At 41.8% G+C, this 61,152-nt stretch overlaps 1 protein-coding gene across 1 annotated transcript; it reads right to left on the reverse strand.

Moving 5' to 3' along the window:
• Window positions 1–25,582: 25,582 nt before the first annotated feature.
• On the reverse strand, window positions 25,583–59,963 carry LOC311115506 (alpha-2,8-sialyltransferase 8F-like; the record flags this gene model as incomplete). The annotated part of the gene is made up of 9 exons (XM_084157315.1): window positions 25,583–25,765; window positions 26,691–26,855; window positions 27,048–27,165; window positions 44,548–44,634; window positions 45,570–45,682; window positions 46,029–46,173; window positions 46,434–46,520; window positions 47,690–47,773; window positions 59,881–59,963. 9 exons carry the CDS (start codon window positions 59,961–59,963, stop codon window positions 25,583–25,585), a joined length of 1,065 nt encoding a protein of 354 aa, XP_084013441.1.
• Between the last annotated feature and the right edge of the window lie 1,189 nt (window positions 59,964–61,152).

Here is a 61,152-nt window from a genome sequence, read left to right on the forward strand (position 1 = left end):
GTGAGTACACAACACACAGGACACCACCGTGTCCATACTCACATATGGAAAAAGTCTCTCTCTCTCTCTCTCAACAAACACAAGACTGGTTTTTATACAATGGGCTGTGTGATTCAACAAACGAGTAACAGGTGGTGCTATTCACAGGAATGTTCCCTGATTGGTCCAATCAGCAGACACCTCAACGACCACCAATCAGGAACATACAGGACACCTGTGATTAGGGCAGAAGGAGAGAAACACACAAAAACACAGGATACCTGTATCCGTAACAAACGCCCTGGCTCTGGGGACTCTTATATGTTGAGCCAGGGTGTGGAGTTTCTATGTGTTATTTTCTATGTTGTGTTCTAGTTCGTGTTTTCTATGTTGGCCAGGGTGGTTCCCAATTAGAGGCAGCTGATTCTCGTTGTCTCTGATTGGGAACCATACTTAGGCAGCCTTTTGGCACTAGTTTATTGTGGGATCTTGTTCCGGAAGGTTTGTGTATTTAACCTAGGACTTCACGTATCGTTTATTGTTTTGGTTCGTTGTGTGTACACTAATAAAAGTATGTACGCCTATCACGCTGCGCCTTGGTCCGCTTCATCATGTGTCAACGATCGTGACATTTAGGCTATTTACAGAAAAATAAGTCCTGGATGCTTTGCTAGCAATAGACAACTTTGCTCTTTTTTTCTAAGAGGTGTATTTTGAATATAAACCAAAAAGGGTTTAGGCCTGGGCATAGCACTATTACAGCAACCACTTTAGTTGTTAATGATCTTGTCAATGCTTTAGACACTAAAATGAAATGTGCTGCTTTGTTTGTGGACCTGCCAAAAGATTTGATACTGTTGATTATGATATTTTATTGAAGAAGTTGTCCTCGATAGGCCCTGACGCCTGTTCATGGTTTCATTATTATCTTAGTGACCGAACTCAGGCCATCGGGATTGATGGGGCTAAGTCTGAATAAAGGTTTAACACAGGGGTCGATTTTGGGACCGGTTCTTTTCACTATTTATACGGAAGAAAAATATAAACGCAACATGTAAAGTGTTGGTTTCATGATTCTGAAAATCCCAGAAATGTTCCAGATGCTCACAAAGCATATTTCTCTCAAATTTTGTGCACAAACTTGTTTACATCCCTGTTAGTGAGCATTTCTTCTTTGCCAAGATAATCCATCCACCTGACAGGCGTGGCATATCAAGAAGCTGATTAAACAGCATGATCATTACACAGGTGCACCTTGTGCTGGGGACATAAAAAGGCCACTCTAAAATGTGCAGTTTTGTCACAAAACACAATGCCACAGATGTCTCAGTTTTTCCTGGCATGCTAACTGCAGGAATGTCCACCAGAGCTGTTGCCAGAGAATTGAAGGTTAATTTCTCTACCATAAGCCATAACGTTGTTTTAGAGAATTTGGCAGTACGTCCAACCGGCCTCACAACCGCAGAAAACGTGTATGGCGTCGTGTGGGTGAGAGGTTTGCTGATGTCAACTTTGTGAACAGAGTGCCCCATTGTGACGGTGGGGTTATGGTACGGGCAGGCATAAGCTACGGACAACGAACACAATTGCATTTTATCGATGGCAATTTGAATGCACAGAGATACCGTGACGAGATCCTGAGGCCCATTGTTGTGCCATTCATCCGCCGCCATCACCTCATGTTTCAGCATGATAATGCACGGCCCCATGTCGCAAGGATCTGTACACAATTCCTGAAAGCTGAAAATGTCCCATTCTTTCATGGCATGCATACTCACCAGACATGTCACCCATTGAGCATGTTTGGGATGCTCTGTATTGACGTACATGACAGCATGTTACAGTTCTCGCCAATATCCAGCAACTTCACACAGCCATTGAAGAGGAGTATGACAACATTCCACAGGCTACTATCAACATCTTGATCAACTCTATGCGAAGGAGATGTGACGTGCCTCATGAGGCAAATTGTTGTCACACCAGATACTGACTGGTTTTCTGATCCATGCCCCTAACTTTTTTTAAGGTACAGTGCTTTGCAAAAGTATTCATCCCCCTTGGCTTTTTTCATATGTTGTTGCATTACAACCTGTAATTTAAATGGATTTTTATTTGGATTTCATGTAATGGACATACACAAAATAGTCCAAATTGGTGAAATGAAATGAAAAAAATTACTTGTTTCAAAAAATTATAAAAAATTAATAACGGAAAAGTGGTGCGTGCATATGTATTCACCCCCTTTGCTATGAAGCCCCTAAATAAGATCTGGTGCAACCAATTACCTTCAGAAGTCACATAATTAGTTAAATAAAGTCCACCTGTGTGCAATCTAAGTGTCACATGATCTGTCACATGATCTCAATATATATACACCTGTTCTGAAAACCCAGTCTGCAACACCACTAAGCAAGGGGCACCACCAAGCAAGCGGTACCATGAAGACCAAGGAGCTCTCCAAACAGGTCAGGGACAAAGTTGTGGAGAAGTACAGATCAGGGTTGGGTTATAAAAAAATATCAGAAACTTTGAACATCCCACGGAGCACCATTAAATCCATGATTAAAAAATGGAAATAATATGGCACCACAACAAACCTGCCAGGAGAGGGCCACCCACAAAAACTCACAGACCAGGCAAGGAGAGCATTAATCAGAGAGGCAACAAAGAGACCAAAGATAACCCTGAAGGAGCTGCAAAGCTCCAGATTGGAGTGTCTGTCCATAGGACCACTTTAAGCCGTACACTCCACAGAGCTAGGCTTTACGGAAGAGTGGCCAGAAAAAAGCCATTGCTTGAAGAAGAAAATAAGCAAACACGTTTGGTGTTCGCCAAAAGGCATGTGGGAGACTCCCCAAACATATGGAAGAAGGTACTCTGGTAAAATGAGACGAAAATTGAGCTTTTTGGCCATCAAGGAAAACGCTATGTCTGGCGCAAACCCAACACCTCTCATCACCCCGAGAACACCATCCCCACAGTGAAGCATGGTGGTGGCAGCATCATGCTGTGGGGATGTTTTTCATCGACAGGGACTGGGAAACTGGTCAGAATTGAAGGAATGATGGATGACGCTAAATACAGGGAAATTCTTGAGGGAAACCTGTTTCAGTCTTCCAAAGATTTGAGACTAGGACAGAGGTTCACCTTCCAGCAGGACAATGACCCTAAGCATACTGCTAAAGCAAAACTCAGGTGGTTTAAGGGGAAACATTTAAATGTCTTGGAATGGCCGAGAATCTGTGGTATGACTTAAAGATTCCTGTACACCAGCGGAACCCATCCAACTTGAAGGAGCTGGAGCAGTTTTGCCTTGAAGAATGGGCAAAAATCCCAGTGGCTAGATGTGCCAAGCTTATAGAGACATACCCCAAGAGACTTGCAGCTGAAGTCTTCTGTTTTTTTGTCTTATTTCTTGTTTGTTTCATAATAAATAATATTTTGCATCTTCAAAGTGGTAGGCATGTTGAGTAAATCAAATGATAGAAACCCCCCAAAAATCCATTTTAATTCCAGGTTGTAAGGCAACAAAATAGGAAAAATGCCAAGGGGGTGAATACTTTCGCAAGGCACTGTATCTGTGACCAACATATGCATACAGTGGGGAAAAAAAGTATTTAGTCAGCCACCAATTGTACAAGTTCTCCCACTTAAAAAGATGAGAGAGGCCTGTAATTTTCATCATAGGTACACGTCAACTATGACAGACAAAATGAGAAAAAGAATCCAGAAAATCACATTGTAGGATTTTTAATGAATTTATTTGCAAATTATGGTGGAAAATAAGTATTTGGTCACCTACAAACAAGCAAGATTTCTGGCTCTCACAGACCTGTAACTTCTTCTTTAAGAGGCTCCTCTGTCCTCCACTCGTTACCTGTATTAATGGCACCTGTTTGAACTTGTTATCAGTATAAAAGACACCTGTCCACAACCTCAAACAGTCACACTCCAAACTCCACTATGGCCAAGACCAAAGAGCTGTCAAAGGACACCAGAAACAAAATTGTAGACCTGCACCAGGCTGGGAAGACTGAATCTGCAATAGGTAAGCAGCTTGGTTTGAAGAAATCAACTGTGGGAGCAATTATTAGGAGATGGAAGACATACAAGACCACTGATAATCTCCCTCGATCTGGGGCTCCACGCAAGATCTCACGCCGTGGGGTCAAAATGATCACAAGAACGGTGAGCAAAAATCCCAGAACCACACAGGGGGACCTAGTGAATGACCTGCAGAGAGCTGGGACCAAAGTAACAAAGCCTACCATCAGTAACACACTACGCCGCCAGGGACTCAAATTCTGCAGTGCCAGACGTGTCCCCCTGCTTAAGCCAGTACATGTCCAGGCCCGTCTGAAGTTTGCTAGAGTGCATTTGGATGATCCAGAAGAGGATTGGGAGAATGTCATATGGTCAGATGAAACCAAAATATAACTTTTTGGTAAAAACTCAACTCGTCGTGTTTGGAGGACAAAGAATGCTGAGTTGCATCCAAAGAACACCATACCTACTGTGAAGCATGGGGGTGGAAACATCATGCTTTGGGGCTGTTTTTCTGCAAAGGGACCAGGACGACTGATCCGTGTAAAGGAAAGAATTAATGGGGCCATGTATCGTGAGATTTTGAGTGAAAACCTCCTTCCATCAGCAAGGGCATTGAAGATGAAAACGTGGCTGGGTCTTTCAGCATGACAATGATCCCAAACACACCACCCGGGCAACGAAGGAGTGGCTTCGTAAGAAGCATTTCAAGGTCCTGGAGTGGCCTAGCCAGTCTCCAGATCTCAACCCCATAGAAAATCTTTGGAGGGAGTTGAAAGTCTGTGTTGCCCAGCGACAGCCCCAAAACATCACTGCTCTAGAGGAGATCTGCATGGAGGAATGGGCCAAAATACCAGCAACAGTGTGTGAAAACCTTGTGAAGACTTACAGAAAACGTTTGACCGGTGTCATTGCCAACAAAGGGTATATAACAAAGTATTGAGAAACTTTTGTTATTGACCAAATACTTATTTTCCACCATAATTTGCAAATAAATTCATAAAAAATCCTACAATGTGATTTTCTGGATTTTTTTTCCTCATTTTGTCTGTCATAGTTGACGTGTACCTATGATGAAAATTACAGGCCTCTCTCATCTTTTTAAGTGGGAGAACTTGCACAATTGGTGGCTGACTAAATACTTTTTTTCCCCACTGTATCTGTATTCGCAGTCATGTAAAATCCATAGAAAGTTTTGCATTTTGCCTTTATATTTTTGTTTAGGATTTATAAACACCATTGGTCAATCTGTAAAAAAAAAAAATAATCTATATGCGGATGAAACTATTATTATTATTATTATTTATTTTATTTCACCTTTATTTAACCAGGTAAGCCAGTTGAGAACAAGTTCTCATTTACAACTGCGACCTGGCCAAGATAAAGCAAAGCAGTGCGATAAAAACAACAACACAGAGTTACATATGGGGTAAAAAAAAACATAAAGTCAAAAAATACAACAGAAAATATATATACAGTGTATGCAAATGTAGCAAGTTATGGAGGTAAGGCAATAAATAGGCTATAGTGCAAAATAATTACAATTAGTATTAACACTGGAATGCTAGATGTGCAAGAGATTATGTGCAAATAGAGATACTGGTGTGCAAAAGAGCAAAATAAATAACAATATAGGGATGAGGTAGTTGGGTGGGCTAATTTCAGATGGGCTGTGTACAGGTGCAGTGATCGGTAAGGTGCTCTGACAACTGATGCTTAAAGTTAGTGAGGGAGATAAGAGTCTCCAGCTTCAGAAATGTTTGCAATTCGTTCCAGTCATTGGCAGCAGAGAACTGGAAGGAATGGCGGCCAAAGGAGGTGTTGGCTTTGGGAATGACCAGTGAGATATACCTGCTGGAGCGCAGACTACGGGTGGGTGCTGCTATGGTGACCAATGAGCTAAGATAAGGCGGGGATTTGCCTAGCAGTGATTTATAGATGGCCTGGAGCCAGTGGGTTTGACGACGAACATGTAGTGAGGACCAGCCAACAAGAGCGTACAGGTCACAGTGGTGGGTAGTGTATGGGGCTTTGGAGACAAAACGGATGGCACTGTGATAGACTACATCCAATTTGCTGAGTAGAGTGTTGGAGGCTATTTTGTAAATGACATCGCCGAAGTCAAGGATCGGTAGGATAGTCCGTTTTACGAGGGCATGTTTGGCAGCATGAGTGAAGGAGGCTTTGTTGCGAAATAGGAAGCCGATTCTAGATTTAACTTTGGATTGGAGATTCTTAATGTGAGTCTGGAAGGAGAGTTTACAGTCTAAACAGACACCTAGGTATTTGTAGTTGTCCACATACTCTAGGTCAGACCCGTCGAGAGTGGTGATTCTAGTCGGGTGGGCGGGTGCCAGCAGCGTTCGATTGAAGAGCATGCATTTAGTTTTACTAGTGTTTAAGAGCAGTTGGAGGCTACTGAAGGAGTGTTGTATGGCATTGAAGTTCGTTTGGAGGTTTGTTAACACAGTGTCCAATGAAGGGCCAGAATTATGAATGCTATTGCACTGACTATTGATCTAGCTGTGACAAAACGACAGTCAATTTTTATAGCTATGCAGGAATCCCTTGCTAATTTAAATCTTCTGCTTAATACGGGCAAAAAACTGAAATACATGTTTTTAAACTCTCGTAAGAATGTTGCAGATGAACTGCATTCATGTTCACTCATTAGATGGTTCTCCAATTGAACGTGTTCCCGCATAGAAATACTTAGGCATTTGGATTGATATGGATTTGACGTTTACAAAACATATAGATGAGCTGGTTAAGAAGCAAAAATGTAAAGTTGGCTTTTTCTACAGAAATCGATTGTGCCTTTATCTAAGCAGTAGGAAGCAGATTATTCAGTCAACTTTTTTATATGTTCTTGATTATGGTGATATTATTTATCAAAATGTAGCTGCTACTACTCTTAAACATTTGTATGTCATCTACCATAGTGCCCTTCGTTTTGTTACAGGTGACAGTTTTGAAACTCATCACTGCACCCGGTATCAAAAGGTTGGCTAGACTTCTCTAAAGACCTGTAGATCTCTACATTACTCCCTTTTTGTTTACAAGGCCCTACCTCATAAACTTCCGTCTTATCAAACTTTGCTGTTGAAGTATAGACACCTGAGTTGCCTAACAGGACTGGTTAACTCTTGAGGTTCCTAGGGTCTCCACCAAGCTAGGTAAATCTGCTGTTAGTTTTAAAGCACCGTATTGCTGGAACAAAATTCCAAATACATTTAATCTTAATATTCTGGTACCGTTCGAGCAGTTTAGAGTATTGATTGGGGACTTATTTGTGGAGGAATTTAACTGTTTTTCTGGATGATTTGTTTTACTTGTGCTTCCCATGACTGTGTTTTGTATTTGAATGTGTATATATATATATACACTGTATGTATATTTTGTGAATAATGTGTATATTTGTGCTGTATTGTGCAGGGCACATTTGAAAAAGAGACCTAGGACTCAATATGTCTTCCCTAGTAAAATAAAGGTTAAAAAATAGTAAATGGGAAAGAGTGGTACACAGAAAGGGCTAATTTGTTACAGGAGGAGGAAGAGGTGATGCAGCATGTCAGACAAAACCATTACTAACCTGCCACCCCTCAGACAGGTCATAAGAATAAACAGAGGTAAAGTGAACTTTGAGATTGATAACTGGCTATAATGTAACACTAATGTCTAAAAAAAGCTGACATGCTAGGTGTAGCCCAGGTAGAGGTAGAACACAAGGGAATAGTCAAAAAGCTGACAGTAGTCGTGGTTCCAGGGTTAAGGCCAAACCTGCTGGGGCGAGGGTGGATTACAGAGTTGAATGTGGACTGGAGAGCAATGAACAAGCTGGTTGATAGCCAAGAAACACTGGAAGGATTGTTAATCAAACATGAGCAGGTGCTCAAGGAGGACATGTCCACATCCCTAGAAGGGGGGAGTAATACAGTAAGCTAGACATGAGCCATGCTTACCAGCAAATAGTGCTAGATGAGCACAAAGCATTAGGAACACCTGCTCTTTCCATGACATAGACTGACCAGGTGAATCCAGGGGAAAGCTATGATCACTTATTGATGTCACTTCAATCAGTGTAGATGAAGGGGAGGAGACAGATTAAAGAAGGATTTTTAAGCCTTGAGACAATTGAGACATGGATTGTGTGTGTGCCATTCAGAGGGTAAATGGGCAAGACAAAATATTTAAGTGCCTTTGAACGAGGTATGGTAGTAGGCGCCAGGCACACCGGTTTGAGTGTGTCAAGAACTGCAACACTGCTGGGTTTTTCACGCTCAACATTTTCCTGTGTGTATCAAGAATGGTCCACCACCCAAAGGACATCCAGCCAACTTGACACAACTGTGGGAAGCATTGGAGTCAACATGGGCCAGCATCCCTGTGGAATGCTTTCGACACCTTGTAGAGTTCATGCCCCGACGAATTGAGGCTGTTCTGAGGTCAAAAGGGGGTGCATCTAAATATTAGGAAGGTGTTCCTAATGTTTTGTACACTCAGTGTATGTGACGATAAATACTCATAGGGGAATGTTTACGTATAACCGCTTGCCTTTTGGGGTGGCCAGAACACAGTGAAGGGCAGAGTTACAGTAGCTCCTTACAGACAGAGACAGCACGAGCTAAGCGTCCAGGACTGATGTGCTTTGAGGAGCTTGCGTCATCATTCCATAGAGAGGGTGCACATCAATGATGGAAAACTGCACCAGTCACACCCCGGAATGACTTGGATGAAAGGACTGGCCAGGAGCTACCTATGGAAGGTAAAGTCATGCACCACATGCCAACAGCACAGGAAAGCACCTGCAAGTGCACCACTCCATCCCTGGGAGTGGCCAGACAAGCCATGGAGAAGGCTACACATTGACTATGCAGATCCTTTCATGGGCAAAATGTTTCTGGTGATAGTAGACACACACTCAAAGTGGATGGGCGTTTATCCAGTTAATACAGCTGCAGTCACCATTGAGTGCCTGAGGAAGAGCTTCAGTACACTTGGTCTTCCTGAAATGTGTGTATCTGACAATGCGAGACGTTTCAAATAATGAATGTCTAGGAATGGAATCACTCACGTGGCATCGGCTCCATTCCATCCATCGTCAAATGGATTAGCCGAGAGGGCGGTGCAAACATTCAAAGAGCTGATGAAAAAGAGCTCAGGAGACAGCAGTGGAGGCTGCTGAGGGGAGGAAGGCTCACAATAATGACTGTAACGGAGCAAATGGAATAGCATCAAACACATGGAAACCATGTGTTTGGTCTATTTGATACCATTCCACCGATTCCGCTCCAGCCATTACCACGAGCCCGTCCTCCCCAATTAAGGTGACACCACCCTCTTGTGCTAAGCAGAGCCTTATTTAGTTATAGGATCACTGCAGTCAACTACAGGACTGTCACCAGCAGAGATGCTGCAGGGTAGGAAGTTGAGATCAACTTTAGATTTGATTCACCCAGATCTAAAAAGCAAATTGAAAGCAAAGCAAACAGTTCAGAAAGCTTACCATAACAGGTACGCCAAAATGTGTAGCTTGGGAGTAGGTGATGCTGTAAGTACCAAGAACAACAGTCTTAGAAAAAAGGGTTCTATATAGAACCTTTTGGTTCTTTGGATGAGATTAAGAACCCTTTACTAAGAAAAGGTTCTATATACACTCACCGGCCAGTTTATTAGGTACACCAATCTAGTACCCCCCCCCCCCCCCAAGATGTCAGAAATGTTCCACAGGGATGTTGGTCCATGCTGACGCAATGGCATCAGATTGGACGACGGTAGATTCATGCTGAGAACAGCCCATTCCATCTCATCCCAAAGATGCTCTATTGGGTTAGGTCAGCAACAATGTTCAGATACGCTGTGCCATTCAATTGTTGCTAAATTGATATCAAGGGACGTAACATGTGCCAGGATAATATTTCCCACACCAATACACCACCACCAGCCTGTACTGTTGACACAAGGTAGGATGGGTCCATGGACTCATGCTACTTATGACAAATCCTGACACTGCCATCAGTATGATGCAACAGGAACTGGGTTTCGTCGGACCAGGCAATGTTTTTCCCCTGCTCAATTGTCCAGTGTTGGTGATCGCGTGCCCACTGTAGCCGCTTCTTGTTATTTTTAGCTGATAGGAGTGGAACCTGGTGTGATCGTTTGCTGCAATAACCCATCCGTGACAAGGATCGACGAGTTGTGCGTTCCGAGATGCCGTTCTGCAGACCACTGTTGTACTGCACCGTTATTTGTCTGTTTGTGGCCCGCCAGTTAGCTTGCATGATTTTTGCCATTCTTGTTCGACCTCTCCTATCAACAAGCTGTTTTTGCCCACAGGACTGCCACTGACTAGATGTTTTATGTTTGTCGCACCATTCTCGGTCAACCCTAGACACTCTCATGCATGAAAAACCCAGGAGGGCAGAGGTTTCTGAGATACTGGATCCGGCTCGCCTAGCACCGACGATCATACCACGCTCAAAGTCGCTTAGGTCACTCGTTTCGCCCATTGTAACGTTCAGTGGCACAGTAACTAAATGCCTCAATGCCTGTCTGCCTGCTTAATATAGAAAGCCACTGCCACGTGACTTACTGTCTGTAGGAGTGACCCATTTTCGTGTACCTAATAAACTGGCCAATGAGTGTATATACCCAGTGAAGGCAAAGAACCTTGAGGGTTCTATCCTTAACCCAGAGTGTAATGTGGATTTTAGAAAACAACAGCTAAAAGCTAACCCTGTCATATCAAACTCTGAAATGACAGCTAACATTCCCTTTTAATTTGTTTCAGCTGTTTTGCATTGACATTCATATCCATATTAATGATGTTGCTGCATGATTCTGCCTGGTCAAAAAAATGGCTAGCTGACATCTGACACTGTTAGCTCTCTGTGGCAGGGGGAAGATCAAATTCATATTTTGCAATATTGTTGCTGAGGTCTGAGTGGCAAACAGCCAGGTTCATATAAACCTGTGCTGTTGCAAACTAAATGCTAGCTAGAAGCAAAAGGAAATGTGTTTATTAAAAGTATGCACTTAGATAAACCTTTTGTTAAATTCAAAATGTAATTGCCATTCTGATTGAAAAACCAACTGCCATTCCAGTATGATGATGCAAGAGGATGATGGTTGAACCAAATTGCAAGTAGCCTACCAATAAGCACATTACTTTTCAACTTATTAAGGTAAGCAAAGTTGATTATTTAATTCAAATATATGAAGCCAAAGTCATATGATAAACTACAGGCTAGATAAATAAAGTTGAAATGCTATTAGAATTTGAGCACGTTTGTAAGCTAGCTAAAAAAGCTAGGCTACTTTCATTAATCACTTTACAAGCTAGCCAACCAACTCTTTCAAATAAACATAATTTGTATTATGGGATATGTCAAATAGATCTACAGACCCAGCCTGGCATTGGCAATTAGCTAATTGTGACTTTTAATTCAGTATTTCAATGTGTAGTCAATTGAGGGAACTATGTTTCACGAAGCCATTTGAAGACTGTTGCTGACTGAGAGGAGGTATGTACATGTATAAATTATTAATAATAAATTACATATAATAAGTATTGGTGATTCAATAGCCTAGTTACTGATTACATGACTTTTAACACACTATCTCTATGTTTTGCTCAGTCTGGCAGTAACCCAGAACTATCAGAGGCAGAGGATCTCTCTTTCGGCTGCTGCTGAAAACTGCATGTAAGTTGTTCTACTACATCATAATAATTATGTCTGCATAGCATTTTGTCTTAATTTTGGCAGATTAACTCATGCTTATTTCTAAAGATTAACTAATTGCTCCTTTTTTATTCTCTGGAATCAGTCAGGCAACAACCCATACTGTACTGGTGGAAGGTAGCCCAGGAGCTAAGGAGTTGGACCTGTGGCAGGAGTTGTATTTATGGCCGAAAGGTGGCCGGTTTAAATCCCAGGCCGGGTGCTGGAAAAACCGGGCGGAATTGATCTGACAAGTGGAGGGCTGCTGGGTTCACATCCTCAAAACATTCCCCTACCGTTGGGCTCTTGATCAAGTCCCTTAACCCCACAACATGCTCTCCATCCAGGGATGCTGCACTGCAACTTGAACCTGTGCTGGTCTCAACTGTATGTGTGAGGTCTGCTGTTTGGGGGGGTTGAGAACGGAGCAGAAGCCACGTTTTTGTTGTTTGCTGTAACTAATGGATGAAGTTGTATTGTAAAGATGTCAGCCAGAGTTGACGTGGGCCATTGTTCAAATAAAGAGATGCCTCCCTGGCCAACAATGCACATTTTCCAAACTGTGTTTGCATATAATGATAATAAATAAATAAAAAATGATGGTATTCTTTTGTCCATTATTGAATTGTTTATAAAATTATATTCTTAGCAAAAAATATGACCTATATAGAACTTTTACGGGTTCCATATATGAAGCAACCCTTTTTGGTTCTATAAGGAACTTTTATTTTATAAGAGTGTATGGTCATAGTCCTAAGTGGATCCCAGGGTTGATTCAGGAAGTTACTGGTTCCATGTCGTACACAGTGCTACTGGGGATGGCAGAGTTTTGCGCAGGCACATTGACCAGCTGTTAAGCAGACAGGAGAGGGACTTTCCTTAGGCAGCTACCCACCACACAGAGGAGGACAACAACACAGAGTGCAGCTCAGCAGCCAGTACTCTGCCACAGGACACAGGGACCAATCTGACACACAGACAATGCAATTCCTGTTGAGGACACCAGGAAAGAGAAGGAGACGGTAACAGACTTATCGGGGGTTCTGTCAGAATGAAATTGTGACGCTCATAAATAAAAAGAAACCCACCAGATCACCTGAAGGAGTTCACCTAGTGAGGGAGATTTCGTCTCATAAGCAAGAATGAACACTACTCTGACCTTCCATAGCAAAATACAATTCAGTGGAGAAAATAACTAAACTAACTAAGAACAGCCATTATTGTTTTGTTGGCTAAAGTTTAAAGACAATACAAAATAAATGAAATATACAATGTTATGATGATTAAAATGGTTTGTTCAGTTGAAAAGAAGCACTTACAGTGGGGAAAAAAAATTATTTAGTCAGCCACCAATTGTGCAAGTTCTCCCACTTAAAAAGATGAGAGAGGCCTATAATTTTCATCATAGGTACACGTCAACTATGACAGACAAAATGAGAAAAACTAATCCAGAAAATCACATTGTAGGATTTTTAATGAATTTATTTGCAAATTATGGTGGAAAATAAGTATTTGGTCACCTACAAACAAGCAAGATTTCTGGCTCTCACAGACCTGTAACTTCTTCTTTAAGAGGCTCCTCTGTCCTCCACTCGTTACCTGTATTAATGGCACCTGTTTGAACTTGTTATCAGTATAAAAGACACCTGTCCACAACCTCAAACAGTCACACTCCAAACTCCACTATGGCCAAGACCAAAGAGCTGTCAAAGGACACCAGAAATAAAATTGTAGACCTGCACCAGGCTGGGAAGACTGAATGTGCAATAGGTAAGCAGCTTGGTATGAAGAAATCAACTGTGGGAGCAATTATTAGGAAATGGAAGACATACAAGACCACTGATAATCTCCCTCGATCTGGGGCTCCACGCAAGATCTCACCCCGTGGGGTCAAAATGATCACAAGAACAGTGAGCAAAAATCCCAGAACCACACGGGGGGACCTAGTGAATGACCTGCAGAGAGCTGGGACCAAAGTAACAAAGCCTACCATCAGTAACACACTACGCCGCCAGGGACTCAAATCCTGCAGTGCCAGACGTGTCCCCATGCTTAAGCCAGTACATGTCCAGGCCCGTCTGAAGTTTGCTAGAGCGCATTTGGATGATCCAGAAGAGGATTGGGAGAATGTCATATGGTCAGATGAAACCAAAATAGAACTTTTTGGTAAAAACTCAATTCGTCGTGTTTCGAGAACAAAGAATGCTGAGTTGCATCCAAAGAACACCATACCTACTGTGAAGCATGGGGGTGGAAACATCATGCTTTGGGGCTGTTTTTCTGCAAAGGGACCAGGACGACTGATCCGTGTAAAGGAAAGAATGAATGGGGCCATGTATCGTGAGATTTTGAGTGAAAACCTCCTTCCATCAGCAAGGGCATTGAAGATGAAACGTGGCTGGGTCTTTCAGCATGACAATGATCCCAAACACACCGCCCGGGCAACGAAGGAGTGGCTTCGTAAGAAGCATTTCAAGGTGCTGGAGTGGCCTAGCCAGTCTCCAGATCTCAACCCCATAGAAAATCTTTGGAGGGAGTTGAAAGTCTGTGTTGCCCAGCGACAGCCCCAAAACATCACTGCTCTAGAGGAGATCTGCATGGAGGAATGGGCCAAAATACCAGCAACAGTGTGTGAAAACCTTGTGAAGACTTATAGAAAACGTTTGACCTGTGTCATTACCAACAAAGGGTATATAACAAAGTATTGAGAAACTTTTGTTATTGACCAAATACTTAATTTCCACTATAATTTGCAAATACATTCATAAAAAATCCTACAATGTGATTTCCTGGATTTATTTTTCTCATTTTGTCTGTCATAGTTGACGTGTACCTATGATGAAAATTACAGGCCTCTCTCATCTTTTTAAGTGGGAGAACTTGCACAATTGGTGGCTGACTAAATACTTTTTTTCCCCACTGTATTTAATATTTTTGTGGTCCACTTAAAGGATTGCTGTAGATCGTGAATTATATATATATTTTTGAGTATTCTGAAAATATTTTTAGCAAAGGGGGCATTGAGTTTTCAATATTGGTCATGTATATTAGGAGATCATCCATAAATAATTTAGTTTATATTCATGTTTTCCTATCGGTCCTAGACTATGGCTACATCACCTGTTACATTTGGGTCCTGTCGAATTTCTTCTACCATCTTGAATGGCCTTTTCTATGCAACATTTTAGAAGCTTTTAACTTTCCAGCTGAAAAAATTAATGTAATCAAAAGATTGTATAAATGTCCTAAAGCAAAATTATACAAAAATAATACATTCTCTGATTAAATGGATTTAGAAAGGGTCACAAAAGAGGGATGTTCCCTCTCCCCCCTCCTGTTTGCGAGGATGCCTTCTTTCAATCCATGTCCTTCAATCAGAAAAAGCTGAGTAGTTGAACACGACAAACAACTCTCACAAACAACAACCAGTATAGGCCCCGTGTAGCTCAGTTGGTAGAGCATGGTGTTTGCAACGCCAGGGTTGTGGCACTAACTGTAAGTTGCTCTGGATAAGAGTGTCTGCTAAATGACTCAAATGTAATTGAAGTGTCAGTACAAGCCTTTTATCTTATAAGATAAGAAGAGGATCCTCACCATTGCTTTTTTTGTATAGTTCATATTTTGTTAAGATAACATCCCTGTCCCGGTTTGGTTCCTGTGGTACATCCTGAATCCTTATTTACCTTCAAACCTGTTAAACTTGAATCAGATGACAGTCAGGGGTCAGTTCTCTGATAAAGCTGTGTGTGTGTGTGTGTGTGTGTGTGTGTGTGTCCGTGTGTCCTCAGATGTCCTTTACTGTTCCACTTGTCACCTGTTATACCTGCATCATCACAAGGTGCCTTCAGAAAGTATTAACACCCCTTGTCTTTTTCCACATTTTGTTGTGTTACAGCCTGAATTTAAAAATGGGATAAATTGAGATTTATTTGTCACTGGCCTACACACAATACCCCATAATGTCAAAATGGAATTATGTTTTTACGTTTTGTTTTTTGTTTTAACAACGCAGTCAAAAAGCAATTTTGAATCTATTGATCTGTTCTCTTTGGTACTTGTAGTGTTAATGATGATTTATTAATAATTGTTGTACTTTTAGTGCATTGCCTTTGTTATTCTAACTAGGCCTGCTTTATGGCTATGCTTGCTACTAAACGTATCTGTTTTTTATTGTTTGCTTGCCATACTATGCTATGTAGCCATTGATAAATTAGCCTGCGAAAGCTTCGGCCTACCATGCCGCATGCTATTGCACCTCCTTTCTGGCCATTCATTGTATAATGCTACTATGTTTGTGCATAGGTTTACCCATTTATGTTTATTGCATTAGCACATGGTCATTGATTATGGCCACTAACAGCCAAATAATTGTGTATGCTGTTATTACTATGCCATTCCTTTTATTGCCCGTTATTATTTGCACCTTTGTGTCTCCTTTTAGATAAACCATACTCCATACAAAGCCAATCAAGTCTCAATTTAAGACAAGAGTCTCATGTCAACAACTGTCAATCATTCCCTGCTATGTATCATCTCTATTACCTGAATCTCTCATTTTATGTATTTTATGCGGTGGCATGTACCGGTACCCTATAGAACGGGGTCATGGACTCTTTGTCAAAGGTAAGCTTCCATGGGGACTGGCAGGTGTTAGCAAGTAGCGACATTATGTCGCTTATTGGCTGGGCAGGGAGTAGCTAGACTGGGGAGTGTTCCTAGTACCTATAAACTCTAGATGAAAGATATTTCGTTAAGACAACAACCCTGTCCTGGTTTGGTTCCTGTGGTACATCCTGAATCCTTATTTACCATCAAACCAGTTCAAACTTGAATCAGATGACAGTCAGGGGTCAGTTCTCTAATAAAGCTGTGTGTGTGTGTGTGTGTCCCCGTGTGTCTTCAGTTGTCGTTTACTGTTCCACTTGTCACCGGTTATTCCTGCATTATCACAAGTCATTAAGTTTGTTTGTACAGCGCCTTCAGAAAGTATTAACACCCCTTGACTTTTTTCACATTTTGTTGTGTTACAGCCTGTATTTAAAATGTGTTAAATGTAGATTCCCCCCCCTCCCCACTGGCCTACACACAATACCCCATAATGTCAAAGTGGAATGACGTATTATTTTTACTTTTTTTGTAACAACTTAATAAATATTGAAGAGCTGAAATGTCGTGAGTCAACAACTTTGTTACGGCAAATCTAAATAAGGTCAATAGTAAAATATTGCTTAACAAGTCACATAATAAGTTGCATGGACTCACTCTGTGTGCAATAATAGTATTTAACATTATTTTTGAATGACTACCTCATCTCTGTACCCCACACATACAATTATCTGTACGACCCTGCCTTACACAGGAAGCGGCACAGGTCCTAATCCAGGCACTTGTCATCTCCCGTCTGGATTACTGCAACTCGCTGTTGGCTGGGCTCCCTGCCTGTGCCATTAAACCCCTACAACTCATCCAGAATGCCGCAGCCCGTCTGGTGTTTAACCTTCCCAAGTTCTCTCACGTCACCCCGCTCCTCCGCACACTCCACTGGCTTCCAGTTGAAGCTCGCATCTGTTACAAGATCATGGTGCTTGCCTATGGAGCTGTGAGGGGAACAGCACCTCTGTACCTTCAGGCTCTGATCAGTCCCTACACCCAAACGAGGGCATTGCGTTCATCCACCTCTGGCCTGCTGGCTCCCCTTCCTCTGCTGAAGCATAGTTCCCGCTCAGCCCAGTCAAAACTGTTCGCTGCTCTGGCACCCCAATGGTGGAACAAGCTCCCTCACGACGCCAGGACAGCGGAGTCACTCATCACCTTCCGGAGACATTTGAAACCCCACCTCTTTAAGGAATACCTGGGATAGGATAAAGTAATCCTTCTACCCCCCCACCACCCCACTGGCTATAAGATGAATGCACCAATTTGTAAGTCGCTCTGGATAAGAGCGTCTGCTAAATGACGTAAATGTAAACTGTAAGCAAACAGATTCAACCACAAAGATCAGGGCCGTTTTCCAATGCCTCTCAAAGAAGGACACATCCAGAAAAAAAAGCAGACATTGAATATCCCTTTGGGCATGGTGAAGTTATTAATTACACTTTGGATGGTGTATCAATACACCCAGTCACTACAAAGATACAGGAATCCTTCCTAACTAAGCTGCTGGAGAGGAAGGAATCTGCTCAGGGATTTCACCATGAGGCCAATGGTGACTTTAAAACAGTTACAGGGTTTAATGGCTGTCATAGGAGAAAACTGAGGATGGATCAACAGCATTGTAGTTACTCCACAATACTAACCTAATTGACAGAGTGAAAATAAGGAAGCCTGTACAGAAAAAAATATTCCAAAACATGCATCCAGTTTGCAACAAGGCACTAAAGTAATACTGTAAAAAATGTGGCAAAACAATTAACTTTTTATCCTGAATACAAAGTGTTATATTTTGGGCAAATACAATCCAACACATTACTGAGCACCACTCTTCATATTTTCAAGAATTGTGGTGGCTGCATCATGTTTTGGGTATGCTTGTAATTTAAAAAAACAGTATGGAGCTAAGCACAGGAAAAATCCTAGAGGAAAACCTGGTTCAGTCTGTTTTCCAGTTTTGACTTAAATCTCCATGAAAAGATTTAGCAAGACTTGCAAATTGTTGTCTAGCAATGATCAACAACCAATTTGATAGAGCTTGAAGAATTTTGAAAAGAATAATGGGCAAATATTGTACAATCCGGGTGTGCAAAGCTCTTGGAGACTTACACAGAAAGACTCACAGCTGTAATCGGTGCCAAAGGTGATTCTAACATATATTGACTCGGGGTGCGAATACTTATGTAAATTAGATATTTCTGTATTTTATTTTCAATACATTAGCAAACATTTCTAAAAACATATTTTCAGTTTGTCATTATGGGGTATTGCAGTGCATTCGGAAAGTATTCAGTCCCCTTCCCTTTTTCCACACTTTGATTTACGTTACAGTCCTTATTCTAAAATGTTTTGAAGAAATACAAATCCTCAACAATCTACACACAACAGTGCCGATTTTAGCATGTAAATCTTGATGGGACAAACTCCCCCAAATTTTTGTTGATGCATGCCAGCAAAGCCACTACACAACACAACACTAAACAATACATAAATTGCACTATAACAGTGACAAATGGTGCCCACAAACTGTTAGGGCCTACATAAACATGTCCCAACAGTAGAGCGTTCTTTTCAGCACCATGGAGTGAATCCTTACCACTGCTAGACATTGCTATCAGCAGAACCTTGTCTGGCAGCGAAACAGTTCATTCAGCCTCATTTACTGCCCTTAAAAAAAACATAGCTGATATGGCTGACTTGCTTAAACAAATGAGGTTTCTACTGACAATTGAGATGTACAAACTATGGCATAAGGGGACAACGAGTGGATAAGAGGCAATCCGCAATTTCGATTAAGACATTAATGAGCGAGTGAGCTAGGACGGACGTAGTCAACATAACTATTTGTTCAGCACTTCAATGATATTCTTACTATTATAAAATCATATAATATAAAATAACGGCATTTGTTTTCTGCTAAATTAACAAGTCTACAGCCTATGGCATGGTGCATAGCCAGATAACATACAGTAGGCCAACTCATATTCTGTTCTTCTGAAATACATTTTCTTCACATCATAATGTTTCTTTAGACCTGCCTAAAATAAATAATGGATTTATTGTGATGGTGTATATTCAGTTGATTTATTAGACTTTTTTAAATGTAGATGTTCCAAAGTGTGGAGCCTGGAGATCTAAATGTGTTTATGGTAATTAGCGGTCAATTACCCGTGAGACCAGAGTCTTTTGCATGACAATAAGCTGCTGACAAAATAGGGCTGACCGCCACAGCCCTATGTCCGTGCTTACAAATAACTGGGCATCTAGATAGATAAAAAGCTGTCTTTAAAAAGCATATTGATGAGTTAAGAAGCTGAGAATAAAATGGGCTTCTTCTATAGAAATAGGTCCTGCCTCTAGCTAAATAGTAGAAAGCAGATTATTCAGTCGATGTTCCTATCGGTCCTAGACTATGGTGACATCATCTGTATGAAAGTAGCTGCCCCTTCATTAAAGCCGTTAGATGCAGTTTATCATAGCGTACTGCGCTTTATTACTAGTGACAATTTTAGTACTCATCACATTCTCTACCAGAAAGTTGGTTGGCCCTCTTTGATGTCATGTAGGTTGGTACAATACTATGTTTTCATTTATAAAGCCCTTTTACAAAAAGTCCCAATGTACCTAACATCATTACTAAACTTTAGACATATGTTACCACTCCAGGTTTCAGGGATGGCTAACTCTGGAAATTCCTTTACCCGAGTTAGGTAAATCAGCTTTTAGTATTCTTGCACCTTATTTGGGGAACAATCTTCAAAATGTTCTTACATTTGATGTTCTGGTGCCTCTAGGGCAATTCAGAAAGCTGATTGAGGACCTTATTACTGATGGATGTGTTTGTTTTTTATGACCGTGTTTTTCTTTCTACTTGCATTTTGTATTTATATTTTGATGTATTTTCTGTAATTTGTGTAATTCAGGGCTCATCTGTAAAAGAGACCTTGGTCTCAGTATGACTCCCAGTAAAATAAAGGTTAGAAATAAAAAAGAAATATGCAGACCTAAGCTTGTCGCCTGCCTTCCTGCCTTTGGGACAATGACTCCCATTGCTGGGCGGAGACGTGAGAAACTTCTCATTATATACTGTACATACTCTGGTTTCAGGCAGCCACTTGCAAATTGGAAAGGAAATTTGCCGTGTACACAGTGTACTGTTCAGATGCTGGTTTCCCCTATAGTAAATTTATGTTTTGCCAAAATTATATAATTACTCCTGTCTAAGTAAAATCATTCAAAATACTTCACCAGAGACCATGACTTAGCCACAGAGTATCATTAGCTTATTTGGGTTTGTCAGTGAAAAGCATCTAAAATATGTGTGAAGATAATGTGCCTTGAGTATAATTTAAAATGTTGAGACAAGAAGAATGGTACGGTTGTGTGGCTAAGATATGGTGCATCTCTCTCCAGAATGCATGCACTCAGCTCTCCAGAATACACTCGGCTCTCTCCCGACAATTCTTGCGCATTCCTTGTACTATTGTGTGAATGTTTTGCCCTGTGATTGTTCATTTTCATCAATTCCCACTACATATGTCTAAATACACTGTTAATCCCCGTCATTTGGTTACATTCATTTTTGTTAATGCAAGCAATTACAGTCATTTAACATTCTCAGAGTGAAAGGGTTTACAGACGTCACAACCAGCAACACTTGTGAGAAACAAGTTTTGGTTTATTTCATAAGCATCATATACGAATTTTGTTAATTTGTTCATTGTCTTTTATATATGCCATATAGCAGACGCTTTTATCCAAAGCGACTTACAGTCATGCGTGCATACATTTTACATACGGGTGGTCCCGGGAATCAAACCCACAATCCTGTTGTTGCAAGCGCCATGTTCTACCAATTGAGCTAATTGTTTTTGAGTGCTCCATGTGAGCATGTGTCTAGTTTCTCTGTCTTGATAATGTTGATGGAGGGCGCGCCTGAGCATGCATTGAAGTACCTGGCCTGCTGCATGCAAATGTAGAAAAGTACCAATTTGGAGATGCCTGAGTTCTGATTGTTTTAACTCACCAGGTCCACCACTAATAAGCTGACACAATAAGTCAACAACATCCATTGCGAATGATAATAGTTCCTCAAAGTATTTGAAAAATCTTTCCAACACTCCCAGCCTCGATAATCACCAAACCTCGGTGTGAAAGAGCAAAATATAATGATCTGATGATCCACACCCGTCGCTATGGGCGGGCCATAGGGGGCCGGGCCCGCCCCCCAAAATGCTTGTGCCCCCCCACTTGAGGGAATTTATTATTAAATATATGTACTGTAGGCTAATAACAATTGTGCCCTGCCCTCCCATGCATTTCATATGCCCCCCTTAAGACTGAGGTCTGGCGACGGGTCTGTGATGATCCCATATATCCAGTGGAACATCATAAAATACCTTAACTTTTTCCCTTCCGCAAAAACAGCTGTCTTTCCCGAGCTCACTGGCACGGAGGGCATGGCAATATTGCAAGTTCACTAGTGACAGCTTCGGTCTGGGACCCAGTTGATTGATTTGATACAATGTTGCACTTCACTAGCTATAGCTCAAGTAATGACAGATAGAAAGGGAGGCAGATGGGTGGAGTAGAATGCGATTGAAAATGATATTTTCTACTGTTTTTATTTGTCGGCTTTAGACCTAGCTATGTATTTTACTTAGTTGACGATGGAAGTTATAGGCCTACTGTTGCATTGGGCTATAGACTTTCTCTGAGTTCCATGAGCTCATTTCTTTAGCCGACAATGGATCACGGTCCATCAATGTGTCCATATGGTAGATTTTGATTAACCAAGTGACAATGATTTTGAGAAATGAAACAACTTTATTATTGAAATGAAAATGGGCATATGAAAATCATAACTGGCACCAGATCGGTAGAAATGGTAGGATAAATTGTAAGCGTTCCCAAACTTGAAACTCATGCTGGGTTTTACTATAACACCCACTTAAAAAATGTAACATAGGAAGTCCCGTGGAAAAAATATGCTCCCATATGGAAATCAAATGCCCTTCCAACTGATTCGTTCTAGCGCAGGCCCTGGTGTGTGTGTGTGTGTCTGTGTGTTAGTCAGATGTTTTTATTCAGCCATCAAGGATCAATATAAAGATTCAGTCTAGTTTGTCCTGTTTGTCAAAACCCGATCCAAAATAACAAGATACTGCGAGATTTTGCAGACTCACGGATACAGAGCCTCAGAAATAAAAGTTCTGACCACGGATCAGGAGCCACTGCCAATATTTTATGTGATATCATGTTATCTACTGTATATTACAGTAGAGGCTGCTGGGAGGACGACTCACAATAATGGCTGGAACGGAGATAATGGAATTGCATGAAACACATACCATTCAGCTCCAGCCATTACCACGAGCCCATCCTCCCCAATTAAGGTGCCACCAACTTCCTGTGGTATATTATAATACCAAAAGCTTCTCAGCTGCGGGAGGATCTCTTCCTACAATTTTGCGCTGACTTTGATAATGAATAATGTTCTGGAGGCAGCTCTGCAGAGTGGTCACTAGCTGGCACAGCTACAAAGTTATAAAATCTTATTTAAACCTAAACCAAACCTTAATGTCTAACCCTAACCTTAAATTAAGACCAAGAAGCAACATAGCCAATTTTGACTTTGCCGCTGGTTTAAGGGGAAATTGCTCAGTTCTGCCTCCAGGACAAGACTCATGACAATAACCGCCAACCTGCTTTTGAATTACATTTTACATTTTAGTCATTTAGCAGACGCTCTTATCCAGAGCGACTTACAGTTAGTGAGTGAATACATAATTTTTTTATTTTGGGAATCGAACCCACAACCCTGGCGTTGCAAACGCCATGCTCTACCAACTGAGCTACATCCCTGCCGGCCACACGAGGTGCCACCAATGGATTCAAATGGAGTAGCCTAACAATCAGCCTATTTACATGGCCCTAGTTGCATTTGCAACTAAATAACTTTTCTGTGCGACATCAATAATAGTTGCACACATTAGGATTACAGTGAGCAATTGACAGTGATCAGTGAGCAAAATAACCATAGACAGGAAGTTGACAATAGCTTATAAATAGTATAAATAAAATCTATTTATATGGTGGCAGTCCTCATAAATGGAATCGAATGGAATTAATCAGATGCAATGATTTACTGCCGTATGGCGGGGTGCTGCAAGTTTGTGTATATTAGAACATTCATCAAATATGAACCTGAGTGGTGTGCTACGAATCTAGCTAGATGTACTCAGACTTTTCTGAAGTTATCTAACTTCAGTTATCTTCACATTCCAGCTCAGGCTTCATCCATGTTACGAAGTTGGATATTGATTATATACCCATCGCTTTTTTTTTTTAGCTTGCTCGAGCCAGGCTTGTAGCTGCACATTCATGTCGCATGTGGCTAGGGTTTTCAACCTAGCTTCATTTTCTTCTGAAAACCGGACGTGGGAACTCCGCTCAGGCATTTATCTTATGCCTGGTATGTTAGGTTAGTCGAAGGCAACCTCTTCATGTACAGTAGACAACGCTGAAACATTAATCCATAGGCGAGTCAGTGGCACATTTTCATTTTTGCCGAAATCAAAATGAAAGAAAAGTTATCTTGCAAATTCAGCAGGCTATGGTGTGAAATAGGCTATTAGAAGTGCCATCATTCTTATATTATGTATCATTAATGCTGTCTTTGGTGTGCTTTGGTGTGGTGTATCAATGCAAGAGCACCTTTTTTCTACACCTCTATAGATACTATTATTTTATTAAAGGGATACTTCGGGATTTTGGCAAAGAGCATGCTAGCATACTAACAGATACCCATAGACTTCCATTCATTGTGCTAAAGCTTCATACTGGACACAGAGACATAAAAATGGTATCCACGAGTTCATCTGCCTCTGGGGAAGTAGATAAAGGGCCTCATTGCCAAAATCCCGAAGTATCCCTTTAACATACAAAAGTTTTACTGTGCATCAAGTTGCAAATGCATCCTGTTATTACTAAATGTGTAAAGTAATAGGCATTTTAATGTTACTATTTTTAACACAAAAAAACATGGAGGGGATGATGATGCACTCTTTGCAAGAGGGAGGGAATCTAATATGATTGTTCCTCAACTCACATCTCAAACACTTCATTCAGGATAAGTGTAGTTAGCCCTGAGATAGCCTGCCCCAGAGCGGGTTAGTTCTGAAGGATTCATTGCCATAGAAATGTACCTGGCTAAAAGGTGAGCTACTTTTGTGTCACCAGTTATCCCGAGTTGAACTCAGGGTTGACCAAAGTTACCTCACTAACTCCTCAAACCATATTCGTAGTATAGGGCTCTGTTCACCTTAATCTTCATATATGAAACATCTGATCCTGTATTACACACACACACATACACACAAACACACGCATGAAGAAATTGGATCAATCATTTATAGAAAAATAAATTAAAACCATACAGTAAGGAAATCCAAATAGAAGTATAACATTTTAATGTTTCCAATAAAATATAAAACCACAGCATACAAATAATGTATAAATAACTTTTTAGGATGTAGGTTAGACAGAGTCCAACATGTAGCTGTATCGCCCCCTGGCTGTGGAGTTGTATTAACACGGGTTAGGGTGTAGGAGTTATGGTGAAGGGTTAGGGTGTAGGGGTTAGGGTGTACAGGCATTTTATTGGAAACATTAAAATGTTATACTTCTATTTGGATTTCTTCATGCGTGTGTATGTGTGTGTGTGTCTCTAGCATTTTGGGGGCCCTACGCAAGATTTGGTTGGGGGGCCCCCCAGTAAATTTTCTGCAGTTCTACACATTTTGCAATGGAGCGGAGAGAACATTTAGCAATTTTATAACACATTTCATGCAATTCTACTCATTTTGCCATGGGGCAGAGATACATTATTGCCGTTTTAAAGCTAATTTCCTGCAATGCTACAGATTTTGCAATGATTTACGCCCTTAACCCTAATTGCTGATGTAAGTCGCTCTGGACAAGAGCTAAATGACTAAAATGTAAATGTTAATGATATCTGAGTGAGAGTGACAAACAAAGTCAATGGGGGCCCATACTGTGTCTCAGTGTAATCAAGGTATGAAATTACTGTTATTTTCAAATACAACCTCTTTTTGGGCTTAGTTGTGGTCAATTTGCAGTGTACAAATTGTTATAATTATGTTCCTGCCCCCCCGACCATCCGCTTGTTAGGGTGTACAGGGTCCAACATGTAGCTGTAGTGCCCCCTGGCTGTGGAGTTGTAGTAATAGCAGGAACTCTTTAGGCATGGTGTGCATGAAGTGACTTGGACCAACGTTGTCATAGTAATGATGGGGCAAAGTATTTTGGGAAAGATCCAGACGGAAGGGCCAGAAGCCGTACAGATGAACCTGACAGAGAGAGATAAAGACTTAGAAACATACATACATGCACGCGCGCACACACACACACTTAATCTCTTAAAGTAGTCGATCGCATCCAATAATGACTTCTAATGACCTCTAATGCTTGTGGATTCGCTAATGACTGTATAATCCGATGCGGGATGCACACTGTCGTTGAGGCCAGTGCAGCCATGGACATATGTCTTCTCTGTCACTTTGCCAGGCATCGTTCAGTACTTTTCTCCTCAGCCAACTGCACTCCTTCATGACAGAGGCCGGTCTGCAGCAACAGTTCATGGAGGCAGGGTTTATCCCACACTTCTTTAGTGAAGTCTTCAATTGGTCCTTTAGACGCTTTTTCTGACCACCTGCTGAACGACGGCCCAGTTGTAGCTGTCTGTACAGCTGCTGTGAGGGTGGCTTGTAGAGCTTCTTGGGTATGTGCCACAAGAGCACAATCATCCACGTACTGAAGCTCAAGTACTCGTTCAGATTCAAGCTTTGTGGCAGATGCTACCAGAGTCCCAGTGCGGCTTCAGAAAGAACAGAAGCACGTGGACATGATCTTCAGTGCACGCCAACTGCAGGACAAGTGCAGTGAAACAATACCTATTCATGGGCTTTGTGGACCTCTCCAAAGCCTTCAACACAGTATAACGTGAACTCCTTTGGAAGGTCCTCCTGCAGCATGGCTGCCCCGGGAAATGTGTGAACATCCTGTGTTAGTTCCATGAGAGGATGATGGCCAGGATAACAGTTGGTGGTCAGGAGTCTGAACCCTTTGGAGTAGACACTAGTGTGAGGCAAGGGTGTGTGCTTGCGCCGGTCCTATTCAATGGTTTCCTCCTTTGTGTCCCAACACTCCTGCACAAGGACATGGAAACTTCAGATTGGACGGGAACCTCTTCTGAGGCAACACACACACACACACCTGTTCACAAATCTCCAGAGCAGTGCTGGCCAGCATCATACCAGAAGAGAGCCGTGGGGCTCGTTGCCCGCGGCGACGCCAGAACCTGTCCAGCTCAAGCAGGTAGACTGGGTGAAAGAACACCACTTCCTGTTGGGGGCGGGCCTTACGAAGGGCGTGGTACACCTCGGACAGAACAAAGACTGATTAATGACATTATTACGATCTACCCTCCTCGCCCAACCCTCCTCTCCTCCCCAGGATCAAAATGTTAGTTATCAATTTTGTCGTTCTTAAAAATGCTACCGAGCCCGGGCCGGTTGGGCCGGTGCCGGGTAGCAGGGCCCTAACTAGTCTCATCTCAAAATAGCAGCTCACCTTGAAGCAGGAGGTGGTCCCAAAGCCAAAAGAGAAGGCGTGGAGAAGCAGATGGGCGTGGCCATAGACTGACACGCGTTCCACCAAGGGTCCAGGGTTCCGCTGGAGGTCAGGGTATCTGAGGACAAGCGAGGGGAGGTGTTAGGAGACAGGTGAGAGGCAGAGTTAGGAGACAGATGGGGAGGAGTTAGGAGGCAGGTGAGAGGCGGAGTTAGGAGACAGATGGGGAGGGGTTAGGAGGCAGGTGAGTGGACGAGATAGGAGAGAGATGATTATTAACGATATACAGTGCATTCGGAAAGTATTCAGACCCCTTTACGTTACAGCTTTATTATAAAATTGATTAAATTGTTTTTTTTCCCCACATCAATCTACACACAATACTCCATAACTACAAAGTAAAAACAGTTTTTTTGCAAATTTATTAAAAATTAAAAACGGAAATATCACATTTACATACAGTACCAGTCATCAGTTTGGAAACACCTACTCATTCAAGTTTTTTTTTTTTTTTTTTACTATTTTCTACATTGTAGAATAACAGTGAAGAAATCAAAACTATGAAATAACACATATGGAATCATGTAGTAACCAAAAAAGTTTTAAACAAATCAAAATATATTTTAGATTCTTCAAAGTAGCCACCCTTTGCCTTCATGACAGCTTTGCACACTCTTGGCATTCTCTCAACCAGCTTCACCTGGAATGCTTTTCCAACAGTCTTGAAGGAGTTCCCACATATGCTTAGCACTTGTTGGCTGCTTATCCTTCACTCTGCGGTCCAACTCATCCCAAACCATCTCAATTGGGTTGAGGTCGGGTGATTGTGGAGGCCAGGTCATCTGATGCAGCACTCCATCACTCTCCTTCTTGGTCAAATAGCCCTTACACAGCCTGGAGGTGTGTTGGGTCATTGTCCTGTTGAAAAACAAATGATAGTCCCACTAAGCCCAAACCAGATGGGATGGTGTATCGCTGCAGAATGCTGTGGTAGCCAGGCTGGTTAAGTGTGCCTTGAACTCTAAATAAATCACAGACAGTGTCACCAGCAAAGCACCCCCACACTATAATACCACCTCCTCCACGCTTTACGGTGGGAAATAAACATGTGGAGATCATCCGTTCACACACACCGCGTCTCACAAAGACACAGCGGTTTGAACCAAAAATCTCCAATTTGGATTCCATACCAATGGACACATTTCCACCAGTCTAATGTCCATTGCTCGTGTTTCTTGGCCCAAGCAAGTCTCTTCTTCTTATTGGTGTCCTTTAGTAGTGGTTTCTTTGCAGCAATTCGACAATGAAGGCCTGATTCACACAGTCCCCTCTGAACAGTTGATGTTGAGATGTGTCTGTTACTTGTACTCTGTGAAGCATTTATTTGGGTTGCAATTTCTGAGGCTGGTAACTCTAATGAACTTATCCTCTGCAGCAGAGTTAACTCTGGGTCTTCCATTCCTGTGGCGGTCCTCATGAGAGCCAGTTTCATCATACTGCTGGATTGTTTTTGCAACTGCACTTGAAGAAACTTTCAAAGTTTTTGAAACTTTCCGTATTAATTGACCTTCATGTCTTAAAGTTATGATGGACTGTCGTTTCTCTGTGCTTATTTGAGCTGTTCTTGCCATGATAACAGGGCTATCTTCTGTATACCCCCCACCTTGTCACAACACAACTGATTGGCTCAAACGCATTAAGAAGGAAATCAATTCCACAAATTCACTTTTAAGAAGGCACACCTGTTAATTTAAATGCATTCCAGGTGACTACCTCATGAAGCTGGTTGAGAGAATGCCAAGAGTGTGCAAAGCTGTCATGAAGGCAAAGGGTGGCTATTTGAAGAATCTCAAATGTAAAATATATTTTGATTTGTTTAACACTTTTTTGGTTACTACATGATTCCATAGGTGTTATTTCATAGTTTTGATGTCTTCACTATTATTCTACAATGTAGAAAATAGTCAAAATAAAGAAAAACCCTTGAATGAGTAGGTGTTTTAAAACTTTTGACCAGTAGTTTATATTGTATGCAACAACAAAAAACTATCGGGAACTTACAGTATATTATTTTTATAGTAATACAATTGCTCATAGAAAAATATTTTGTTTAAGTAATAAAGAAATCTCAAGGGGTCAAATTATTGTGACCCCTGTGAGGATCATCCCTTGTGAGGATTATCCCTTGTGAGGATAACAACACTGAGCCTTGGGGATGGTGCTAATTAATTGACCACAAATGTTGATTTTGTGGTGAATTACAGCTGCACTGCGTAACTATGTGTGTACAGATGTTTTGTAGTGACCCCTCTGACAAGAATGCAGATTTTTTTCTAGATTTGATTTCCCAGAACACCCCCCCTTCATGGGTAGTCGGCTGGGAGTGACGTAGTAACAACATCCTCTCTGAACAGTCTAGGCTGCTGCAAATTTTTAACTGATAGTGGATGCGATAACAGTTTACAGACAAGATTGAAAATAAGATTAATCTATTCCATTTTCCAATGTCTTCAGAACAGGTAAAAATATATATACACTGTATATACATCTTTGTTTTTACACTGAAATAAAACGTATTCATGCTGTTTGCCAGAAAGGTAGCAATGTTAGGTACATTGTCTTGTAATAACGTTGTAGCTACTGCTAATTTCTCTGCCTGGTAAAATATTTGATCGATATCCAAGCTAGCTAACGTGGTAGCTACATTAACTATCACACTGGAAAAAAAGCAGTGTAAAACAAGTTTGGCAGTATTGAGCCCTGGGACAAGAAAAGGGTGGTGATCCCTAGGCTGTAGAGCTCAGATGTCTTCACTCCAGAAGGCAGCACAGTAAATAAACGTTCAGCACCATCAAAAGAAAGCCTATAACAACATGGTGAACTGTTCTATCATTTACAGTCCAGCAGTACTACCAGAGACATCTCCAAGTTCACAGACTGCTAAATACCTCCATCCAAAAACTCATGCACCTTACACCATACCACTGCTGCCATTTCACAACTGCACTATTCTATTTATTTATTACCATGTTTACATACTGGCTGTATTGGAGGGGGAGTGGTTTCTCCTCTCTTAGGGAATCAGCAATTAGTAGCGGCAGGTGTGCTCTTCACCTCTGCTAGGCAATTAGCAATTAGTGATGGTATTTCAACCTCCCCTGTTTTCTCAGCGGCAGTCATGTCAGCAGCGGTCTCATAGCCAAATCTAAGATCGTCGCCGAAACAAAGACGGTTCTGCTGAGTTGATCTAAGGAGTTATGCAAGAAAGGCTCCACACCACTCTCACGTTTTTTTTTGTAGGGGGTAGATCAGCTTTAATATTGCAGATAGATTGTAGCTTCCATCAATGTAATTGTCTGCATAATTTCCAATCCCCCATAAAATATTTTTGTTAATATATTTATATACACTACCGGTCAAAAGTTTTAGAACACCGACTCATTCAAGGGTTTTTCTTTATTTTTACTAACCCGTCGTCCAGGTTAGGGTAGGGTTTGGTTAGGGTAGGGTAGGGTTTGGCCGGGGGGCTTTACTTGGCTCATCGCTCTCTAGTGACTCCTTGTAGCGGGCCGGGCGCCTGCAACACCGACTCATTCAAGGGTTTTTCTTTATTTTTACTAACCCGTCGTCCAGGTTAGGGTAGGGTTTGGTTAGGGTAGGGTAGGGTTTGGTTAGGGTAGGGTAGGGTTTGGCCGGGGGGCTTTACTTGGCTCATCGCTCTCTAGTGACTCCTTGTAGTGGGCCGGGCGCCTGCAGGCTGACCTCGATCGTCAGGTGAATGGTGTTTCCTCCGATACATTGATGCAGCTGGCTTCCGGATTAAGCAGGCGGGTGTTAAGAAGCGAGGTTTGGCGGGTCATGTTTTGGAGGACGCATGACTCGAACTTCACCTCCCGAGCCCGTTGGGGAGTTGCAGCGATGAGACAAGATCGAAATTGGGGAGAAAAAGGGGGTAAAATATATTTTTTATATAGATATATGAGGACGAGCAATGTCGGAGACCGGAGTATAAATACACTACATGACCAAAAGTATGTGGACACCTTCTCGTCGAACATCTCATTACAAAATCATGGGCATTAATATGGAGTTGGTCCCCCCTTTGCTGCTATAACAGCCTCCACTCTTCTGGGAAGGCTTTCCACTAGATGTTGGAACATTGCTGCGGTTGACTTGCTTCCATTCAGCCACAAGAGCATTGGTGAGGTCGGGCACTGATGTTGGGCGATTAGGCCTGGCTCGAAGTCGGAGTTCCAATTCATCCCAAAGGTGTTCGATGGAGTTGAGGTCAGGGCTCTGTGTCCAGTCAAGTTCTTCCACACTGATCTCGACAAACCATTTCTGTATGGACCTCACTTTGTGCACGGAGGCATTGTCATGCTGAAACAGGAAAGGGCCTTCCCCAAACTGTTGCCACAAAGTTGGAAGCACAGAATCATCTAGAATGTCATTATATGCTGTAGCGTTAAGATTTCCCTTCACTGGAACTAAGGGGCCTAGCACAAAGCATAAAAAACTGCCCCAGACCATTATTCCTCCTCCACCAAACTTTACAGTTGGCACTATGCATTGGGGCAGGTAGCATTCTCCTGGCATCCGCCACACCCAGATTCATCTGTCGTACTGCCAGATGGTGAAGCGTGTTTCATCACTCCAGAGAACACGTTTCCACTGCTCCAGAGTCCAGTGGCGGCAAGCTTTACATCACTCCAGCCGACGCTTGGCATTGCACATGGTGATCTTAGGCTTGTGTGCGGCTGCATGACGGTGCCATGTTGAAAGACACTGAGCTCTTCAGTAAGGCCATTCTACTGCCACTGTTTGTCTATGGAGATTGCATGGCGGTGTGCTCAATTTTATACACCTGTCAGCAACGGGTGTGGCTGAAATAGCAGAGTCCACTAATTTGAAGGGGTGTCCACATACTTTTGTATATATAGTGTGGTTGAGATTCTTCATTATCTTCTTAGCTTTCCTGTGACACCGGGTGCTGTAGATGTCCTGGATGGCAGGCAGTGTGCCCCCGGTGATGCGTTGGGCAGACCTCACCACCCTCTGGAGAGCCCTACAGTTGTGGACGGTGCAGTTGCCGTACTAGGTGGTGATACAGCCTGACTGGATGCTCTGAATGGTTCATCTGTAAAAGTTTGTGAGGGTCTTAGGGGCCAAGCCGAATTTCTTCAGCCTCCTGAGGTTGAAGAGGCGCTGGTGCGCCTTCTTCACCACACTGTCTGTGTGGTGGACCATTTCAGAATGTCAGTGATGTGTACGCTGAGGAACTTAAAGCTTTTCAACTTCTACTATTATTGCAAACAGGATGCATGTTTTGGAATTTTTTTTATTCTGTACAGGATTCTTTCTTTTCACTCTGTAATTTAGGTTAGTATTGTGAAGTACCTACAATGTTGTTGCTCCATCCTCACTCTTCTCCTATCACAGCCATTAAACTCTGTAACTGTTTTAAAGTCACCATTGAACTCATGAGCGGTTTCCTTCCTCTCTGGCAAGTTAGGAAGGGGGCCTCCCGAGTGGCCCATCGGCACCTAGTGTGTAGGTGCCACTACAGCCTCGGGATCGATCCCAGGTTGTGTCACAGCCGGCCGTGACCGGCTCACAATTGGCCCAGCGTTGTCCGGGTTAGGGGAGGGTTTGGCTGGGGGGATTTCCTTGTCTTATCGTGCTCTAGTAAGTCCTTGTGGTGGTACGGGCACCTGCAAGCTGACTTACGGTTGTCAGTTGGATGGTGTTTCCTCCGACACATTGGTGCGGCTCGCTTCCGTGTTAAGTGAGCAGTGTGTTTCGGAGAACGCATGACTCTCGACCTTCGCCTCTCCCGAGTCCGTTGGGGAGTTGCAGCGATGAGACAAGATTATAACTACCAATTGGGGAACAAAAGAGTTAGGAAGGACGCCTGTATCTTTGTAGTGACTGGGTATATTGATACACCATCCAAAGTGTAATTAATGACTTCACCATGCTCAAAGGGAGCAATAGGTGCCAGTCTTTGCGAGGCATTGGAAAACGTCCCTGGTCTTTGTGGTTGAATCTGTGTTTGAAATTCACTGCTCGACTGAGGGACCTTACAGATAATTTTATGTGTGGGGTTTAGAGATGAGGTTGTCATAAAAAAAATCACGTTAAACACTGTTATTGCACACAGAGTCCATGGAACTTATGTAACTTATTAAGCACATTTTTACTCCTGAACTTATTTAGGCTTGCCATAACAAAGGGGTTGAATACTTATTGACTCAAGACATTTCAGCTTTCTTTTTTTTATTAATTTGTACACATTTCGAAAAACATAATTCCACTTTCACATTATGGGGTATAGTGTGTAGGCCAGTGACATAAAATCTCAATTTAATCCATTTTAAATTCATGCTGTAACAACAAAATGTGGAAAAAGACTCCTTTAGCTGGAAGATAGAATAATACTTGGTGAGTATTTCCATGATCCACACTTCTTTGACAATATATATAATAAATGATCAACTATGCAAGCAATTCAAGACTCTATTATTATGGTGGGAGATTATAATACCGTTTTAAATAGCTCAATGGACCGTAAAGGAAATCACACTACAAACAATCACCCTCATGCTCTTAAGGAAATTGTGAATGTCATGGATACATTAGAACTAGTAGATATATGGAGGCTTAAATATCCTGATCTAGTGAGATATACATGGCGGAGACTCAATCAAGCTAGTCGTCTTGACTTCTTTCCTATGTCATTCTCGTTGGCACCAAAAGTTTAAAAAGTGTTGATAGGGTACAGAATGCGGTCGGACCATCATATAATCGGCATATACATTACTCTTACTGAATATCCACGTGGGCGAGGATATTGGAAAATTAATCAAAGCCTATTGGATGATAACTTGTTTTTAACTAGGACAGAGGAATTTATAACTGATTTCTTCCGACATAACATAGGTACAGCAAATCCCCTTATTGTATGGGACACCTTTAAATGTGCCTTTAGAGGCCATGCAATTCAGTACTCATCTAGAAAACAAAAGCAATTTAGGTCAAAAGAGTCCACACTAACAAAGGAAATAGAAGGTCTAACAGAACAGATAGATAGCAATAAAAACTGTAACATAGAGGCTCAGAATACATTAGAGGAAAAACTAAAAGAAATGGATGAACTTATTCAAGAAAGATCAAGTGTAATATATTATAAAAATAAAGCAAACTGGATGGAATATGGGGAAAAATGCACCAAATTATTTTTTCATCTTCAACATAGGAATGCTGCCAAAAAGAATTTACTGAAACTGGTTACAAATGACGGAGTCACCCATGATTCACCAAATGATATTTTGAAGGAGTAAACAAAGTACTTTAAGCATATGTTTTCGTTTCAGTCGCCTCCATCTCCTCTAACTGAAGCAAATTGAAGATATTATTTTTCTATTGATAATGTAAAATTAACAGCCATACAGAAAGACTCATGTGAAAGTGAAATTACAGAGAAGGAACTTCTGGATGCAATTAAAGACTTTAAGTCCGGGAAAACTCCAGGGTTGGATGGCATACCAGTCGAGGTATACCAAACCTTTTTTTATATACTCAGAGGACCGTTATTAGCATGTTTTAACCACTCCTATGTAAATGGTAGATTATCAGACACTCAAGAAGAGGGTGTGATTTAATTATTACTGAAACAGGATACAAGTGAAAAATATAAAGATCCAGTCCATTAAAAAAACTGGAGGCCCCCTACACTTCAGTGTTGTAATGCAAAAATTCTAGCAAAATGTATAGCGCATAGAATTAAAAAGGTATTGTCGGACATTATTCATTCTAATCAGACAGGTTTTCTACATGGGCAATACCTTGAAGATAATATAAGGCAAGTACTGGAAACAATAGAACACTATGAAAAATCTAGGAAACCAGGCCTGCTATTCATAGCAGACTTCGAAAAGGCATTTGATAAAGTACGACTGGGGTTTATATATAAATGCCTGGAGCATTTCAATTTTGGAGAATCTCTTACAAATTGGGTTAAAATCATGTATAGTAACCCTAGGTGTAAAATAGTAAATAATGGCTATTTTCCGAAGGTTTTAAACTGTCAAGAGGAGTGAAACAAGGTTGTCCACTATCGGCATATCTATTTATTATGGCCATCGAGATGTTAGCTATTAAAATCAGATCCAATAATAATATCAAGGGATTAGAAATCCAGGGCTTAAAAACATAGGTGTCATTGTACGCTGATGGTTCATGTTTTCTTTTAAATCCACAACTTGAATCCCTCCACAACCTCATAGAGGATCTAGATAAATTTTCTAACCTCTCTGGATTACAACCAAATTATGATAAATGTACTATATTACGTATTGGATCACTAAAAAATACAATTTTTACATTACCATGTAGTTTACCAATTAAATTGTCTGATGGTGATGTGGATATACTCAGAATACATATCCCAAATGAAATAAATGATCTCACTCCAATACATTTTAATAGAAAGATCTTGCTACATGTCAATTTGTGGAAAAATCACCCTGATTAACTCTTTAGTATTATCCCAGTTTATCTATTTGCTTATGGTCTTGCCTACAGTTTTTTTTTTATTATATGAGAAAAAAATATTCAATTGTATTTGGAACGGCAAGCCAGACAAAATTAAACGGGCCTATTTATATAATGAATATGAATTCGGAGGACAGAAATTATTAAATATTAAAGCATTAGACCTATCACTAAAAGCTTCAGTCATACAAAAGTTATACTTAAATCCGAACTGGTTCTATAGCAAATTAGTAAGATTGTCTCACCCAATGTTCAAGAATGGCCTTTTTCCCTTTATTCAGATTACAACCTCTCACTTTCCGTTATTTGAAAAATAAATAATCTCCCAAATATCACTATTTCTAAAACAAGCCATAGAAAGTTGGTTGCAATTTCAATTTAATCCTCCAGAAACAACAGAACAAATATTGCAACAAATTTTGTGGTTAAACTCAAATATACTAATTGATAAAAAACAATTTTTTTGGACAAAATGTTTAAAAAAGGTATAATCTTCGTAAATGATATTATCGGTAGGACTGGTGGAGTTATGTACCACATGCAGCTAACAAAAACATATGGAAATGTCTGCTCTACCCAAAATTACAACCAAATAATTGCAGCATTACCACAAAAAAATGGAAGAGGAAAGTGGAAGGGGGAAAAAGTAAGGAACTTGTCTGTTGGCCTTGCATTAAAGAACATAATTGGTTAAAGAAAATTGTTATAAATAAAAAAGTATAGCAGTTTCAATTAAGGACCAAAGGATTGACAGCCGTCCCATATAGATTGCAAAATAGTTGGGAAGAGATTTTTGACGTACCGATTCCATGGCATAGTGTTTATGAACTGATACGCAAAACGACGCCGGATTCAAAACTTAGAATTGTTCTATTTAAATTATTATATAAAATTCTTGCTACCAATAGAATGTTATTTATATGGGGGATACAATCTTCCCAGCTCTGCAGATTTTGCTGCGAAGAGACAGAATCATTAGATCATTTGTTTTGGTACTGTCCATTTGTAGCTTGTTTTTGGACAAAGGTCCAGGAATGGCTAAAGGATTGCAATATTTACCTGGAGCTAACCCTGCAGTTAGCACTACTGGGTGATCTGAAAAGTCATAGTCAATCGATCAATAATATAATAATACTTAAGCAAAAATGTTTATTTTCAATTTACAATCTGTAGAAACAATGAGAATTGAAAGGTTCAGAACTTTTGTAAAACATCATAGTACAGTTGAAAAATATATGGCAAATAGAAATCCAATATGAATGGTGTTAAGAGATAGATGGGTGGTGTTGAATGGAGCTGAAGGATGGGACTAATAACAACAACTAATAACAGCAAGATAACTCATGTAGGGTATACTGTGTTCATAATAAGTATATAAGTTATAGGTTGAGAGCTTTTGTGAAAGAGCACAGTTAGAAAAATATGGCATATAGAAGCAAACCAGATGGACATTATGAAAATGAACGGAGGAAGTTCAGGAGTAAAAACAAACAAAATATAATTAATGTAAAATTTGACAGTGTCCATCAAATGTATATACAGTGATCCCTCGCCACTTCGCGGTTCACTTATCGCGGATTCGCTATTTCGCGGATTTTCATAATGCATTTTTTTTTTTTTGGTGCATTGTGCTCTGCATTCTGATTCGCTAAAAACTCACTCCCGCTTCTTGTATCAAAACATGCTACGAATTGTGCTATCATTTTGTCGTCTCGTGCAGTTATGTGTACGTACATAAAACAGCTTGGCAAATTTACATTAAGTTGGCCAAATTATCTTGTAATTTCGAACATCTCCTAAACCCATAATGTCGACGAAACGGCCTGGACCGACAAAAGCACCTGCGGATGGGCCCAAACGGCGGAAGATGCTACCTATCTCAGATAAAGTTAAACTTCTGGACATGCTAAGGGAAGGTAAAAGCTATGCAGCCGTTGCTCGCCATTACGGAATCAATGAATCTTCCGTTCGTTACATAAAGAAGGAGGAAAAAAGAGAACACTGCAGAGCGCAGTCAGGATGCAGCGGCCCAGTCTGAAGAGCAGTGAAATGGCCTACACGTGAGTCACTGTATTTGTATACATGTAATAGTTGCTAATTGTAAAAAAAAAAAGTTTTCTATTTCGCGGATTTCACTTATCGCGGGTCATTTTCGGAACGTAACCCCCGCGATAAACGAGGGATTACTGTAGTATGTATAAGCTGGAAGTAGAGGCCTAAGCATTGTTGTTCATAAGTTTACTCCAATTAGGGAAGGGGTGGAGGGGTTGGAAAGTAATGAAGGGAAATATCATTTAAAAAAGGATATGTATGTGTGTATATATGTGTGTGTATGTACAGTTGAAGTCATACAGTTGAAGTCGGAAGTTTACATACACCTGAGCCAAATAGATTTAAACTCAGTTTTTCACAATTCCTGACATTTAATCCTAGCAATTGCAGGCCTCCTTGCTCGCACACGCTTTTTCAGTTCTGCCTACAAAAATCTTTAAGGATTGAGGTCAGGGCTTTGTGACGGCCACTCCAATACCTTGACTTTGTTGTCCTTAAGCCATTTTGCCACAACTATGGAAGTATGCTTGGGGTCATTGTCCATTTGGAAGACCCATTTGCGACCAAGCTTTAACTTCCTGACTGATGTCTTGAGATGTTGCTTCAATATATCCACCAAATTCTCCTTCCTCGTGATGCCATCTATTTTGTGAAGTGCACCAGTCCCTCCTGCAGCAAAGCATCCCCACAGCATGATGCTGCCACCCCCGTGCTTCAAGGTTGGGATGGTGTTCTTCGGCTTGCAAGCGACCCCCTTTTTCCTCCAAACATAACGATGGTCATTATGGCCAAACAGTTATATTTTTGTTTCATCAGACCAGAGGACATTTCTCCAAAAAGTACGATGTGCAGTTGCAAACCGTAGTCTGGCTTTTTTATGGTGGTTTTGGAGCAGTGGCTTCCTCCTTCCTGAGCTGCCTTTCAGGTTATGTCGATATAGGACTCGTTTTACTGTGGATATAGATACTTTTGTACCTGTTTCCTCCAGCATCTTCACAAGGTCCTTTGCTGTTGTTCTGGGATTGATTTGCACTTTTCGCACAAAAGTACGTTCATCTCTAGGAGACAGAACGCGTCTCCTTACTGAGTGGTATGACGGCTGCGTGGTCCCATAGTGTTTATACTTGCATACTATTGTTTGTACAGATGAACGTGGTACCTTCAGGCGTTTGGAAATTGCTCCCACCAGACTTGTGGAGGTCTACAATTGTTTTTCTGAGGTCTTGGCTGATTTCTTTTGATTTTCCCATGATGTCAAGCAAAGAGGCACTGAGTTTGAAGGTAGGCCTTGAAATACACCCACAAGTACACCTCCAATTGACTCAAATGATGTCAATTAGCCTATCAGAAGCTTCTAAAGCCATGACATCATTTTCTGGAATTTTACAAGCTGTTTAAAGGCACAGTCAACTTAGTGTATGTAAACTTCTGACTCACTGTAATTGTGCTACAGTGAATTATAAGTGAAATAATCTGTCTGTAAACAATTGTTGAAAAAATTACTTGTGTCATGAACAAAGTAGATGTCCTAACCGACTTGCCAAAACTATAGTTTGTTAACAAGAAAATTGTGGAGTGGTTGAAAAACGAGTTTTAATGACTCCAACCTAAGTGTATGTAAACTTCCGACTTCAACTGTATATATATATATATATATATATACAGTGGGAAGAACAAGTATTTGATACACTGCCGATTTTGCAGGTTTTCCTACTTACAAAGCATGTAGAGGTCTGTAATTTTTATCATAGATACACTGTGAGAGACGGAATCTAAAACAAAAAAACAGAAAATCACATTGTATGATTTTTAAGTAATTAATTTGCATTTTATTGCATGACATAAGTATTTGATACATCAGAAAAGCAGAACTTAATATTTGGTACAGAAACCTTTGTTTGCAATTACAGAGATCATACGTTTCCTGTAGGTCTTGACCAGGTTTGCACACACTGCAGTAGGGATTTTGGCCCACTCCTCCATACAGACCTTCTCCAGATCCTTCAGGTTTCGGGACTGTCGCTGGGCAATACAGACTTTCAGCTCCCTCCAAAGATTTTCTATTGGGTTCAGGTCTGGAGACTGGCTAGGCCACTCCAGGACCTTGAGATGCTTCTTACGGAGCCACTCCTTAGTTGCCCTGGCTGTGTGTTTCGGGTCGTTGTCATGCTGGAAGACCCAGCCACGACCCATCTTCAATGCTCTTACTGAGGGAAGGAGGTTGTTGGCCAAGATCTCGCGATACATGGCCCCATCTATCCTCCCCTCAATACGGTGCAGTTGTCCTGTCCCCTTTGCAGAAAAGCATCCCCAAAGAATGATGTTTCCACCTCCATGCTTCACGGTTGGGATGGTGTTCTTGGGGTTGTACTCATCCTTCTTCTTCCTCCAAACACGGCGAGTGGAGTTTAGACCAAAAAGCTCTATTTTTGTCTCATCAGACCACATGACCTTCTCCCATTCCTCCTCTGGATCATCCAGATGGTCATTGGAAAACTTCAGACGGGCCTGGACATGCGCTGGCTTGAGCAGGGGGACCTTGCGTGCGCTGCAGGATTTTAATCCATGACGGCGTAATGTGTTACTAATGGTTTTCTTTGAGACTGTGGTCCCAGCTCTCTTCAGGTCATTGACCAGGTCCTGCCGTGTAGTTCTGGGCTGATCCCTCAACTTCCTCATGATCATTGATGCCCCACGAGGTGAGATCTTGCATGGAGCCCCAGACCGAGAGAGATTGACCGTCATCTTGAACTTCTTCGATTTTCTAATAATTGCGCCAACAGTTGTTGCCTTCTCACCAAGCTTCTTGCCTATTGTCCTGTAGCCCATCCCAGCCTTGTGCAGGTCTACAATATTATCGCTGATGTCCTTACACAGCTCTCTGGTCTTGGCCATTGTGGAGAGGTTGGAGTCTGTTTGATTGAGTGTGTGGACAGGTGTCTTTTATACAGGTAACGAGTTCAAACAGGTGCAGTTAATACAGGTAATGAGTGGAGAACAGGAGGGCTTCTTAAAGAAAAACGAACAGGTCTGTGAGAGCCGGAATTCTTACTGGTTGGTAGGTGATCAAATACTTATGTCATGCAATAAAATGCAAATTAATTACTTAAAAATCATACAATGTGATTTTCTGGATTTTTGTTTTAGATTCCGTGTCTCACAGTTGAAGTGTACCTATGATAAAAATTACAGACCTCTACATGCTTTGCCAAGTAGGAAAACCTGCAAAATCGGCAGTGTATCAAATACTTGTTCTCCCCACTGTATATATATATATATATATATATACAGTGGGGAAAAAAAGTATTTAGTCAGCCACCAATTGTGCAAGTTCTCCCACTTAAAAAGATGAGAGATGACTGTAATTTTCATCATAGGTACACGTCAACTATGACAGACAAATTGAGAAAGAAAAATCCAGAAAATCACATTGTAGGATTTTTAATGAATTTATTTGCAAATTATGGTGGAAAATAAGTATATGGTCACCTACAAACAAGCAAGATTTCTGGCTCTCACAGACCTGTAACTTCTTCTTTAAGAGGCTCCTCTGTCCTCCCCTCGTTTCCTGTATTAATGGCACCTGTTTGAACTTGTTATCAGTATACAAGACACCTGTCCACAACCTCAAACAGTCACACTCCAAACTCCACTATGCCCAAGACCAAAGAGCTGTCAAAGGACACCAGAAACAAAATTGTAGACCTGCACCAGGCTGGGAAGACTGAATCTGCAATAGGTAAGCAGCTTGGTTTTAAGAAATCAACTGTGGGAGCAATTATTAGGAAATGGAAGACATACAACACCACTGATAATCTCCCTCGATCTGGGGCTCCACGCAAGATCTCACCCCGTGGGGTCAAAATGATCACAAGAACAGTGAGCAAAAATCCCAGAACCACACGGGGGGACCTAGTGAAGGACCTGCAGAGAGCTGGGACCAAAGTAACAAAGCCTACCATCAGTAACACACTACGCCGCCAGGGACTCAAATCCTGCTGTGTCCCCCTTCTTAAGCCAGTACATGTCCAGGCCCGTCTGAAGTTTGCTAGAGTGCATTTGGATGATCCAGAAGAGGATTGGGAGAATGTCATATGGTCAGATGAAACCAAAATATAACTTTTTGGTAAAAACTCAACTCGTCGTGTTTGGAGTACAAAGAATGTTAAGTTGCATCCAAAGAACACCATATCTACTGTGAAGCATGGGGGTGGAAACATCATGCTTTGGGGCTGTTTTTCTGCAAAGGGACCAGGACGACTGATCCGTGTAAAGGAAAGAATGAATGGGGCCATGTATCTTGAGATTTTGAGTGAAAACCTCCTTCCATCAGCAAGGGCATTGAAGATGAAACGTGGCTGGGTCTTTCAGCATGACAATGATCCCAAACACACCGCCCGGGCAACGAAGGAGTGGCTTCGTAAGAAGCATTTCAAGGTCCTGGAGTGGCCTAGCCAGTCTCCAGATCTCAACCCCATAGAAAATCTTTGGAGGGAGTTGAAAATCCGTGTTGCCCAGCGACAGCCCCAAAACATCACTGCTCTAGAGGAGATCTGCATGGAGGAATGGGCCAAAATACCACCAACAGTGTGTGAAAACCTTGTGAAGATTTACAGAAAACGTTTGACCTGTGTCATTGCCAACAAAGGGTATATAACAAAGTATTGAGAAACCTTTTTGTTATTGACCAAATACTTATTTTCCACCATAATTTGCAAATAAATTCATAAAAAATCCTACAATGTGATTTTCTGGAATTTATTTTCTCATTTTGTCTGTCATAGGTGACGTGTACCTATGATGAAAATGACAGGCCTCTCTCATCTTTTTAAGTGGTAGAACTTGCACAATTGGTGGCTGACTAAATACTTTTTTTCCCCACTGTATATATATACAGTGGGGAAAAAAGTATTTAGTCAGCCACCAATTGTGCAAGTTCTCCCACTTAAAAAGATGAGAGAGGCCTGTAATTTTCATCATAGGTACACGTCAACTTTGACAGACAAAATGAGAAAATAAAATCCAGAAAATCACATTGTAGGATTTTTAATGAATTTATTTGCAAATTATGGTGGAAAATAAGTATTTGGTCAATAATAAAAGTTTCTCAATACTTTGTTATATACCCTTTGTTGGCAATGACACAGGTCAAACGTTTTCTGTAAGTCTTCACAAGGTTTTCACACACTGTTGCTGGTATTTTCGCCCATTCCTCCATGCAGATCTCTTCTAGAGCAGTGATGTTTTGGGGCTGTCGCTGGGCAACACAGACTTTCAACTCCCTCCAAAGATTTTCTATGAGGTTGAGATCTGGAGACTGGCTAGGCCACTCCAGGACCTTGAAATGCTTCTTACAAAGCCACTCCTTCGTGGCCCGGGCGGTGTGTTTGGGATCATTGTCATGATGAAAGACCCAGCCACGTTTCATCTTCAATGCCCTTGCTGATGGAAGGAGGTTTTCACTCAAAATCTCACGATACATGGCCCCATTCATTCTTTCCTTTACACGGATCAGTCGTCCTGGTCCCTTTGCAGAAAAACAGCCCCAAAGCATGATGTTTCCACCCCCATGCTTCACAGTAGGTATGGTGTTCTTTGGATGCAACTCAGCATTCTTTGTCCTCCAAACACGACGAGTTGAGTTTTTACCAAAAAGTTATATTTTGGTTTCATCTGACCATATGACATTCTCCCAATCCTCTTCTGGATCATCCAAATGCACTCTAGCAAACTTCAGACGGGCCTGGACATGTACTGGCTTAAGCAGGGGGACACGTCTGGCACTGCAGGATTTGAGTCCCTGGCGGCGTAGTGTGTTACTGGTGTTAGGCTTTGTTACTTTGGTCCCAGCTCTCTGCAGGTCATTCACTAGGTCCCCCCGTGTGGTTCTGGGATTTTTGCTCACCGTTCTTGTGATCATTTTGACCCCACGGGGTGAGATCTTGCGTGGAGCCCCAGATCGAGGGAGATTATCAATGGTCTTGTATGTCTTCCATTTCCTAATAATTGCTCCCACAGTTGATTTCTTCAAACCAAGCTGCTTACCTATTGCAGATTCAGTCTTCCCAGCCTGGTGCAGGTCTACAATTTTGTTTCTGGTGTCCTTTGACAGCTCTTTGGTCTTGGCCATAGTGGAGTTTGGAGTGTGACTGTTTGAGGTTGTGGACAGGTGTCTTTTATACTGATAACAAGTTCAAACAGGTGCCATTAATACAGGTAACGAGTGGAGGACTGAGGAGCCTCTTAAAGAAGAAGTTACAGGTCTGTGAGAGCCAGAAATCTTGCTTGTTTGTAGGTGACCAAATACTTATTTTCTACCATAATTTGCAAATAAATTCATAAAAAATCCTACAATGTGATTTTCTGGATTTTTCTTTCTCAATTTGTCTGTCATAGTTGACGTGTACCTGTGATGAAAATTACAGGCCTCTCTCATCTTTTTAAGTGGGAGAACTTGCACAATTGGTGGCTGACTAAATACTTTTTTCCCCCACTGTATATATATATATAAATATATATATATATATATTTGCGAGAAAAAAAAAACATATGGGGGATTGGAAGTGATGCAGACAATTACATTGATGGAAGTTACAATCTATCTGCAATATTAAAGCTGATCTATACCCTGGCCTCAGGACCAGTGGAAGCAAAATAGCCCCATAACATCAAAGATCCACCATCATATTTTACTGTAGGTATGAACTACTTTTCTGCATATGCTTCTATTTTTCAACACCAAGCTCTATTTTTATGTCATCTGACCATAGCACCGCCTGGAGTTTGATAAACGGCATTGGCTCTAGGATTGGAACAGGTGCTTCGGTCAGATGACATGAAAATAGAGCTCTTTAACTGTATCTGATCATGTGTATTGATAGAGTATATACTGTACCCTTTAATGATCTGGGAAGGGTTGGCTGTTATGAGGTCTGTCTTCACTCCCACGTCACGACTCTTGTTGATAGGAGCCAGGTTAAACCTAACAACAACAACAACAATAACAATCACACAACATTACAAACAACTAAGATCACACAACATTCACACAAGATTAGAAACAACAATCTAGACAACAACATTCACAGAATATTAAATCGACATTCACACAACATTACATCAACATTCACACAACTTTACATCAATATTCACGCAACATTCACATGACAACTGAATACCCCTACCTACATGTACATATTCCCTCAACTAACCTGTACCCTCGCACATTGACTCGGTACCGGTACCCCCTGTATATAGCCTCATTATTGTTATTTTACTGTGTTACTTTTTTTTCCATTTTTTATTATATATTTTTAGCAAATATTTTGTTACTTACTTAAATAAAATAAAACTCTGCATTGTTGGTTAAGGGCTTGTAAGTAAGCATTTCACGGTAAGGTCCTACACCTGTTGTATTCGGCGCATGTGACAAATTACATTTGATTTCATTTGATTTGAATAAGAGCGCCATATACAAACTAGTGATGGATTCAGAAAGAGGTGCCGGTTTCGATAGGATAAAACAACATTCTAACAACATATTTTTTACCTTTATTTAACTAGGCAAGTCAGTTAAGAACAAATTCTTATTTTCAATGACGGCCTACACCGGCCAAACCCGGACGAAGCTGGGCCAATTGTGCGCCGCCCTATGGAACTCCCAATCACGGGCGGTTGTGATACAGCCTGGAATCTAACCAGGGGGTCTGTAGTGACGCCTCAAGCACTGAGATGCGCCACTCGGGAGCACATACACAGAATGTCTACACAATGTTCAAACAACATTATAAACAACAACATTCATACATCACGTCAACGTTAAACACTACACAACAGCACTACATTGCTATAGATTACTACCTATAACAAATTGATTGATTGATTGCTTGCTTGATTGATAGATGTTGTTGCTGATACCTGATGACATAATCAGCATTGTCAATTTCCGCTCCACAGCTGCTGTTCTGCAGGATTCCTCCACTTCCCACCACGGCACAACGACTCAATGAACCTTTACTCCAGGGCACGGTCTAAAGACACACACACACGTTTTGTTCTTCTATCCTCATGGGGACATAAAATTGATTTCTGTTAGAAATCCTATTTTCCCTGACCACTAACCCTAACCCTTACTATAACCATAACCCTATTCTTAACCCCTAACCCAAACCCTAAACCTAACTCATAACCACCAACCCCTTACCCTAACCCTAAGTCTAACCCTAAACCTAACCCCTAAGCTTAAAATAGCCTTTGTCCTGATGGGGACGTGGGAAATGTCCCCACGGGCAACAATTTTCCTGGTTTGACTATTCTTGTAGGGACTTTTGGGGATTTTAGCTCCCCACAAGGATAGAATAACTAACCCACACAAACCTGAGGCAGCATCTCCCATAGTGCTTGGTCCACCTTTCTCTTCCTCCACCTCTCTCCATCATAAGTCAGAATCTGGTTCTGATTGGTGTTCTGTCTGGTCATGATCAGCCTGTCAGAAGCATTACAGCATGACCACAACTCTGTCCTGGGGGGGAAGGACAGGAAGTTTGTTGGAGACGATCGCAAGACTGAGCAAGGTGTGTGTGTGTGTGTATATCAGTGGAGGCTGGTGGGAGGAGCTATAGGAGGACGGGCTCATTGTAATGGCTGAAATGGAATATTTGGAATGGGTTCAAATGTGGTTTCCATGTATTTGATACAGTTCCATTAATTACACTACAGCCATTACAATGAGCCCGTCCTCCTATAGCTCCTCCCACCAGCCTCCACTGGTGTGTATCTCACCTGTGTAGTTCTCTGTGTGTGAGGTTGAGTGTCCAAGGACAGTCCATCAGCTCTCTCACCTCCTGAGAGAACAGGGCAATGTCTACTCTGACACACACATACAGACACACACACACACACACCAGCCAGGTCACTCCAGATCCAATGCAATATTCAACGTTCGTCCAGGTCCCCACGACGTCGGGAGATGCCTTCAATACTGGCCACTAGGGGCAACGGTGAGCATTATTACTATCAAGTAGTCTTGCGTCGTTGGCTCCAAGAATCGTGGGTTCATTCCCAGTGCTAGGCATTCGTTTGTATTTAATTTGTTATTTTTTTTTACCCTATCCCAAACCTTAACCCTTACCTTAACTATTCAGAATTAATACCTAAACATAACCTTCAAGTTGTTTCTGTTTGAACCCTCTCCCAAACCTTAACCCTTACCTTAACTATTCGGAATTAATACCTAAACATAACCTTCGAATTGTTTCTGTTTTAACCCTCTCCCAAACCTTAACCCTTACCATAACTATTTGGAATTAATACCTAAACATAACCTTCGAGTTGTTTCTGTTTTAACCCTCTCCCAAACCTTAACCCTTAAAACCCTTTCCTGCAGTTAAATGACCAAATCGCCCTCTACTGGCCTCGTCGGTGAAATGTTATTAATATTTTTCATAATTTCATAATTAATCAACATTATTTATTTTAAACAGCCGAAAATCCGGTGCTTCTATGTGAAATGGTTTTGTTATATTTCAGTCTTCTGTGATGTATATAAAGTGTAATATTGGGATGTAAACTCAAAATTGAATACATTTCAACTCTATATTTGGGCCCATACCATGTGTGTGAGGTGTATACTTTTGTTTCAAAGTAGATTTGTTTAAGACGACCAAGAAACACTCTGTGACCCTGATTTAGCCCACCCTAGTAAAAGGTTACTTAACCAATCGGAATTCATTCCTAAACTTAACCGTCAAATTATGACGTTTAGACAAATGTGGACAAACGTAGAATACTGAATTCAGACCATGTCAAACCGTGAAATCTTGTTGCACACACACACTCATAATGTAAATAAACATATAGATGGAGAACTTGTTGGATCAGGATGGATTGTCTGGTTGATCTGATCAGACTTTCAGACTTTCCAGTAAAGAATATCTTACATAGAATCTTTCTCTCTCGGACCCCAGGAAGATTAGCTTGCATCATGGTGTCAGCTAATGGGGATCCCAAAAAAAAATCTAATTCAAAACTCCACCTACTTTTTCATAGTAGTCATGGTCACCAGTTTCTCTCGCAGTCTCCTGCACTGCAACATCTTCTGGACAGAGTCCAGGAACCCATCTCTGCAACACACAAACACACGCATGCACACAAAAACACACACATTTATCATTTAGCCTAATCAGAGAAGTGACCTATCATAGAAAGGCTTTATGACTAGATAAGGTTGTAAACTAGTCTATAAGGTTTAGTATGAAAAGACAATTATGCAGTACTCGGAAATCCGGCTCCGGTTAGAGATTGAGGTGGACAAGACTCCAATGAACATTCAACCATTTATTTTAACTGCAAAAACCAGAACAGCACAGATGGCAAAACACAGATGAGAACATAGAATGTATGGTTATGTTTTTTCATCAAGAACACATACTGGAAGAGTCCTCTGACGGTGGCCAAACCAAATAATGGTAGACAGCCCTCAGCCCTAAGCCCTCAGCCTTTGAATTACGTTTTACATCGTCACATCCGAGTGTACCTTAAATGTCCCTTGCCCAAGAGAGGGAGAGGGATGATCAGAGAGGCAACGTCCTTGGTGGAAATCTTGAAGTTGAGCTTAAAAACAACCAACCTAAAGCTATTAATGTACCTAGAAAGCTAACATAGCTAGCTAGCACTCCTGTCAGGTAGTTAGCTACCCATAGCTGGCAAGCTAGTTTTATAGTTTGGTCATTTATTCCAATACATTTCAGAATTCCCAACAATATGTTTATGAAGCTAGCTAGCTCCTCACTACAAGACTAAGCCAATTTGCCAACGCTAAAATCAATGTCATCTACAGTAGCAGTCAAATGTTCGGACACACCTACTCATTCAAGGGTTTTTCTTTATTTTGAAAATGTTTTACATTGTAGAATGATAGTGAAGACATCAAAACTATGAAATAACACATATGGAACCATGTAGAAACCCAAAAAGTGTTAAACAAATCAAAATATATTTTATATTTGAGATTCTTCAAATAGCCACTGTTTGCCTAGATGACAGCTTTGCACACTTGGCATTCTCTCAACCAGCTTCACCTGGAATGCTTTTCCAACAGTCTTGAAGGAGTTCCCACATATGCTGAGCACTTGTTGGCTGCATTTCCTTCACTCTGCCGTCAGACTCATCCCAAACCATCTCAATTGGGTTGATGTCAGGGGATTGTGGAGGCCAGGTCATCTGATGCAGCACTCCATCACTCTCCTTCTTGGTCAAATAGCCCTTACACAGCCTGGAGATGTGTTGGGTCATTGTCCTGTTGAAAAACAAATGATAGTCCCACTAAGCCCAAACCAGATGGGATGGTGTATCGCTGCAGAATGCTGTGGTAGCCATGCTGGTTAAGTGTGCCTTGAATTCTAAATAAATCACAGACAGTGTCACCAGCAAAGCACCCCCACACCATAACACATCCTCCTCCATGCTTTACAGTGGGAACTACACATGCGAAGATCATCCGTTCACCCACACCGCGTCTCACAAACACATGCGGTTTGAACCAAAAATCTATAATTTGGACAAATTTCCACCGGTCTAATGTCCATTGCTCGTGTTTCTTGGCCCAAGCAGGTCTCTTCTTATTATTGGTGTCCTTTAGTACTGGTTTCTTTGCAGCAATTCGACCATGAAGGCCTGATTGTTGAGATGTGTCTGTGACTTGAACTCTATGAAGCATTTATTTGAGCTGTAATTTCTGAGGCTGGTAACTCTAATGAACTTATCCTCTGCAGCAGAGGTAACTCTGGGTCTTCCATTCCTGTGGCGGTCCTCATGAGAGCCAGTTTCATCATAGCGCTTGATGTTTTTCAAAGTTCTTTACATTTTCCGTATTGACTGACCTTCATGTCTTAAAGTAATGTGTCACGATTCTCTAAAGCAGAACCCAGAAGCAGACCAGGACAAGGTGAGTAGAACGAAGGTGAGTATTTATTTACAGATTCAAATGTGGAAGCAGAATAATCCAGGAGACGGAGCGGGCAGCGGAGGTGAGTTGGTGGGAGTGAATAGGCAGATCCGATGATGTCACAGAAGCCACCGACGACCAGGCAGGGGTGGGGTGAATGTTCTGGGAGAATGATGTTCATGGCTAACGATCCGGCAGGGAATGGATGTCAGGTCAGAGCTTATGAAGTGGAGAGGTGATGATCAGGACCAGGTGTGCAGATAGCTGATGAGATGCAGGTGCGGGTAATAGAGAGATCCCCGCCTAGCTTCGTCGCCTGGCAACCAGACAGGGTGTGTTCAGGAACCTCAGGAAACAGACTTCAGAACAGAAAACAGGCAACACAGGCAGAAACAGGCTCAGGAAGCGGGATTCATGACATAATGATGGACTGTCGTTTCTCTTTGCTTATTTGAGCTGTTCTTGCCATAATATGGACTTCGTCTTTTACCAAATAGGGTAATATATGTGAAGAATCTCACATATAAAATGTAATTTGATTTGTTTAACACTTTTTTGGTTACTACAATGTAGAAAATAGTAAAAATAAAGAAAAACCCTTGAATGAGTAGGTTTGTCCAAACTTTTGACTGGTACTGTAATTCAAGGATTATGTTTAAAATGTCCATTAAAGTGTGATTAATCTGTGTACATTTTACAGTTATTAAATGGACCTTCCTGGGGTGTTGAAATGAACGCCCAGGTCTTCTGGGTCTGCTTTATCAGGTATTGAACAGATGGCGCTAAAGAGGAAATTGCAATGAACTTGTAAATACATAATCATTATAGTCATTAGTATCCTGGGACCTGAACTGGACATCCACATCCATTAACAGTAAAGGACAGAAGGATACACTAGAACCTTCTTGTGGATTTGGTAGGACAAAAACACCATGGCGAGCTCATCATGCTTGTGACATTATGCTAGCTAGCTATCCCCAGTTACAGTGCCTTCAGGAAGTATTCAGACCCTTTGATGCACATATTGTTAGGTTACAGCCTTATTCTAAAATGTATTAAATTGTTATTCTGTCTCTCACTGTTCAAATAAACCTACCATTAAAATTATAGACTGATCATTTCTTTGTCAGTGGGCAAACGTACAAAATCAGCAGGGGATCAAATACTTTTTTCCCTCACTGTAGACAGGTGTGTGCCTTTCCAAATCATGTCCAATCAATTGAATTGACCACATGTGGACTCCAATCAAGTTGTAGAAACATCTCAAGGATGATCAATGGAAACAGGATGCACCTGAGCTCAATTTCGAGTCTCATCGCAAAGGGTCTGAATACTTATGTAAATAAGGTATTTCTGTTTTTAGTTTTTAATAAATGTGCAAAAAAATTTTAAAACCTGTTTTCGCTTTGTCATTATGGGGTATAGGGTTAGGGTTAGGGTTAGGGTTAGGGTTAGGGTTAGGGTTAGTGTAGATAGTGTAGATTGCTGAGGAAATTGTTTTATTTAATCCATTTTAGAATAAGGCCGTAACGTAACAAAATGTGGAAAAAGTGAAGGGGTCTGAATACTTTCCGAAGGCACTGTAGATCATTTGTGTTCACTTGTCGCATCTGTGCTTGGTTGCGTTTTCCCTGTGTTTGTGTCACCGATGCACTTGGGACCTGGCTGCGCGCTGCTCATTCTAAAAATATAACTTTTGGTAGGCTAATCAAAACAGTGGCATCATGTGCAGCAGTTGTGGTCATGTCTAGCAATGTACAGGTCCTTGTATGAACAGCAACCATTCACAACATGGGCAACAGACTCCATTACTTTTGACTAATGTAAAATACAAAATGTGTAATTGTTTGCAGGGTACCACACACACACACAGAAATTGTTTGACAAACCAACTTCCCCTACTGGAATAAATAAAGTACAAACACACACACACACACACACACACACACACAGACACACACACACAAACACAGAGTAATATGAATTTCCAGGTGAACATAAAGCCCACTGGGCAAAAACTGGTTGAATCAACGTTGTTTCCACGTCATTTCAACAATAATGCAATGTGATGACATTTAATCAATGTGGGAAACAGATTTGCAAAAAGTCATCAACATCAGGGAATTTCCTTTTTTTTTTTTTTTTCACATTGAATTCACATTAATTGACAACTCATCCAAATTTAAATCAAAACTAGATGTTGAACTGACGTCTCTGCCCAGTGGGAGGAGAGCAGTCATTGGTAAATCTATCTGGTTTATTGCAAGTTGAAACAGGGAGCCACCACCAGCACAGAAGCAGAAATAAAATGTAACTGGCCTCTTGGAGACAGGCCCTTCATATCCTAATTAGACAGCACCAGCCCGGTAGGCTTGTGTGAAAGCCAAATAAAAAGATAGTGACTTTGTCAGCTGCTACAGAATCACACAGTGTTCACAGAATGTTATCGATACAATTTAACAGTGAATAATAATTGTGTCCTCGGTCCTTTTACCTCCAATCTGGCGTCAAGCATTATCAACAGATATGAGAATAATCCATAACATTCAGCTTCAAGTCTAGTGACCATGAACCCGCACCTTGAGTGTCACAAACAGAACACTGGAAATTATGTGTATTACAGAAACTCCAAATATGCTAAACATTGTGTTGATCACTTTAAACTACACTGAACAAAAATATAAACGCAACATGTAAAGTTTTGGTCCCATGTTTCATGAGCTGAAATAAAAGATCCCAGAAATTTTCCATACGCACAAATAATTTATTTCTCTCCAATTTTGTGCACAAATGTTTACATTCCTGTTAGTGAGCATTTCTCCTTTGCCAAGATAATCCATCCACCTGACAGGTGTGGCATATCAAGAAGCTGATTAAACAGCATGATCATTACACAGGTGCACCTTGCACTGGGGACAATAAAAGGCCACTCTAAAATGTGCAGTTTTATCACACAACACAATGCCATCGATGTCAAGTTTTGAGGGAACATGCAATTGGCATGCTGACTGCAGGAATGTCCACCAGAGCTGTTGCCAGATAATTGAATGTTAATTTCTCTACCATAGAATTTGGCAGTACGTCCAACCCGCCTCACAACCCCGCAAACCACGTGTATGGCGTTGTGAGGGCGAGCGGTTTGCTGATGTCAACGTTGTGAACAGAGTACACCATGGTGGCGGTGGGGTTATGGTATAGGCAGGCATAAGCTACAGACAACGAACACAATTACATTTTATCGATGGCAATTTGAATGCACAGAGATACCTTGATGAGATCCTGAAGCCTATAGTCGTGCCATTCATCCGCCGCCATCACCTCATGTTTCAGCATGATAAGGTATGGCCCCATGTCGCAAGGATTTGTACACAATTCCTGGACGCTGAAAATGTCCCAGTTCTTCCGTGGCCTGCATACTCACCAGACATATCACTCATTGAGCATGTTTGTAGAGGAGTGGGACAACCTTCCACAGGTCACAATCAACAGCCTGATCAACTCTTTTCAGAGGAGATGTGTTGCGCTGCATGAGGCAAATGGTGGTCTCACCAGATACTGACTGGCTTTCTGATCCAAGCCTCTACCTTTTTTGGGGGTATCTGTGAACAACAGATGCATATCTGTATTCCCAGTCATGTGAAATCCATAGATTAGGGCCTAATGAATTTGTTTCAATTGACCCAGGTCGGAACGTCAGGGAAAAATTAAAGCGTCCAAAAAACAAAGCCCACCTGGCCTGACGGGTGTTGAGACGTCTAGCCGATTGCACGTAAGCAAGATTCTTGTGGTCAGTCCAGACAATAAACGGTTGCTCCGCCCCCTCCAACCAGTGGCGCCACTCCTCCAAGGCAAGTTTCACCGCGAGAAGCTCCCGGGATGGAGTTTACCGTCAGTGGAGCTTCGCTGGGACAGGATGGCGCCAACCCCCACATCAGACGCATCCACTTCAACGACAAACTGACGGACAGTGTCAGGTTGAGAGAGAATTGGGGCGTTGGTGAACCGCCTCTTCAAATCCAGAAATGCTCGGTCTGCCTCAGGATTCCAACTGAAGGTTCTGGTACTAGAAGTCAGGGCAGTTAAAGGAGCGGCCACACGGCTGTAATCACGGATAAATCTACGATAGAAATTCGCAAACCCCAGAAACCTCTGAAGCTGCAATCTCGTACCGGGCTGGGCCCAATCCAGAACCGCACTAACTTTCTCTTGATCCATCCTAATCTCTCCCCTGGAGATGATGTACCCGAGGAAGGATGTAGTGTGGGCGTGAAATTCACACTTCTCGGCCTTCACAAACAGGCGGTTCTCCAACAATCGCTGCAGAACCTGCTTGACATGCTGGACGTGGATGGAAAGCTCCTTAGAGAAGATAATAATGTCATCCAGGTACACAAACACAAAAATACCGATCATATATCTCAGGACGTCATTCACCATACTCTGGAACACTGCTGGAGCATTGGTCAGTCCAAACGGCATCACCTGATACTCGAAATGACCCATCTGTGTATTGAAACCAGTCAACCACTCGTCCCCCTCTCTGATCCGGACCAGATGATACGCATTGCGTAGATCCAGCTTGGTGAACACAGTAGCACCCTGTAAGGAGTCGAAAGCAGAGTTCATCAAGGGCAGGGGATACTTGTTCTTGACCGTAATATCATTCAAACCCTGATAATCAATACAAGGTCGAAGAGAGCCATCCTTCTTACTCACAAAAAAGAATCCTGCCCCCAGGGGTGATGAAGAGGGACAAATGAGACCAGCAGCTAGAGACTCCTTTATGTAGGTCTCCAAAGCTTCACGTTCAGGTCAAGAGATACTGTATAACCGTCCCTTGGGATGGGCAGCTCCAGGGAACAGGTTAATGGCACAATCATATGGTCGGTGGGGAGGAAGTGACAGAGCCTTCTGCTTACTGAACACTTCCCCCAAATCGTGATATGTTTCAGGAACCAGGGACAAATCTGGGGGGGGTAGACTCAATGACCTGACTGGGAACAGAATGAGAACAGGCAGTCTTAAGGCAGTTAGCATGACATTCAATGCTCCAACTAGTTACCTTGCCAGTCACCCAATCGAACGTGGGATTGTGTTCTCTCAGCCAGGGGTATCCAAGAACCAGAGGAACATGGGGAGAAGACAGAATGAAGAAGGAGATAACCTCTGAATGATTCCCTGACAACAGCATCTTAACCGGTTCAGTCCTCATAGTAATACGTGTCAGACTACTGCCGTTCAGAGTGGTAGCTTCAATGGCTTCCGGTAATCGCTCCTTGGAAAGCCCCAGCTGTTCCACCAAGTCGGCATCAATAAAGCTGCCATCGGCACCTGAATCTATGAAAGCATTAATGGCTGAACTCTGATTCTTGTTCATGAGGGTAGCAGGAAAACTGGGTCTGACAGGGCTATTGAGAGGTTGAAACTGGCTCGCTAAAAGTCCTCTCAAACTTAGCGAGCCGGGCAGTTTAACGGGCGCTGGGGACAAGCGGAGATGTAATGTCCCGAGCTACCACAGTAGAGGCAGCTGTTGGTCTCACGTCTACGTTGGCGCTCCTCCTTGGTTAACCCGTGCCGCCCCCCTTGCATGGTTTCAGGATCTGGAGGCAGGACCTCTCCACTAATCCTGTGTGGTGAACAATGATCGACTCGTTCTGGTCCACTTCCTGACCCGAATGGTAACCGAGTAGCTGATTTATTGGACGGGCCCCATTGCTTCTCCCTCCTTCTCTCTCGGACTCTGTTATCCACCCGAATAGATAATGCTACCAAACTGTCCAGGTCACTAGGCTCCAGATGGGAGATCAGCTCTTCCTTGAGTTGCTCCGACAACCCCTGATAAAAAGCAGCTTGTAGTGACTCCTCATTCCACCCACTCTCCACAGCCAAGGTCCTGAATTCGATAACAAAGTCGGCCACACTGCGAGCTCCTTGGCGAAGAGAGAACAAACGCTTAGCTGCGTCCTTACTTCGGACTGGATGGTCAAAAAGCTTCCTTATCTCTGCCGTGAACTCCTGGTATGACGCCATGCAGGTGTCCTGTCGTTCCCATATGGCTGAAGCCCACTCCAGAGCTCTTCCACGCAGCAGTTCAATAACAAAACCTATTCTAGCCTTGTCTGTGGCGTAAGAGTGGGGCTGCATAAGAGTGGGGCTGCAGATCAAACACTAATCCACACTGCATAAGAAATGAACGTCATCTTCCCAAATCCCCTTCGTACTTTTCTGACGTCGGAACCTTGGGCTCACAGAAGGAAACAGCTCCAGAAGCGGCAGGTGAGAGGGGTGAAGCAGGTGGTGGATGATCCGCCGGCAAACTGAGCTGAGCCTGGATACTCGTCAGACTAGCAGAAAAGTTCCGAACCGAAAACGCTATCTCCTGTAGTAGCGCCGTGCTGTGTTGTCCCAACATCTTCTCCTGATGGGTAATGGCATGGCGAACGGAGTCCATGTCCACTGGGTTCATTCTTGGCCGGATCGTTCTGTCACGATTCTCTAAAGCAGAACCCAGAAGCAGACCAGGACAAGGTGAGTAGAACGAAGGTGAGTATTTATTTACAGATTCAAATGTGAAAGCAGAATAATCCAGGAGACGGAGCGGGCAGCGGAGGTGAGTTGGTGGGAGTGAATAGGCAGATCCGATGATGTCACAGAAGCCACCGACGACCAGGCAGGGGTGGGGTGAATGTTCCGGGAGAATGATGTTCATGGCTAACGATCCGGCAGGGAATGGATGTCAGGTCAGAGCTTATGAAGTGGAGAGGTGATGATCAGGACCAGGTGTGCAGATAGCTGATGAGATGCAGGTGCGGGTAATAGAGAGATCCCCGCCTAGCTTCGTCGCCTGGCAACCAGACAGGGTGTGTTCAGGAACCTCAGGAAACAGACTTCAGAACAGAAAACAGGCAACACAGGCAGAAACAGGCTCAGGAAGCGGGATTCATGACATAATGATGGACTGTCGTTTCTCTTTGCTTATTTGAGCTGTTCTTGCCATAATATGGACTTCGTCTTTTACCAAATAGGGTAATATATGTGAAGAATCTCACATATAAAATGTACTTTGATTTGTTTAACACTTTTTTGGTTACTACAATGTAGAAAATAGTAAAAATAAAGAAAAACCCTTGAATGAGTAGGTTTGTCCAAACTTTTGACTGGTACTGTAATTCAAGGATTATGTTTAAAATGTCCATTAAAGTGTGGTTAATCTGTGTACATTTTACAGTTATTAAATGGACCTTCCTGGGGTGTTGAAATGAACGCCCAGGTCTTCTGGGTCTGCTTTATCAGGTATTGAACAGATGGAGCTAAAGAGGAAATTACAATGAACTTGTAAATACATAATCATTATAGTCATTAGTATCCTGGGACCTGAACTGGACATCCACATCCATTAACAGTAAAGGACAGAAGGATACACTAGAACCTTCTTGTGGATTTGGTAGGACAAAAACACCATGGCGAGCTCATCATGCTTGTGACATTATGCTAGCTAGCTATCCCCAGTTACAGTGCCTTCAGGAAGTATTCAGACCCTTTGATGCACATATTGTTAGGTTACAGCCTTATTCTAAAATGTATTAAATTGTTATTCTGTCTCTCACTGTTCAAATAAACCTACCATTAAAATTATAGGCTGATCATTTCTTTGTCAGTGGGCAAACGTACAAAATCAGCAGGGGATCAAATACTTTTTTCCCTCACTGTAGACAGGTGTGTGCCTTTCCAAATCATGTCCAATCAATTGAATTGACCACATGTGGACTCCAATCAAGTTGTAGAAACATCTCAAGGATGATCAATGGAAACAGGATGCACCTGAGCTCAATTTCGAGTCTCATCGCAAAGGGTCTGAATACTTATGTAAATAAGGTATTTCTGTTTTTAGTTTTTAATAAATGTGCAAAAATGTTTAAAAACCTGTTTTCGCTTTGTCATTATGGGGTATAGGGTTAGGGTAAGGGTTAGGGTTAGTGTAGATAGTGTAGATTGCTGAGGAAATTGTTTTATTTAATATAAGGCTGTAACGTAACAAAATGTGGAAAAAGTGAAGGGGTCTGAATACTTTCCGAAGCCACTGTAGATCATTTGTGTTCACTTGTCGCATCTGTGCTTGGTTGCGTTTTCCCTGTGTTTGTGTCACTGATGCACTTGGGACCTGGCTGCGCGCTGCTCATTCTAAAAATATAACTTTTGGTAGGCTAATCAAAACAGTGGCATCATGTGCAGCAGTTGTGGTCATGTCTAGCAATGTACAGGTCCTTCTATGACCAGCAACCATTCACAACATGGGCAACAGACTCCATTACTTTTGACTAATGTAAAATACAAAATGTGTCATGGTTTGCAGGGTACCACAGACACACACAGAAATTGTTTGACAAACCAACTTCCCCTACTGGAATAAATAAAGTACAAACACACACACACACACACACACACACACACACACACAGAGTAATATGAATTTCCAGGTGAACATAAAGCCCACTGGGCAAAAACTGGTTGAATCAACGTTGTTTCCACGTCATTTCAACAATAATGCAATGTGATGACATTTAATCAATGTGGGAAACAGATTTGCAAAAAGTCATCAACATCAGGGAATTTCCTTTTTTTTTTTTTTTTCACATTGAATTCACATTAATTGACAACTCATCCAAATTTAAATCAAAACTAGATGTTGAACTGACGTCTCTGCCCAGTGGGAGGAGAGCAGTCATTGGTAAATCTATCTGGTTTATTGCAAGTTGAAACAGGGAGCCACCACCAGCACAGAAGCAGAAATAAAATGTAACTGGCCTCTTGGAGACAGGCCCTTCATATCCTAATTAGACAGCACCAGCCCGGTAGGCTGGTGTGAAAGCCAAATAAAAAGATAGTGACTTTGTCAGCTGCTACAGAATCACACAGTGTTCACAGAATGTTATCGATACAATTTAACAGTGAATAATAATTGTGTCCTCGGTCCTTTTACCTCCAATCTGGCGTCAAGCATTATCAACAGATATGAGAATAATCCATAACATTCAGCTTCAAGTCTAGTGACCATGAACCCGCACCTTGAGTGTCACAAACAGAACACTGGAAATTATGTGTATTACAGAAACTCCAAATATGCTAAACATGGTGTTGATCACTTTAAACTACAATGAACAAAAATATAAACGCAACATGTAAAGTTTTGGTCCCATGTTTCATGGGCTGAAATAAAAGATCCCAGAAATTTTCCATACGCACAAATAATTTATTTCTCTCCAATTTTGTGCACAAATGTTTACATTCCTGTTAGTGAGCATTTCTCCTTTGCCAAGATAATCCATCCACCTGACAGGTGTGGCATATCAAGAAGCTGATTAAACAGCATGATCATTACACAGGTGCACCTTGCACTGGGGACAATAAAAGGCCACTCTAAAATGTGCAGTTTTATCACACAACACAATGCCATCGATGTCAAGTTTTGAGGGAACATGCAATTGGCATGCTGACTGCAGGAATGTCCACCAGAGCTGTTGCCAGATAATTGAATGTTAATTTCTCTACCATAGAATTTGGCAATACGTCCAACCCGCCTCACAACCCCGCAAACCACGTGTATGGCGTTGTGAGGGCGAGCGGTTTGCTGATGTCAACGTTGTGAACAGAGTGCACCATGGTGGCGGTGGGGTTATGGTATAGGCAGGCATAAGCTACAGACAACGAACACAATTACATTTTATCGATGGCAATTTGAATGCACAGAGATACCTTGATGAGATCCTGAAGCCCATTGTCGTGCCATTCATCCGCCGCCATCACCTCATGTTTCAGCATGATCAGGTATGGCCCCATGTCGCAAGGATTTGTACACAATTCCTGGACGCTGAAAATGTCCCAGTTCTTCCGTGGCCTGCATACTCACCAGACATATCACCCATTGAGCATGTTTGTAGAGGAGTGGGACAACCTTCCACAGGCCACAATCAACAGCCTGATCAACTCTTTTCAAAGGAGATGTGTTGCGCTGCATGAGGCAAATGGTGGTCTCACCAGATACTGACTGGCTTTCTGATCCAAGCCTCTACCTTTTTTGGGGGTATCTGTTTTCCCAGTCATGTGAAATCCATAGATTAGGGCCTAATGAATTTGTTTCAATTGACTGATTTCCTTATATGAACTGTAAATCAGTAAAATATTTGAAATTGTTGCATGTTGCGCTTTTATTTATGTTCAGTATAAATCACTCTTAAATTTCCTCATTACACACACACGCACACATACACAGCATTACAAACGTACCTTTGGTGTTGGTAGTAGTCTATGAGTGTAATAGACAGGAGAGTTCCGGAGCAGAGGAGAATGAATAGAATCAGGTAACGCATTGTTAGAACAGGTCACAGACTGAATGACAGAATGACAACTACACTCTCCATCAGGAAGGAATAGAGGGAGGGAGAAGCAGCCTGGTCTCATAGACTATACGTAACATAGTAGACGTAATTCCGTGACACTTAAATTACTATAATATGTTACGTTTGGTATGGTTCCATAAGACAGAAGCTTACTTAAGTCAAATACGAAAGTAGGGTGGTTGGTCAGGCTGGATGGGTTGGCATATAACGTGAACCTGACTCCAGGTTGGGAGGAGAGGAGGAGTCGGAGGGGAGGGGGGGAGAGGTGTGTGTGTGTATAGAGTACCACAGTATGAGTCATAATACCCATAAAACCTTGTGGTCAAACAGGGAAAAATGGTTCCAATCATTTTTCCACCATTCATTTTTCCTATAGGGGATTTTAGAAACACAAAAAATAAGGGCTGTGTTTTGTGTAGGCTTACCCTGGCATGACGTTGTGATAACTGTATAAATCACTCTAGGGCAAGGTGTCTTTTATCAATATATTCACCTGTATTTACCTCCCAAAAATGAAATGCTAATAAACTGCTAATGTGGCTATCATAAAGAACTACAAATGCCATGATGATCTGGACGTGACTGCCAAATTAAGGCAAAGGTAAGAATCTCTGGATTAACTATCTAATGTTAGCTAAATGTAGTAATGAATGAATTATCAAAATGTCTTTAACCCCCTAGAGTAATTTAACGCACCGGTGCGTCAATCTAAGTAGCGTAATAAAAAAGATCCCCATCAAAATCCGTCAGTTTAACATAGAGATATCTGTTTTTTTTTTGCATTGGATGTGTCTCAATCCACTGCATCCACCGATGTCGCACTTCCAAATTTGCAGTGAAAGGTGACAGAGATAGAGCAGTGTTTGTCAAACCATGAGACATCCCGAAAATCAGTCTTTTCACGAAAACATCTGTAGTGTCCGAAGCGTCTTTGACCCCAACAAGTGTCAGGGTACTCGTCTGAAGTACCATCCAATGTGCCAACTTCCGTTTGTAGCGTCCAAACTGTTTGGGCAAAGGTTGAATGGCAGGAACCCGGTTACCGAGATTTACCGGGATTTATCGGCCAAAAGTATGTGGGCACCTGTTCCTCAAACATCTCATTACAAAATCATGGGCATTAATATGGAGTTGGTCTCCCCTTTGCTGCTATAACAGC

Source organism: Coregonus lavaretus (genome assembly GCF_964263955.1).
Source record: "Coregonus lavaretus genome assembly, chromosome: 3".
Taxonomy (NCBI): Eukaryota; Metazoa; Chordata; class Actinopteri; order Salmoniformes; family Salmonidae; genus Coregonus; species Coregonus lavaretus.